Raw genomic sequence first — 72089 nt, 5'->3', positions numbered from 1 at the left:
GACTGTCAGATATTTCTTCAATAAAGATGGGATTAGGGACTTCCCTGGTGGTCCAGTGGTTAAGAATCCGCCTGCCAATGCAGGGGACACAGGTTCGATCCTGGTCGGGGAACTAAGATCCCACATGCCATGGGGCAACTAAGCCCATGCGCTCTGGAACCCACACGCCACAATTAGAGAAGCCCTCATGCTGCAGTGAACATCCTACATGCCACAACAAAGACCTGACGCAGCCAAATAAATTTAAAAAAATAAAGATGGGCTTATTTGGGATCAGCAGAGAGTTACAAATCAGGGTCCGTGACTATGGCAAGGCACATGCTATTTCCTGCATGACAAGGGCAGGGGAACACTTTTTAAAAAAATTATTTTATTTATTTTTCGCTGCATCGTGTCTTTGTTGCTGTGTGTGGGCTTTCTCTAGTTGTGGCGAGTGGGGGCTACTCTTCATTGCAGTGCGCGGGCTTCTCGTTGCAGTGGCTTCTCTTGTTGCAGAGCACGGGCTCTAGGCACGCAGGCTTCAGTGGTTGTGGCACCCGGGCTAAGTAGTTGTGGCTCGCGGGCTCTAGAGCGCAGGCTCAGTAGTTGTGGCACACGGGTTTAGTTGCTCTGCAGCATGTGGGATCTTCCTGGACCAGGGCTCGAACCCGGGTCCCCTGCATTGGCAGGCGGATTCTTAGCCACTGAGCCACTAGGGTAGCCCCGGAACACTTTTATAGAGAGGAAAAGGGAGTTGGGAGGGCTGTAGTAAACAAAGAGTCCATGGCTTTTCATTGGCTGAGTCTTTGCCAGGAAAGGAGTCTTTCTTCTTCCTGTTGGACATTGCAGGGCATGAGATCTCCCCTTTCTGGTCTCCAAACTGTATTTAATTGAGGCTTCCGTTTATTGTTTTACATTTACCTTTCTTTTATATAAGTTAATGTTTTTATTGGAGTATAGTTGCTTTACAAGGTTGTGTTCGTTTCTGCTGTACAGCAAAGTGAATCAGCCATACATATACATATAACCACTCTATTCTAGACTCCATTGCCATATAGGTCATTATAGAGCACCAAATAGAGTTCCCTGTGCTATACAGTAGGTTCTTATTAGTTATCTTTTATATATAGTAGTGTGTACATGTCAATCCCAATCTCCCAGTTTATCCTCACCCCCCAGCCCTTTCCCCTTTGGTTACCATAAGTTTTCTGCATCTGTGACTCAATTTCTGTTTTGTAAATATGTTCATTTGTACCATTTTCTTAGATCCCACATATAAGTGACATCATATGATATTTGTCTTTCTCTGTCTGACTTACTGCACTCAGTATGACAATCTCTAGGTCCATCCATGTTGCTGCAAATGGCATTTTTTCATTTTTTTATGGCTGAGTAATATTCCATGGTATATATGTACCACATCTTCTTTATCCATTCATGTGTTGATGGACATTTAGGTTGCTTCCATGTCTTGGCTATTGTAAACAGTGCTGCTATGAACATTGGGGTGCATGTATCCTTTCGAATTACTGTTTCCTCTGGATATATGCCCAGGAGTGGGATTGCTGGATCATATGGTAGCTCTATTTTTAGTTTTTTAAGGAACCTCCATTCTATTTTCCACAGTGGCTGCACCAATTTACATTCCCACCAATAGTGTAGGAGGGGTCCCTTTTCTCCACACCCTCTCCACCATTTATTGTTTGTAGATTTTTTGATGATGGCCATTCTAACGGGTGTGAGGTGATACCTCATTTTAGTTTCGATTTACGTTTCTCTAATAATTAGTGCTGTTGAACATCTTTTCATGTACATTTACCCTTTTGAACAAGATCCTTGACGGCATCACCAAACAAAAAGCAGATTTTCTAGTTTCAGTGGCTTTTGTCCCTCAGTGTCAGGAAAGAGCTTTTTTGGCTGTAGTATCTCAAGTCATATGGAAACTGCACAGATTAAATACCTATTAAGGTCACATTTAAGTCTTAGGCACTTTTGTCTAAAGTCGATATGTTATCAAGATCATAAACCTTCGAGATCTTATGAAGCATTATGCTATCACCAAAGGTTTGGTGACAAATTTCTAACAGGCTTGGTCCAGATACCTTGGGAAAGCTGTCTCATCAGATGTCCTCTGCTTCAATTCTGGGAAATCTTTTTTTTTTTTTTTTTTTTTTTTTGGCTGTGCTGGGTCTTAGTCGCAGCATGCGGGGTCTTTAGTTGTGGCAGGTGGGATGTACAGGCACTCCCACACCCAACAGTTGAATTGATGTTTTTTTGTCTGGCAAGTGAGTGGGCCCACTGTATAAAGGAATTTCCACTAGGTGCTATTCCCATGACCAGATACCACGTGAGCAGCAGATGCCTCAGGTGAAAAAGGCAGATGTGTAGTAGCACCTTGCCTGGGGAGGTCTTCCTCTTCTGTAAGAATTACACTTGTGACCTGATCGATAAATGGTAACGTGGCTGCAGCTTTAGGAATTTGACCTGGCTGTGCAAACCATACGTGTTGGCCCAGGGAGAGAGCTCTGGCAGGCATGAGGAGATGGACTGGGGGTGGATACGCCCCGCCAGGACCACTGCCTTCTTCTTTCTCTCAGCGGTGCACATTTCTTCCAGCTATGATGCATTTCCACAGGGCCAGCTTGCAGCAGGATGACCCGGTCCCAGTGGAGGCTTAGTATAGTAGCTCCCATTCACCCAGGGGTGTTAAGTAACTCACCCACCCCAGTGGGACATGCCACTGCAAATTGCAATAGATAACTCCTTTCCCAGGCGTGATGGGGAACACTGATCCGTGGTGAGAGTTGGGGACAGTGGCTGTTTCCCATGACTTCCGCTCCTTGGCAGGGACCCCCAGTCTGGCACATGGGGCAACAGGCCCTACTGGTTGACCATTCAAACATATTAAAGCCTGGGACAGTACTTTAGTTCACCCAGCCAGGTGGTCTCACCTGTTAGTGATTTAATCTGCTGCTTTAATACTCCATTTTTCCTTCCTACCAACCCTGCTGCTTCCGGGTTACAGGGGAGATAGAACCTCCACTCAATGCCAAGTTCTTTTGCTCAGTCTTGCACGTCACGACCTTTGAGATGTGACCCCCGATCACCATCTGTTGGATGAGAGTATGCATGCATGTGACTCAGCCCCTCCAATTCCCTGCTAGTGGCCAACTGGTTTCCCTGGCACCAGGAGGCAGCTTGGGTTAAACCCGACACAGTGTCCACACAAACCAAGACGTATTTAGAACCTTCACTCGCAGAGAGGAGGCCAGTGTAATCATTTGCCAGCCACTCCCTGGTCGGCAACTCCATAGATGGCCCCAGACTCCTTTGACAATTGCCTTGGACGTTGTTTAGAACACCCTGAGAAAGCTCTTCCTTTTTCCTTTCTGTTTCCTCCTGGTTGTTGTCAAGAGAAAGCCTCTGTGTGATGCTGAGTCTCTAATGCCTACACCCCCGTTACTAATTTCCTTTTTCAGCAGAAGGAGCAGGCCTAACAAGCCCCGTGAGCTCCCTGGGATGGTGGAGCATTATTTTGATTTCATGAGTGTATTTTCATGGCGAACTTCATTTGTGGGAAGTCAGGCTTGTTTTCCTAATTAGCAGAGAAGCAAACACGCTTCTTAGAATACAATCTAAAAAAAAAAAAAAAAAAAGAATACAATCTATTTAAGACGGTGTACATCAGTTTAAAGAGAATAAAATTAGTAACGATTATCACAGCTAAGGTCCCCTTTTCCTTTCAGCTGTCATACTGTAAACAATGACCTTTCTGTGGTCTATTTAATACCACATTAATGCTTTTTGGTGGTGATTTCACTGTTGAAAATGGCGCTTAAGTGTAGTGTTTATGTGCTGTGTGGTGTTCCTAACCTAAGCACAAGGCTGTGTGATGTGCCTTAGAAAGAAAATAGGTGTTAGATCAGCTTTGTTGAGTCATGAGTTACAGTGCTGTTGGCTGTGAGTTCAATGTTCATATGACAACAATACATAGCAAGGTGTCTTTGGATAGGAACACGCATGAAACAATGTTATATATTGATCAGTTGGCAAACAAGCTGTGACCCAAGGTTCTTGGGAACACAAATCTGTATTTCCTCTAAAAGCAGTGGTTTTCGATGCAGAAATCAGTAGTGCAAACACTTAATTAGTGCAACGAAAAGACTGCTTTTGAGAACATAGCTTCCATGAATAATGGTGGTTTTATAAAACATAGCTACCATGATAATGAGAAGTGACTGTACTTTTTTTTGGCCTCACCACGTGGCGTGCAGGATCTTATTAGTTCCCCGATCAGCGATCAAACCTGCGACCCCGCAGTGAAAGCGTGGAGTCCTAACCACTGGACCACCAGGGAAGTCCCTGACTGTACTTTAATACTGTTTTTTTTTTTTCTTGACCACGCTGCTCAGCTGGTGGGAACCTTAGTTCCCTGACCAAGGATTGAACTTGGGGCCACAGCAGTGAAAGCGAGGAGTCCTAACCACTGGACTGCCAGGGGATTCCTGCTAATACATTTATTTTTAAAGCACAGGTGATTTTCACCATTTCTCATTCCTAATCATTATATTGTGTTTTACCATTATGTATGTTCCTGAGGTTGTGACTACCGAATCAGTGTGTTGGGAACAGAATACCAAGTTGTGTTTCTGCACATCTCTTTCCAATTCCATGTTGTGTGACGTTGTGACAGCTTGAGATGGGCCGTGGAGGGAGTATTTACATGAGGGATATTGACAAACACTACCAACCCGGGCTTGTTCTATTGATGTTTAGACTTTAGGAAGTGATGAACAATATGTTAATAAAGCAGATTACACTAAAGTGTATGGTGTCTATGGCTGTTACGTTATGAATAGCACAAAACATTGAGGATATAGTCTTCAGTTCTCAAAAACAATTGTTATTTAAAAAAAAATTGTTATAGACTTATTTGTGTCCCGTGGCCAATTTATAGTTGAAGCTTTAACCCTAATCCAACTGTATCTGGAGTTAGGGCATTCAAAGAAGTAATTAAGGTTAAATGAGATCATTAGGATGGGGCTCTAACACAACATAATTACTGTTTTTATAATGAAAGGGAAAGACACCAGGGAGGCAGTCACACAGAGAAAAGCCACGTAAGGACACAGCAAGATGGCGGCCATCTGCAAGCCAAGGAGAGAGTCCTCAGGAGAAACCATCCTCGATGGCCCCTTGAACTCCGTCTTCTAGCTTCCAGACCCAGATCCAGATTCCTCTGTGCGTAGATGCATAGAGACAGCGCCCTCTGCTGTCTCTTCCTCTTCTTATAAGGACACTAGTCCTGTCAGATCAGGCCTTATTTACCCTGAACTACCTCCTTAAAGGCCCTATCTCCAAATATAGTCAAATTGGGCATTAGGCCTTCAAATAAGAATGGTGGCAGTGGGGAGAAGAGAGATAATCCGGTCTATAACACAGTACAGTACTTAGGTAAAGGCCTTTACCCCATGTGAACATTCTGATGTCTTAGGGGGAATTCCCTGGCAGTCCGGTTGTTAGGACTCTGGGCTTTCATTTTAGGGGGCACGGGTTCAATCCCTGGTCGGGGAACTAAGATCCCGCATACCGTGTGGCACGGTTAAAAAAAAAAAAAATTGATGTCTTAGGAAACTGGAGTTGGAAGCAAAGGATTTGCTACAATCTCTGCACTCATAGGGCCTTTCTCCAGCGTGAACCCTAGTGTTTAAAACAGATTTAGGCTCTGTTGGGACTTCCCTGGTGGTCCAGTGGGTAAGACTCCATGCTGCCCATGCAGGGGGCCCGGGTTCGATCCCTGGTCGGGAAACTAGATCCCACATGCATGCCACAACTATTTGGCGCAGCCAAATAAATAAATATTTTATTTTAATTTTTTAAAATAAATTTGCTTATTGATTTATGGCAGCGTTGGGTCTTCATTGCTGTGCATGGGCTTTCTCTAGTTGCGGTGAGTGGGGGCTACTTTTCATTGCGGTGTGCAGGCTTCTCATTGTGGTGGCTTCTCTTGTTGCAAAGCACGGGCTCTAGGCACACGGGCTTCAGTAGTTGTGACATGCGGGCTCAGTAGTTGTGGCTCGCCAGCTCTAGAGCACAGGCTCAGTAGTTGTGGCTCACGGGCTTAGTTGTTCTGTGACATGTGGGATCTTCCCAGACCAGGGCTCGAGCCCATGTCCCCCGCATTGGCAGGCGGATTCCTAACCACTGTGACACCAGGGAAGTCCCTAAATAAATATTATTTTAAATAATAAAATAAAACAGATTTAGACTGTATAGGCAAGAAGGGCGAATGCCTTTCATATGAATTTCAAACTTTCTATGCCTCAGAGGGGACAGTTTGATGGTGGAAAATAGATTCCCAGTTTTGGCCAAGAATGGGTTGCTGTCCATGGGCCTCCTGGGAAAGAGAGCTGGGCTTTGTGGTCCTCATTTGGGGCCTGGATGCCATGAGTTTTAGAAGACTCAGAGGAGGGGTCAGTGTGACAATCTCAAGTGCTTCTGGGAGCAGCATGAATTTCCCCCCTTGTTCACAGGGCCTATCAGCACTGATGAGGGGAATGTCTTCTTCAGGTCTTGCCAAGAGCCGTGTCCCCTGACGTCCAGAGTTCAGCAGGTGATGTTCACTGGTTCTACGATCACAGGGTCATGGGCAACCATAATTGGTACAGCAACAGGGGAATAATAGGGAGTGAAGGAAACTGCAGCCGGTTGGATATAATGAGGAAGATGTGGGTGAAGGTTTTCAAAAGATACAAATGTCCAGTTAGAAAATAAATAATTCCTGGGCTTGTAATGTACAGCCTTGTGGCTAGAGTTAGTAAAACTATATGACCCAAATGTAAGACTGGAAACCAGAAAACTCCTAGAAGAGAACATAGGTGGAACATTTTGACATAAATCATAGCAATATTTTTTTGGGGGGTTTGTCTCCTAAAGCAAAGGAAATTAAAAATAAATAAATAAATAAACAAGTGGGGCCTAATTAAACGTAAAAACTTCTGTACAGCAAGGGAAACCATTGACAAAACAAGAAGAAAACCTACTGAATGGAAGAACATATTTGCAAATGATATGACCGATAAGGGGTTAATATCTAAAATATATAAATATATACATCCATTTCAACATCAAAAAAAGCGAACAGCCCGATTAAAAAAATTGGCAGAGGACCTGAATATGCATTTTTCCAAAGAAGACACACAGATGGCCAAGAGTCACATGAGAAGATGCTCAACATCACTAATTATTAGACAAATACAAATCAAAACCACAATGAGGTATCACCTCACACATGTCAGAATGGCCATCATCAAAAAGTCTATAAATAATAAAGGCTAGAGAGGGTGTGGAGAAAAGGGAACCCTCCTACACTGTTGGTGGGAATGCAAATTGGTGCAGTATGGAGGTTCCTTAAAAAACTAAAAATAGCACTACCAGATGACCCAGTAATTCTACCCCTGGGTATTTATCCAAAAAAAGAAGACACTCATTCAAAAAGATACATGCATCCCTTTGTTCGTTGCAGCACTATTTACAATAGCCAAGATATGGAAGCAGCCTAAGTGTCCATCAACAGAAGAATGGATAAAGAAGGTGTGGTGCATATATACAATGGTATACTACTCAGCCACAAAAAAGAGTGAAATAATACCATTTGCAACAATATGGATGGACTTAGAGGGTATTATGCTAAGACAAAGAAAGGCAATATGTATGATACCACTTATATGTGGAATCTAAAATATAAAACTCAGGAATTCAGTGGCAGTCCGATGGTTAGGTCTTGGTGCTTTCAATGCCAGGGGACCCTGCTTCAATCCCTGGTTGGGGACTAAGACCCCACAAGCCATGTGGTGTGGCCAATAAATAAACAAAATATAAAACTCACCCCCCTCTTGTTTTCCAGAGATAATCTCTAGTCCCCATGCAGACAACATCATTGTTCTTACAGGTGAAATGATAATCACTTCCCAGCAAGGTAGTGATTGTGGAATACAAAACCTTAACCTCAGTATTCAGACGTCCACTTTCCACATCTGTACATATGCTATCACTGCAGCTACCATCCTGGCAGCAAATGTAAATTTGGGAAGTGACCACTTTTCCCAGGTAAGTATCACATTCTTGGAAGGATAGATCCTATCTCAGAAAATTAAATAATAAATGCTGTATCGAAAAACAATTCAGATTTTTGGATTTGGAACAGAAATACTGACAAAGAGAGGCAGAAGGGATGTCTGAGGGTCCCGGAGGCATCGCCCCACCTCATCCACTTGTTTTAGGGCTGCCTAGTATCTCTCCTCCATGTTTCCTCTCATAACCTGTCTGTACTTTTCTGCCTCTTTTCTCTGACCAAACACTGAACCTCATAACATCTATTATAATAGCTTAATTCCACGTGAAGTGAAGAGCAAGACTGTTTTACTTGTAATTTTTTGTGTACATGCAGTGTCTTTTTAGTAATAGTTGGCTGTGAATATTTTAGTCTTTTGGGTGGATGATTTTCAAATGGATCCTTAGGAGAATTTTAGTAACATGTCTGAAGAATGCAAGAGCAAAAACTTCCTGCCCCATTTTGTGAAAGGAAGGGAAGAATACACTTAAACATGTGAACAAAAGAAGGTAAGTTAAAATAGTAAGGTAAGCAGGGATGTAAAGAATCTCTAAATGTTACCATGTATGAAAACATATTTTATATGTGCATAGTATCTTCATTACTATTAATATTATGCTCCCTTCTCTCTAAAAAGATTTCTGGTGACCCTGAATCAATATAGATTTTTAATGTGTCATCTAGAAATCATGAGATGGCTTATTCTAACAAACCGTATTATGATCACTCTCATTCCCTAATGGGTATCTTCCTAATCCTTCTTGTGGAAATTGAAATTTTCTAGAGTCCCTTAGAAAATAAAACACAAATGTCCTAAGGAATCTGTTGTAGCCAATAAATTAATTTATGTTTTATGCATCTCGACTGCAATTTTTTTTATCTCCTAGGGATAATAAGGACAATATTCACTCAGATGCAACAAAATACACAAAGCAACTAATTTCAGGCCTTGAACGGTGGATAGCATAGGGCTGTAACCTTGAGGGCTGTAATGAGAGGCCAGGTGCAGAGAGCCAGTGAATCCTAGCTTTCTCCTCCAGCAGAGGTATCCTCATCACTGGCCTCAGAGGCTGAGTATCCACGCCTTCCTCCAGAGTTTGATACCCTCTGTGGCACCTGAACAGTGCCAACTCCAATGTCAGGACAACCTCAGAGACCAGTCCAGGACAGAACACAGCCAGGATGATAGGGCTTTTGTTGCTGCCTCCTGGACTTCATGGTGGGCTAGAAGGCCAAATGCAGCCCCAACCTGCATGACCAGATGGATCTGGATCCCAGGTCTTGGGACAGCTTCCTTATGCCCTGGACTTAATACCAGCAATACCTTGTACTGGGATTTGGCCTGGGAGACCTGGAATGCTGAGGAACTGGCCTAGGATGATGCCAGGTGCCTCAACAGAGTTTCCCATAGCCTAGAAGAGGGACCTTGCAGGGAGCAAGGGGAGATCAGTTCTGGCCTGGTTCCCGCCCTCCTGTAGCAGCCAGCCACAGAACATGCAGACAATGAAATGCAAAATAGGCAATTTGAGGTCTACTAAGTGTGGCAACAAGGAGACATCAAGTGTGAAATGAGGAAGTAGGCTTAGGATGTCTAAGATATAGTGCTAAGTGAGAAAAGGAAAGTACAGATCTGTATACAAAATACGTATGACTTTATTTTTCCTGAGCCAACAACTTTTATAGGAAAATACCTGAACACAGACCCACACAGAATGACACACATAAATGCAGACACAATTCTAAAAGGATAATACTATAGTGCAAACCTCAGCTATTCCATTTATTTTTGCAATCCTCTTTACTCTGAATGTCCTCTTTAACTCTTCCTCCAACTGGGATTTGGTCAATGTTTTCAAGAATGAAGAAGGATCACAGTTTGGAGACAGACTCTTCAGAGTGACCATTCTTGTCGGGTACTGAGCTTAATTCCATGTCTTCTCAGACAACTGCTAAAACTTCTCTGAGATCTTAACTTTTTTCACCATTCACTTATGTTTCACTAGAACTATTTCTGCTACCATCTTTGAATCACTACTTAATTGTTATTAATAGCTTTCTGTAATTTGCATTTTACAGCTGCTTTTCTGAGATAATTTCGATTCCACGTGGAGGTCAGTCCCAGTAATGACTAGAAAAATGATCATTATTTTCCAGCAAAAAGATGAAATCATCTGTTTAAGATATTCCCAATATTTCAGTTGTTAAACAAAAGTCAGCTGAGTAAATTTGAAGATCTAATTGGCTTTATTAGGTGATTCATGTATTGGGTAGCATTCTATCTAGCAACTAGAAGGATGCTCTAAGGGGCTGCACAAAATGGAAGGTTTTTATAGGCAGAAGTGTGTGTGTGGGGGGGCAAGGATGTTGCCAAAAAGAAAAGGATTATTTTAAGGCTGAAACATCTTTGGTGGGGAAAGGAATGGCACAGGTTTTGTCATGCTCATTGCCTCTTCTTCCTCAGGGGGAAGATAGAGAGGGCCCACAGATTACCTCATTGGTGCTGGCCAAGAAATTCCAAACTGGTTGATTATGATTACGTTTCTCAGAAAGGTTGAAACTGCAATTAGGTTAGGTATTAAGTCTAGTTTTGGAATCATGGTCTTTAGCACAAGTGATGTCATTTTGGGCCTGTGGTTTTTCTCTTTAACAAGGTGTTGAGAGCATGTTTTGCTATATGTTCCACATTTGTTTCCTTATTCTCTGTTTGAGATTGATTTCAGATTCCTGAAGGAATTGAATATGTGTCAGGTTATGGATTAAGAGATATTCAGTAGATAAGTGTTTCATAATTGGATACAATTATTAATTATAATGGAGGAGAAATGTTTTATGCAAGAATCACTGATGGAGATCCATCTTTCCACTCCTGCTTCAGGCTGGTGAACATCCCTCTTCTATCCTCCATGTTCTGGCCCTATCTGGAGTTGTTTTTCTCTTGTCCCTGACCAAATGTACATGAACTGACAAAAAATGAATCTAAAGCTTGAGAGTGCATACCTTTGAACTACAAAACAATAATGTTTATTAACTTCAGCTTCCAGTGGAGTCATTTTGTGTCTTAATTACTGTATGGAATGATACATGCCTTTAGATTTGTGACCACTGAGAGCATCTCAAATGATATTTTTAGACTCTGGGAACATGCTGAACTGCTTCACTGAGTCTGAAATAATGTCTCCAAATCAAACTGAGTCCCCCTCAAATGGAGTTCCCTTACAAAGTTTATGATTAATCTCTCTATCCAAAACCTTATTCCCTTTCTTATCCCCTATAACCTCAATCCTGGGCTAACTGAACACTAATCAACCAGAATCAGACGACTAAAATTGCTGTTGTCAATAACATCACCATAGGCACTAAAAATGCTCTTATAGATATCATTAACATACAAACTCAGGTTGTTTCTCTAGAGCAAGATTAGCTAACAGACCCCCGAGCCATGGACCACGTGGCCAGAGAATTATAAACCAGAGACATCCTGATTCCCATATCCACGATTAAGAAGTGTCACAAGATGATTAATCCTGGCCTCTTCTTCTTCCCCTTTAAAAAATACCCCTAACTCAGGGGCTTCCCTGGTGGTCCAGTGGTAAAGACTCCGCGTTAACAATGCAGGGGGTGCAAGTTCGATCCCTGGTGGGGGAGGTAAAATCCCACATGCCGGGTGGCATGGCCAAAAAAACAAACAAACAAACAAAAACACCACCCCTAACTCAAAGACCGCGTGGGAGTGGATCTGAGGCCTGTCTTCCACTCCATTCCTTGGTGCCCTGCAGTAAATGCTGTTCTTTCCTTAACCACAACCAGGTGGCAGTAGATTGGCTTTGTGAAGCCAGCGGACTAAGTTCCATTTGGTAACACAAACAGCAGCACTCCCACAGATTTTAGTATGGTCCTTTTATGAAGAACAAAATATATCCTTAGAACTGGAGTCACTGTTTTCCTGTTTTCCAGCACCGCTCATTGTGGAGTTTAGCCTTTTCTCTGAAAGTCTGGTAGGTTTGTGCATCTATGTGAACTACATTACCCAGAATGCTCAACGGAAAAGGGCAGTATGAGTAACCAACGAGTTCTCAGAAAATAGGCAGTTTCCGTTTGAGGCGCAACTTGTAGGGGCGGGACTTCCGGCCTCCTCCTCAAGGTGACCGTTTTAACTGCTCTGGGTCAGTTCAGCTCCGGAGCTCCGTGTTAAAAACGGGGTGACGGAACCGGGAAGCTCCGAGTAGAGACATAGTCCCCACTTCACAGAGGCGGGTCTGAGGCTCGGCGAGGCCGCCCGTGAGCCCCGCGCCAGGCCCGCGAGAGGGGCCGCCGTGCCCTGGTCCCACTTCTCCCGCGGCTCCCGGCGCCGCTCCGCCCACAGAGTCCGATGGCGGCGGCGGCGTCGCTGAGGCACCAGCCTCAGGTAAACGGTCGTCCTTCGGGCCCTCACCCCACCAGGCACTAAAGCCCCGAATGCGGGGCACCTGCTCACGTGCCCGCAGCCCAGGCCGCGGTGTCCAGGACGGTGAGGCGGTCGTGGGGTGGGGCTCTGTTTCCGACAGTGTAATGGCGCGTGGGAGAGGGTGACAGGCGGAGGGACCCGCACGTGCAAAGGCTTGGAGGTCGGATTGAGCCGGGAGGATTCGGGAAACCTGGTGTCCATCTGATGTCTGCAGGACACAAAGAAGGTGAAGCGGAGTCATACCCGGACTGTCAGGCTGAGGGTTGTATCTTTATTGTGAGGACCTAAGAAGGCATGGAGAATTTTGAACAAAAGGGGAACAGGATTTACATTAGCGTTTTAAATGTTTCCCAAGGCCCTTCAAAGGAAAAACAGATTTGAGGGGAGTGATGAGGACATTGAGGTACTAGGAGGTTGAATCTTTGTTCAAGGCCATGCTGCTGTTAAAGGGTGATACAGAGCACCGAGGAACAGGGGTCAGACGACCAACCTGAAGTCGTCTGGCTCCAAGGCCAGGCAAAGAAGGATACAGGGTGGCATGAGCCTCAACGTTTCTAACCCACAGTTACATTCTTCTAAGGCCTGTCTCTTCCCACAGAGTCCGAAGGCTGCAGAAGTACCTATGGAAACAAAACAGGTATGTAGTGGGTGTCCTGGTTCCTTACTGGCTCCAACTCTCACTCAGATGCTTTCTGGTTTGTGGTGTCCTGGGACTCTTATGTGCCATTTTCCCAGTCGTTGGGTCTGGGGACCCTAGAGAAACCCCAAGCTCAGAGTCCTAAGTCTGTATCAAGGGTGATATGGAGGTGTTCCCGTTTCTGTAAACTAGCGTGGAAGGTTAACCCAGGAGCTGCTACCAGGATATGCAAATACTTAGTGTTAAAACTGAGCTGGGAGTGTTAAGGAACCACAGGTCTCCTTTTCTGGTATAAACAAAGAAAAGGAATATAGGATGACTGCCTGAGAAATTGGGCATCTATTTTGGAGGTATTGGGAGGTTTGGATCAGAGGAGGGAGGTGATATTACCAAGGTCTAAAAAGGCTCCATCTGACTGTAAAGTGGAGAACAGACTGTGGGAGTGAGGGAGAAGCAAGGTGGAGACTACTGACATAGTCTAAGTGAGGGTTAATGGGCCAGGGCTGTGGTTTAGGAGATGTGGTTGGAGTCTGGATGCATGTTCTAAAAAAGGGCAACTAGGTTTTATAGTATGGATGATGAGAGAGTGAAACAGAGAACTCAGGGATAACCCCAGGGTGTTTGGTCTTGGCAGCTGTAGGGATGGAAGCTCCAACTGAGATGAGGAAGTTGGTAGTAGGAGTAATAATCACTGGGGGTATCAGGAGCTTTGTTTTGACCATGTTAAGAGTCTGAGGTATTTCAGAGACCAGTAAGTGGAGGCATCAGATTGTCAGCTGGACTCACAAGTTGGGAAATCAAAAGAGGGGTTCAAGTTGGAGACATTCAAAAAGTGGTAGCTACTATGTGGACCCAAGTAAGTGACCTGTGGTCACAGGAGGTATAATCTTCATGTTACGGTCCTAAAGCTGTTCAGGAAGCAGGAAGTGGAGGATAGAGACTGACCACTGGTTCTCTTGCTTGAGTACCTGAGTGATGGTTTTGGGTTTCTTAAATGCAATTGAGGGAGGTATGTGGCCATAAAGGTAGGGTGTATCAGACATGAGAGCCTGGCAAGTGGCCAAGGCTTCCAAGGGAAGAGTAGATATGAGATGGATGTCAAGGCATAGGAGTGTTTGAGGCAAGATGACATGCAGACCAGAGCTATTTCTTATTCACCACGCTATGGACTCACCAAGATTCTGTGAGGACTTTGCTGGGGCCTGGAATGTTTCAATTAGCCTGGTGGATATGGTCAGGGCAAGTATGGTCATTTGTGATAATTAATAGGAGTGGGGTGGTTGGTAAGTGTTACTGGGCTTTGAATGAGGGTTAGATGGACAGAGAAGGCTGTCATCGCTGAGGGACAGAAAGAGCAGCACAGAAATGGAAGAGGGCCATGGGCATCCAACGTCGACAGGTGGTTCTGTGTGGCTTAGTCTTAGGCAAGGAATAGCCATACAGGGAGGGAGGCCTTCATAGAAGGATTAGATGTTTCCACCCCTAGTGGGAGCCATGGGAGGTCTAAGCTAATATTGAATCTTGTTTGAATTTGCCAGGCAACTCTGGGTGTTTTCTGCAAAGTTGTATTTTTAAGGCCTAAAATAAAGGCCCATTATCATGTGCTGCCTTGACATCTAATAAAACCTGGAGTGGCTCAAATGGCCTGAGTGTAAGTTCCCCTCTCGAATTGGTGATCTTGGATAGGGTCTCCCATTTTATCAAGGGGACTAGAGCAGTTCCTGCTCTTAAGAAAAACTCAACTTACATTGGCGGAAATTCCCTGACGGTACAGTGGTTAGGACTCGGCACTCTCACTGCCGGGGCATGGGTTCGATCCTTGGCCGGGGAACTAAGATCCTGCAAGCTATGTGGCGGGCCCAAAAAAAAGAAAGAAAGATCAAATTAGCTTTATTCAACAATTCATGCTTTGGGTAGCATCCCATCTAGCAAATAGAAAGGAGCTCCACTGAGCTGTAGAAAAGGAAGGGTTTTTAAATTTGGAAAGGGGATGGAAAAGGGAAATTATTAGCAAAGAATGCATTGTCTCAGGCAAGGTTGCCCTCCAGTGGGGAACGAAAGGGGTCTATTGGGCGGATTATCTCACTAGTTCTGACCAGGAAATTCCAGGTTGATTAGTTAAAGGTTACTTTCCTGGAGGTTGAAACCGCAGTTAGGTTAGGTATTGAATATTAAGTCTTGGTTTGCTTATGTGGGGTTTAGCACAGTGACTCTGTTTTCACTTGCCATCTCCTTTTTAACATTGCTAATCTTTTTTGAAGTGGGTTTCAGTTCTCTACTGGCCTGCAGAGTTATTCAGACAAGCCATTTGCATCATCCTCTAGGAACCAGGTTGTACCCCGACCTTTTGATCCCACAAAACTTCCACCGCACAACCCCTGGTGGTTTTTTTTCTCCAGTGTACAACATTCATGTGGCCCTGTATGGTATGTGATGTCCTCCTCTCCCAGGCTGTATCTCTAATTAATAAACTGTTGTTGATCTCATCTGTCCAGTGTCAGGTGTCGTGTGTTCTGCATCGCCATAACCCTAGGACAGGAATTCCAGTGGGGTAAAGAGGAGGTGATTAAAACAAAAATAACATATAGAGAGGCCAGGGAGATGCCTGTGCTGTGGGGCAGTGAGGCGTGGTGGCCATGGGCATGTGGCTGTGGTGTTGAGGGATGTGCAAGTCATGTGTACTTGGAGAGGGAGTGTGTCTGATGGCCCCAGGGCTCTGGTGTTGAGACTTCTGTGCCTTTGATTGTATTGGGAATAGCTTGACAGGAGTGGGTGGATGTATCTTCGCCAGGCCCACAGCTTAGACACCTGTTTCTCCACCTGCCACTTGTTGCTGATTGTTGGACTTCATGACCAGTGAGCCCATAAGGAGACAACAGCACAAGTTGCACCAGGGCCTGGTTTGTCCCCTGAGTTGGGGGGCTTGGGAGAAGGATGGGCATGGGGTAGATGTGTATGGGATGCATTGTGGGTACTCAGAGAAGAGCTGTTTATGGCTTTATCTGTTCACCACCATGACAAGGCACTGTGACCTTTGAAGGTGTGGTTGTGTACTTCTCCTGAGAGGAGTGGACTCTCCTTTATGAGGTTCAGAGACACCTGTAGCGTGATGTGATGCTGGAGAACCTTAAACTTAAAACCTCCCTGGGTAAGGTCCTCACACCCACCTCTGTACTGTGAGGTATTCCCTGCTCTCTCTCTTCTTTTCCTAGAGCCTGGTCTACCCTTCCTACATCAGAACCACAGAAACTGCTTCCTTCCCCAAGTCCTTAAGTAGGTGCTGTGGTTGGTTGGGATAAGGTGTGTGCACTGCCCTCTTCTCTCCTTGAAAAGCCGCAACACCTTCCCTGTAGCCTCACAAAGAATGATTCAGGGTCAGGCATCTACTGGTCACTATAATTGATCCTATTTTGCTTGCCCTCTCCCTGGCCTGGTAACTGTCCAGATCTAAGGCACCCTAGTACCCCAGATCCTATTTCTTTCCTCTAGCTGACATTTCCTCATGCCGGCTTATGCCAGGAATTGCCATCACTGACGTGGTTACTAATTACGTGGACCATGGTCTTTTCTTGCAAGACTCTCCAAAGTTTTCTGTAATAGTTTCTTTCCTATGGCCTATTGTGTGCTGAGTTGTTCTGGCCTAGTACTGGCTGCACTTCTGTAATGTCTTTAAGTACCTGCATCACGTGGTTGCCATGTATATTTGCTCATCTTGGGAGTAGGATAGAGAGCCTTCAGTGGTTCACAAATGGCTATTAATCCAGCCACAACAAGATGGGTCAAGAGGCTGCTGGTTTTGAGTGGCACCTTGGGGAGGGCATGACGTCAGGGCTGTGTTCAAATTATAGGAGAAACTCAACTGTGTTTGATTAGTATTTTGTGCCAGTTCTAGTGGCCACACCTCATTTCTGGTGTTCCTTCCCCATTCTTGACACTTTGCTGTCTTGTCAACTCTACTTGTCACTTCTACTTTTACATCCCATGCAGGAGTAATCCTCATCTCTCTGGACTGTTACCTGCTTTTCTTACTGCTCCGTCTGCAGTGTTCTCCAACATTGACCTTTACATATTGTGTCATAGGTGAGGTGTGCATATATCTTTAAATAGTCCTTGAACACAGGCTACTCTATTGCATTTGGATATTCTTGGTCCTGGACTTACCCTTCTATTTAGTGGTCATGTGTCACCAGCAAATAAGAGCCTGCTGGAAGTTATTTGCAGAGAAACCAGTTGTAGGCCCTGCTGTCCTCCAGATATCCCATCCCACAGTTGTGTCCTTCACCTTGTGAGACCTTCCCCATTCTGTGCTCTTTATTCCCTAGTACAGCAAAGCAGCCTGATCCTCGACCTGCATCACCTCCCTTGTCCTGCAAACAATCCCATGGACTTGTCCTGAGTTTGTTAAACACACTCTTGTGTTCCGGTGGCCCCCTCCAACCACGTACTGTGTTATCTACCATCATCTACAGGAATGCATTATAAAAATATACATGGCTCTGCAGTGTGAAGAGGCAACATGAGGTTTTCAGAAGGCAGCTGGAAAAGCAGAAGACAAATACAACTGCACTATAAATTTTAGGTTTCATAACTATATCAAAACACACATCCCTTCTTCTGGGTTCCACTAAATAATATGAAGTACAAAGAGAGAGAGAGAGAAAATGACATCTGGGACTTGTCTTGACTTCAGCTCAGTAACATTTCCTCTTCATTTTGCCAGGAGTAAATCCATATGGAGAAGATTCCAAGTCTGGGAAGTCACTCTAGATGGCTCATCATTCTCCTGTGTTCCCTTTTCATGGAAGTTTAGTACAAGGTCACTGCATACATTTAATAAATTATCTGTGGCCAGGTATGTTCTTGGATCAGAAAGATAGAGAACAAACACATGGGGTAAAGCCAAAGAGTAATATAGCAAACAAAGGAGAGAAGTGGGAGAGAGAGGAAATGAGCTATGAATTATGGTAGAGATCACACATAAATGTCAGGAAGTGGCACAATTCTGAAAATGAGAGCCTGTTAGAGTTATATATATGGTTTTTGAACATGGAAAGCATTAATGTATAATATTTTAAGTCAACTACTTCCTCAAGGTGTAGAGAATGAGAAGCAGTTCATTAGCAAGAATAAGGAGCAAGCTATAAAGAGCGAAACTACAATCTATACTCATGAAAATCCAGGTTCTTAGACAGATGGGACAGTATGATAAGTCTTCAACAATGAAAATAAGAACTGACATAACTGCAAGTCAGGAACTGAAGGGAAGTACCTTTTCTAACACAGTTGAAGTGACATCGACTTCAAAGGAGTATAATCAAAATAGAATTCTAATAGAGGTTTATTTTGCTAAGCCAACAAACTGTCCCTGGGCCCTGATATTAGGAGAATTGATAGGAGCAGCGTTTGGAAGCAGTGTGGATTCACAAAGAGGAGAAAGTTCATTCAAAAACAGCAGCAATAGGAACGAGCTGACACTGCTGTGCTCCATGATGGGGTGTTACTCTTCTGAATCCCAGTCCATGTGGGCTGTAAACCTGGCACTCCCCCTCCCATCAGGACATCTGAGGTTCTTTTACTGTACAGAAGAGATGGCAGGGCTATGCACTGGGGATCTGAATGTATGTGACTAGAATCCTCTTACACCTTCTTTCTAGAATCATAAGCTTATATTCTAAAACTCTTCTTAGATTCAGCATATACTTGGATGACAATATTGCACCTTCCTGTCCATGAACATGGGATGTCTCTCCATTTATTTAGTTTTTCTTTGATATCTTTCATCAGAATTTTATAGTTTTTCCCAAATAGCTCTTGTATATGTTTTGTTAGGTTTATACCTGAGTATTTCATTTTGGAGAGGTGCCAATGTAAATGGTAATGTATTTTTAACTTCAAATTCCATTCATTCATTGCTGGTGTATAGGAGCAACCTTGCTATAATCGCTTACTGGATTGAGGATTCGTGCTGTTGTTGATTCTTTCAGATTTTATACATAGACATTCGTATCATTTGTTTACAGAGACAGTTTTATTTCTTCCTTCCCAATCTGTATACCTTTTTATTTTATTTTCTTGTCTTACTGAATTAGCTAGGACTTCCAGGACAATGCTGAAAAACAGAGAGTAGCAGGACATCCTTGCCTTGTTCCTGATCTTAGTGGGGAAGTTTCAAACTTCTCACAAGTAATTATTATGTTAGCTGTTACATTTTTGTAGATTTTCTTCATCAAATTGAGAAAGTTCCCCTCTATTCCTAGTTTGCTGAGAATTTTTATCATAAATGATTGTTGGATTTTCTCAAATGTTTTTTCTGCATCTATTGATATGATCCTATGATTTTTCTTCTTTTAGCCTATTGATGTGATGGATTACATTAATTTGTATTTGACTGTTAAACCAGCCTTGCATACCTAGGATAATCCCACTTGGTTGTGGTGTATAATTCTTTTTACACATTGTTGGATTTGCTTCTGTGCTCATGAGAGATATTGGTCTGTAGTTTTCTTGTAATGTTATTGTCTGGTTTTGGTATTAGAGTAATGCTAGCCTCATAGAATGAGTTAGGAAGTATTTCCTCAGCACTTTTCATCTGGAAGAGATTGTAGATAATTGGTATAATATCTTCCTTAACTATTTGGTAAAATTCACCAGTGAACCCATCTGGGCCTGGTGCTTTCTGCTTTGGAAGGTTATTAATTATTGATTCAATGTCTTCAATAGAAAGTAAGAATAGACAATCTGAATAGGCCTTTTATTTTATTTTTTAATTTATTTATTTTTCTCTTTTGGCTGCATCACACAGCATGTAGGATCTTAGTTCCCCGACCAGGGATTGAACCTGTGCCCCCTGCATTGGGAGCACAGAGTCTTAACCACTGAACCGCCAGGGAAGTCCCCGGCCTATATTTTTTAAATAAGTTAATAAATGCCAAAAAAAGCATTTGAGAAAATCCAACACCCATGCTCTCCTGTTTTCAATTTCATTAGTTTCTACTCTAATTTTTATGATTTCTTTTTCTGCTTTGGATTTAATTTGCATTTCTTTTTAGAGTTTTCTAGGATGGAAGTTTAGACTAATGATTTTGTATCTTCTTTTTATGCTGTAAATTTTCCTCTAGACACTGCTTTCACTGCAACCCACAAGTTTTGGCAAGTTGTGTTTTCATTTAGTTCCAAATAGTTTGAAATTTCTCCTTGACGCATGTGTTATTTAAAAGTATATTTTAAAATCTGCATGTATTTTGGGATTTTCCAGCTATCTTTTTCTTTTTGATTTCTATTTGGATTCCATTGTGGTCTGAGAGCAGACATTGTATGATTTCTATTCCTTTAAATTTGTTAAGGTGTATTTTGTAGCCCAGAAAATGGCATAGTGAATGTTCCATGTGAGCTTGAGAAGAATGTGTTATCTGCTCCTTTTGGATGAAGTAGTCCATAGATGTCAATTATGTTAAATTGATTGAAGGTGCTTTGAGTTTAAATATGTCCTTAACTGATTTTCTGACTGCTGGAGCTGTCCATTTCTGGTAGAGGGGTGTTGAAGTCTCCCAAATATAATAGTGGATTCATTTATTTCTGTTCATCTGGAGCTCTAGGTCCGCTTTCACACTCACAAAGCAGAATTAATCTCCTTCTCATAGTTTCCACCTGACTTCCTCTATGTTCAAGCCACAACAGGAGATTGTCAGTTGGAGTCTTTCTTCTTACACTTCAGATCTGCCTGACTTCCACTTCTGTCTTAGCCAGAACAAGTTCTCTACTTTTAAGAGCTCATGTGATTACATTAGGCCAACCTGAATAATCTCTATTTTAAAGTCAAACGATTAGCAACTTTAATTACATCTGTAAAGTTCGTTTACCATGTAACATAACATATTCATGGGAGTAACCCCAGGAGTCAAAGTTCACAGCCATCAAAACTCTGCCAACCACGGTCTCTTTTCCTAATTCACCGTTGGGTTTTATAGCAGATTTCATACTTTATCTTCTCAATAGTAAGTCTGAAATTATTTTATTTATTTAAATCTACTCACAATTTATCCACACAACTCAGCCATGAGATAAATATCCACATATAACTGCAACCACCATTGTATGGCACAACTTGACTTAAATTCCAGGTTTTCCATGTTCAACACAATGTGATTAAGCAGCAGTTTGCTTGTAAGTACATCTGATGATCTCTGCTTTTGTTTTTTTGAAATTAAATGCATCATTTTGTGTAAGGTCTTTATTTTGCTTATTTATTTTCATTTTATAGACTAATCTTTTGCTCTTCTCATGATATTAACCTGGGGGCTCACTCTCTGGGTCTGTGAAGAATTGATACTGATGCTGCCTGTGTGTTTAGGTCTTACTCTTGCCCCTCATGACAGGGACCTCATTAGGAAGAGACCTAGCACATAAGCCTAATATCTACCAATGTTTTACACGATGAATACTTAGGCAATGATGATGATGACACAAAAAAGTCTCCTACAGTTCTTGCTGTACATTTATTAGATTTTCACACAAAGACACACATACATACACAACAGCTAAGTTTATTAACTTTACAGCATGATAATTATTTACTGTTCATTAAGTGGAAGTGGATTATCATAAAGGTCTTCATCCCTGATGTCTTCATGTTGAGTAGGGTGAGGAGGCGGAGGAAGAGGAGGGATCAGTCTTGCTGTCTCGGAGTGGCAGAGGTGATAGAGGTGGAGGAGGTGGAAGGAGAGGCTGGAGAAGCAGGCACACTCAGTGGAACTTCACAGAAATACATTATTTCTGTCTGACAAATATTGTATGATTTATCATTTCACTTTACATGAGGTCCTGGGAGTCATCAGAAAGTAGAATGGTGGTTGCCAACATCTAGGGATATGAGGAAATAGGAAGTTATTGTTTCATGGGTACAGAGTTTCAGTTTGGAATGATGTAAGAATTCTGGAGATGGATAGTCTTGATGGTCGTGCAGCAATGTTAATGTACTTTCTGCCACCAAATTGTATATTCAAAATCATTAAAATGGTGCATTTTTCATTATGTATATTTTACCATAATAAAAAATGTAAAAATAATAATAATAATTACTCAAAGATGACTTTCTAAAATATGTGTGTTATTTACTAATGAAGTTCAGGGATTTCCTGATAATACCATTTAGGAAATTTTCAGTGTTTTGGAGTTCTGAGTTAGGAAGTGTTGTGGAAACATAATTATAAATAAAATGTCCTGTTAACCCAGAAAACCTCTGCACATAAATAGAAGAGAAAGAAAACATTTTTTTCTGTTGAATAAGCATTAAAGCAGAATGTGACGTGCATTACAAGCAATCTAGTAAGGAGACTGTGAAGTAAGTAAGAAATCTCACCCTTTTATGTAGCCAGGCAATACAATCCGTTACATAGGTGTTTTTGAGATAAATGAGAACTAGTTCTCAAGTTAGAGGATTTTTGACAGTACCAGTTTTCATATAGTTAATGATAAATTTACCATGTAATTGGGGTGGTCATTGGCATCTGCTAAGTGTCTTTATCTAAAAGAAAAATAAATTTCTTATACCTTTATGACAGGAGGTAGTTGTGTAAATTAGACCCAGGCACCTGCTGAAGTTAGGCTCCTACTCTTCCACAAAGACTGAAACATAAGGGTACTCTCTTCCGTGATGGTTGAATTTCAAAGAGCTGTTTCTCTCTCAGGTCCTGGAGAAAAAGATTCCCGGATTGTAAAACTGACAAAAGGCATATATAGCCTTTAAAAATATTTTCTTATATCATAATGGGCAAAGGAAGAAAAAAGTTTTTTCAAGTTAATACCCTAAGAAAAAGTGGATGCGGTGATGAAACTCTCCTTTTTAGCCTCGGCGGATTCATTTTTCTTTTATAAATTTGTATTTACCGTTACAAAACTCACTGCTAATTTGAACTTTAAGCTGATCCCCAAAAGATTTATTTGCATTTTCTTTTTTTTTAAAATTTATTTAAAAAAATTTTTGGGTGCATTGGGTCTTTGTTGCTGCACGCGGGCTTTCTTTAGTTGCGGCGAGCAGGGGCTACTCTTCGTCGCGGTGCACAGGCTTCTCATCGTGGTGGCTTCTCTTGTTGTGGAGCACCAGCTCTAGGGAGCGGGCTTCAGTAGTTGTGGCTCGCGGGCTCTAGAGCACAGGCTCAGTAGTTGTTACACACAGGCTTAGTGGCTCCGCAGCATGTGGTATCTTCCAGGACCAGGGCTCGAACCTGTGTCCCCTGCATTGGCAGGTGGATTCTTAACCACTGCGACACCGCCACCTACTAAACCCCTATTTGCATTTTCTAAGCATATTGGTTGGGTGAAGTTCCTTTCAAATGCAGAGGAAAAAGTCCTAGGGATATGCGGGCTTCTGGAGGCTTTTGAAGACTGGAAGAACTGAAGGGAGTTCAAGAATTGTGTATGTCCCCATGTAACCCATTTTCTTTATTTTTGAAACTGCTACCTGGCCAAATGCTCAGTACTGTGAACTACAGTAGTAGTTGTAGTAGGTGAAAGGTGAGAAAATTTTCAGAGGAGACATAATGGGTCACTTGATTGTTTATTCATGTAGGAGAAATGATAAGATTCGTTAAAAAATTCAATTAAATAAATTATTTTTTAAAGATTGTATTTTTTAACCATTTAACTTTAGTTTTAAGTACTAAATGAATATTTTTAATGAAATATAAGTAATTTTTAGCAAAATTTGACAGCCATTAGCACCTAAAAGCAACTTTCAACGACCTACATTTTCATGTAGTCTTTATTGTCCATATTTAATAATCATTTGTCTATTATGACTAACATAAACAATACTTGGTAATTGAAAAATAGTCTTACCTGTGGCTAAATGTGTAATTCTGCAGTTCTGTTGTGTCTGCTTTACTTCAAATTGATTGGAAAATTGTTTTAATCTTTTTATATTTAATCATGTAAAATGCTTTTTAATGTGTGCAGATATGAAGCACATAACTTGTCTAAATATTATTTCAATCCAGAATATTTAGGTAATGTGGTTGTTATTAATGATAAATTTTGCTGAAATAAGTTATATTTATTACCACTAATAAAACATCATAGTAACATTACCTCCCAGAATGAGTTTTTCTTTTCAATATTAGTTTATATTCCTGTAGTAAATTAAGACTCTGCATGGATTTTTTTTCAATATTTTAATTTGACGGTTTCCTATTATTTACAGACTCAAAGTTTTTAGTAATTGCTCAGTGACTTATTAGATGATCTCTTGAATGTGGTGCCATTACCTTGAAATGTTGAGTCTTTTTATTCTTTTCACCACCAAATGTTGACTTTGAAATCTGTCCTAATTTAAGATCCTCAAAATTATCTGTTGTTCCCTTGCCACATTTTTCAAAAGCATAAATATTATGTGAACTTTTTTATGCCTATTATAGTGCAGTGATCTGTGAGGAGCCTCATCCTCTCCTGTTCCCACAACTTTACATGGTATTTACAGTGAGAAACTTGTGGTCACTTAAATATATGCGAATTAGCAAATCAATGTCAAAACTCATTACTGCAGAGATTGAATATGATCTTTGGTAATGATTCATTCTTCAAAATTGTTTTATGATTCTATATCTTAATAGATGTAAAAGACATCAGAAGAAAATAAAGCAATTTCCTTCACTCTTTGATCTGAACACACTCAATACTTCAGTATAGGAATGAACACAGCTCATAGTGCTTCTAACTCTCCATTCTCTGTTCTTTGCAATCCTTGCATGTGTTTCTTCTTACACTATCTGTCAGTGGGTTCTACATTAGCAACAAAATGAAAATTAAAAAGGTTCACCTTCCGAGGATATGGCTAGCGTCCTGATCAGTGTCACTTGGGAAATCTCTCATAACTGTAAGTCAGCTTATTATTACATAACTATAAGGAAATTGGGTTTGGAGATGTATATTTTGTGACGCGTCTGTTAGAATCCAAAACCTAACTCCAATTTGTAAAAGTGTTAATAAAATCCTACACTGAGTTTTAGTTTTTGAAACCTTCAGAACCACTTTGGGTTTTTTCAAGTGTGTTGTAGGTTCTGGTTGTGATACAGTAACAGACTGACTCACACCCCTACCATAAACTACTATAAAAGTGGCAAAATACGCGGAGTTCCTGCTTTGAGGCGTGGGATGGCACACAGCACGGGGCTGTGAGCTTGAGGGAAGGACGGCACAGCGGGTGAGGTCGCATCCTCCCGTCCTCCTACCAGGGCACTTTCTAAACCTGCACGGGGAAATGGAGCCCAGAAAGCAGAGGTGGAGGGACCAGAGCTCAGAACCCAGGGCTGCAGAGGCAGCTGGAAATTCCATGGCTGCATCTTTTCAGGGGGCCCTACCCAGGTAGAGGTGTTCTGAAACCTCAGGCCGGACCTCCCAGGGGCAGAGACCCTTGCTCTTACATCAGAGGTCAGGTGTGGACAGGTGCCACCAGTCACTGCATCCCAGCTTCCCCCTCCAGAGGCAATGTCCTCACCTCTGGCTCAAAATCTGAGGTCCCACTTCCTCCTACTCCAGAAGCTGATTCCCCACCTGTGGCACCTGGGCAATGCTGGCCCCTCTCTTGCACACGTGTCCATGCCATCTCAGGGACCTGCCCTCTGGTCAGGAGGTGGCCTCTTGGACTCCACATTTGTAACCTCAGCTGGACCTGACTCCTGGGACATGATTGTCAGCCTCTAGACCTTCAGGCCATCACTACTTGGTCTGGTTTTTCTGCCCATGGGGAACATCATTGGGATTGGACTGGCACTTGAGGACTCTGGTCACCTCTGAAGAATTTTCTTTGGCCTTGGAGAAGGGCCCATACAGGCACTGAGAAGCAAGAGTAGCCATGAGCCATGAGCTCACAGCAGCTGGCCAGCCATGGTACATGCAGAAGACAAAATGCAACGCAGTCTTTAAAAGGAGGTAGCTTTAGGTCGACAAGGTTTTGAGAGAAGGAAGTATCAGGAAATATTGGGTGTAAAATGAGAAAGTAGCTTTACATTACATTAGTTCCAGATGTACAGCATAGTGATTCAGGGGGACTTCTGTTATTGCAAGAAACACAGTGACCTGGTCCACAGAAACTTCAATGGTGCGATGGAATATTCTTGAAAATGTATCAGAATCACCCGGAAGATTATTAAAACACAGATTCTAGAGCCTGACCCACAAAATGTCTGCTTCACTAGGTTGGGTTTTGAAATGAAAATGAGCGTTTCATGGTGAAGGTCCAGGGATCAGACTTGAAAACCAGGGTTCGATGAAAAATTACGCTTCCTGGTTCCAGGCCTTAATCCACCAGAGTGGAAGTCTGCAGACGCCCAGAGGCGGAGCCAAGGTTTCTCACACATCCCCTGAGTGTCTTTGCAGTGAGCAAATCCGGCTAACGGCCAACTTGGCTAAAGTCCTAGCCAGGCCCTCCACTGCCAAGGAGCCCTGTGAGGCTCCACCCACCAAAGCTATCTAGCCACGTGCTTATTCTGGCTAGAATTTATTCCCAAAATTCCCATATAGTTATTCCTCATCTCCTTCACGTTTTTGCGCAGTGATTACTCAGCTCTGTAATCTGCATACCACACTCTACTTCTAAGTACATTCACCTTATGTTCTTTCCATTATGCCTCCTACATTCAACATACTATATGACTTAGCATTTCTTCTTTCATGATTCCTCTGTCCTCCTGAATATAATATAACCCCTAGGAGGGCAGGCGTCTTTGTCGCTTTTGTGTGCCAATGTCTCCCACGCATCTACAATAAGTTCTTGAAGCCAAATATTTACTCATTGATCATTTGTCAGAACAGTGACTAAACAAGACACTTTGGCTTCAGCTTCCCTGTGTATTTTTGCAATTCCGTGTACTCTCAATGTCCCCCTTAACTTTTCCTGAACGCTGATATTGCATAATGACTTCAAGCATGAAGAGGAATCACATTTTGGAGACAGTCTTCAGAACGATTGTTCTAGTCAGATGTTCAGCTTAATTGTACCTCTTCTCAGACATCACTGCTAAAACTTCTCTAAGATTTTCACCTTTTTACCATCCACTGATACTTTCTCTGAGACATTTCTGACACAATCTCTGAATCACTGCATAGTCATTAATAGCTTTCTATAATTTGAATTTTATAACTTTCCCAGACAATATCAATTCCTCATGCAGAACAGTCTCTGTAATCACAGGGGAAATGATAACCACTTCCCAACAATGATATGAGATCATGGTTTAAGTTACCCCGTGCATTTTGGGGTTCAGAACATCTTTTTCATATATGCTCCACCTGTGAACACCGCACCCATTGTCCCATATCAATACAGCATATCTTTCATTGTTCTATTTTTGAGATTGATGTCAGATTCCCAAAAGGAAGTTAACTATCAAGCTATCCAAAAAGATACTAAATGGATAAAAATATTGCTTACTAAATTGGGCACACTAATTTACTATGCTCTTAGAAGTATTTTCTAAAGTGACTACAGAGATCCACCTGTGTACTCGTGCTTTGAGTAGCCCAGCATCCCTCTACTGTCTTTCCTGTCATGGCCCATCTGGAGTGTTTTTTCTCTTCTCCCTGACCAGACATACAGAGACTGATAAAACTGAGTCTAGCACTTCATAGTGTATAGATTTAATTCCAACATGGTAATGTTTATTTTTCATTATTAATTTATTTTTATTGAAGTATAGTTGTTTTACAATATTAGTTCCAGGTGTACAACATAGTGATTCAATATTTTTATAGGGACTTCCCTGGGGCACAGTGGTTAAGAATCCGCCTGCCAATGCAGGGGCCATGGGTTCGAGCCCTGGTATGGGAAGATCCCACATGCCGTGGAGCAACTAAGCCCGGGCGCCACAACTACTGAGCCCACGTGCCACAACTAATGAAGCCCACGTGCCTAGAGCCCGTGCTCTGCAATAAGAGAAGCCACTGCAATGAGAAGCCTGCGCACCACAACGAAGAGTAGCCCCCACTCTCCGCAACTAGAGAAAGCCCGCGCGCGGCAACGAAGACCCAACACAGCCAAAAATAAATAATTAAAATTTTAAAAATATATTTTTATAGATTATAGTCCATTTAAAGTTATTAAAAACAGTGGCTATATTTCCCTGTGCTATACAATATATCCTTGTTGCTTATCTATTTTATACATAGTGAAACTGAGCAGGACTCTGTTGGTCCTTCCCCGGGACAGACACCCCCAATCCCCATGTCTCCTGACTTTCCCCCCCACCCCTCCCCCGGTCTTGCTGCACAGCTTGTGGGATCTTAGTTCCCCGACCAGGGATTGGACCTGGGCCCTCAGCAGTGAGAGCGTGGAGTCCTAACCCCTTGACCGCCAGGGAATTCCTGACCTGACTCTTGTTAATAGAAAAGTTTTAGCCTCCTAGGCCTTTCCCGAATTCCAAAAAGCAAAATCAGAGAAGTGAGAAAATGCAGAAACAAAGGAAAGCAGTCAAGCAAGACAAAATAATAATAGTTTAGCCATAAAACAAAGCCAAGGACCTTTAGTTCCTCCTCAAGGGCTATAGATAATATCTTGACCATATCCTTGAGTTGTTTTGCAGAAACTAAAACCACCACCAGGTGGAAGAAGTTAACTGTGTGCTGACAACCAGCACATAGACCCCAGACCAGTTAGAGCCAGAAAACTGATAATTGAGATTCCGAAAATATCACCATTACCTCATCATCAACCAGAGAATTGTGCACAAGCTGATCACACATCCTGCCACCCTCCCTCCTCACACTGTCTTTAAAAACCCTTCTTTGAAAGCCATTGGGGAGTTCAGGTCTTTTGAGCATGAGCTGCCTGTTCTTGCTGGTGCCTGCAATAAGCCCTGTACTTTCCTTCACCACAACCGAGTGTCAATGGATTGGCTTTGCTATGCATCAGGTAAACAGCCCAAGATTGGTTTGGTAGCAGTAGTAGTTTGTGTCTCTTAATCCCATACCCCTATTTTGCCCCTCCCCATGAAATGTTTATTAGCTTCTGCCACCAGTGGACACATTTTGTGTCTGAATGACTAGGAATGATATGTGCATTTGGATCTCTGTCCTCTGGGAGCTTCTGCAATGATATGTTTAGTCTCAGGGAGCATGATGAAGTTCACAGGGTCTGAACTAATACATCTCCAACCTTGGATGAACGTCTGCAGGCAACACAACATCCCCCAGAAACCCTGAGTTCTACCCCTTAAGAATGGACAAGTCCCTGGGACTTCCCTGGTGGCACGGTGGTTTAGAATCCACCTGCCAATGCAAGGGACATGGGATCGATCCCTGGTCTGGGAAGATCCCACATGCTGCGGAGCAACTAAGCCCATGCGCCACAGCTATTGAGCCTGCACTCTAGAGCCCGTGCTCTGCAGCAAGAGAAGCCACTGCAATGAGAAACCTGCGCAGCCAAAAATAAAAATAAATAAATTTATTTTTTTAAAAAAAGGACAAGCGCCTTCTAAGTCCTTTGGCCCGCTGACTCCATTTCCCAGCGCCCCTCAGGGGTCTAAGATTGCCAGTAGTCCACGCGCGGGTTACCCCAAGTGTGGGAACTACATTACTCAGAATACTCTGCGTCGATCGGCAGCCTTGCTGAGCCAATGAAGGCTCAGAACAGAGGCGTTTCCGTGAGGGTTGCCTAGCGTGGGGCGGGACTTCCGGCGTCCTCCTCCGGGCGGTCATTTTGGCTGCTCGGGTGTATTCCTACGGGCAGAAGTTCTGGAGCGTTTAGTGGGGCCGACGGGACAGGACCGAGAAAGCGACGGGGCAGTCGTTGTTCCCGCTGCACAAAGGCGAGTCTGAGGCTCGGCCGCGGCGCCGCCCGAGATGATCCGCACCAGGGCCGGTTTAAGAACCGCCGGCCCGCTCCTGGCCCCGCTCCGCCCACAGGCCTGGATGGCTGCGGCCGCTCGGAGGGACCCGCCTCAGGTAAACGCTCGTCCTCGGGCCCTCACCCCACCAGACACTAAAGCCCCAAGTGCTCTCGTCCCTGCAGCCCAGGCCCCGGTGTCCAGGACGGTGAGGCGCTAGTATATGGGCTCCTGTTTCTGACAGGGGTTAACACCTTAGCTTTCCTGTTTAATTTTACTATCGGGGGTGTGATTAGATGTGGGAGAGGGTTACAGGCACAGGAACCGGCATGTACAAAGGCTTGGAGTTGCGACTGAGCCGTGAGGATTCGGAAAACCTGGGCTCCGTTGTGCCTGGCGAGGAACAAAGTTTGAGGTGGAGTCGCGCCTGGAATAGCAGGCTGAGGCCTCTGCCTATATTCTCAGAACTCTGAGCGCTGCGGAAAATTTAAAACTAAGGGGGGACACAAACTACATTAGGCTTTTAAAAGTTTCCCAAAGGCTGTTCAACGGAGGAACAGACTGAAGGAGGAGGATGAAGAATTAGGGCACCAGGAGGTTGGATCTTCGTTCAAGCGCACAGAGCTAGTAAGGTGAGACACTGAGGCACGGAGGTTAGGCATCCAGCCCTAGTTCACCAGGCTCAAGGGCCAGGCGTGGGCACACAGGGGCCTGAACCCACTGAAACCTGACATGGTTATATTCATTCATCTGTAACCTGTCTCTTAAAACATGGCTGCAGAAGTGCTTATGGGACCTATACCGGTACGTGTAGAGTGTCCCAGCCCCTTACTGTTCCCTACCCCCACCCATATATTCTCTGTATTGTGGTGTCGTGGTATTCGTTAAGGATCCAAGCTCAGGGTCCCGAGTCTACGAAGGATTATATGGAGGTATTTCCATTTCTGGCACCGAATGTAAATGGACGTGGAAAGGTTATCCCAGTACCAGGATGTAAAAATGTTTAGAGGTAGAGCTGAGTTGGGATCATTAAGATCTCCTTTCCATCAGGTGGGAAGAAGGAGCAGGAGGACAAGATTCGGGGCTGGAATGGCTGCCTAAGAAGTTGGGTATCTATTCTGGAGGTGATAGGAAGTTTGGATCAGAGGAGGGGAATGATCTTACCTAGGTCTTTTAAAAAATTTTTTAATTTTTAAAAATTTTTTTTAAAATTTTTTGTCTGTGTTGGGTCGTCGTTGTTGTGCGCGGGCTTTCTCTAGTTGCGGTGAGCAGGGGCTACTCTTTGTTGCAGGGCGTGGGCTTCTCATTGCAGTGGCTTCTCTTTTTGCAGAACACGGGCTGTAGGCGCACGGGCTTCAGTAGCTGTGGCACGCGGGCTCAGTAGTTGTGGCTCTTGGGCTCTAGAGTGCAGGCTCAGTAGTTGTGGCGCAGGGGCTTAGTTGCTCCGTGGCATGTGGGATCTTCCTGGACCAGGGCTTGAATTCATGTCCCCTGCATTGGCAGGCAGATTCTTAACTACTGCGCCACGAGGGAAGTCCCCCCTTTTTTTAAAAAATAAATTTATTCATTTATTTACTTTTGGCTGCATTGGGTCTTCATTGCTGCGTGCGGGCTTTCTCTGGTTGTGGCGAGTGGGGGCTACTCTTCATTGTGGTGCACAGGCTTCTCATTGCGGTGGTTTCTCTTTGTTGCGGAGCATGGGTTGTAGGCATGTGGGCTTCAGTAGTTGTGGCACATGGGCTCGGTAGTTGTGGCTCACGGGGTTTAGTTGCTCCGCAGCATGTGGGATCTTCCCGGACCAGGGCTCGAACCCATGTCCCCTGCATTGGCAGGCGGATTCTTAACCACTGAGCCACCAGGGAAGTCCCTTACCTAGGTCTTAACAGGCTGCATATGGGTGCATAGTGGAGAACAGATTGTGAGACTGAGGGAAGAGGAAGGAAAACCAGGGTGGAGGCTATTATAGTAGGCCACTTGAGGGTTCATGGAACAGAGTGGTAGCTTAGAAGTGGCTGGATTCTGGATGTGTTTTTAATAAGGGTTAACTAGATTTCTTAATGTGGAAGGAAAGTGTCTTGTTCTGCTTGGGTTGCTATAACAAAATACCATAAGCTAGATGACATAAACACCAGGAGTTTATTTCTCACAGTTTTGGAGGCTAGAAGTCCAAGATCAGGATGCCTGCATGGTCAGGTTCAGATGAGGGCCTGCTTCCTGGTTCATAGACACCATCTTCTTACTGTGTCCTTACATGGTGGACAACAGAGAGAGGAGCAAGCTCTCTCGTGACATTTATAAGGGTGCTAAACCCATTCACGTGGGGCCTGCCTTCATGACCTCATCTAATCCTAATTTCCTCCCAAAGGCTCCGGCTCCTAATACCATGAAATTGGGAGGTTTTGTGTCAACTATGAATTTTGGGGGGACATAAACATTCAGTTTTATAACAGTGAGAGAGTGAAACAGAGGATTCAGAGATGAATCCAGGTGGTTTTTTTCCCCTGAAGTATTATATAATTGACTTCTATTAGTTTCAGTTGTACAGCATAGTAATTAGCTATTTTTGTACGTTACAAAATGATGACCATGATAAGTCTTGTTACTGTCTGTCACCATTCAAAGTTATTACAATATTATTGACTATGTTCCCTACACTGTACATTACATCCCTGTGACTTACTTGTTTTGTACCCGGAAGTTTGTTTTGCGGTTACCCTGAGGTTTTGATACAGCAGTCTATATATGTATATCGTTTTAAGTTGCTGGTCTCTTAATGTCAAATGCATTTGCAATATCCTGCATTTGTACTCTCTGCTTCTCATGATTGCTGGTTTTGATATCATATTTGTGTGTGGATGATTTCCTACTTTGACTGTATGTTTACCTTTACCGGTGAGCTTTCCCATTTGTAATTTTCTTGTTTCTAGTCCTGGCCTTTTCTTCTAGAGAAGTTCCTTTAGCATTTGTTGTAAAGCTGGTTTGGTGATGCTGAATTCTCTTAGCTTTTGCTTGTCTGTAAAGCTTTTGACTTCTCCGTTGAATCTGAACGAGAGCCTTGCTGGGTAGAGTATTCTTGGTTGTAGGTTTTTCCCTTTTCTGACCTGCAGAGTTTCTGCTGGAAAATCAGCTGATAACCTTATGGGGATTCCCTTGTATGTTATTTGTTGCTTTTCCCTTGTTGCTATTTTTTTTTTTTTTTTGGCTGCAGCTTGCAGGATCTTAGTTCCCCGACCAGGGATTGAACCTGGGCCACAACCATGAAAAGGCTGAGTCCTAACCATTGGACCACCAGGGAATTCCCAAGTTCTGTATATTTCAGTGATGTATTTATGGTTATATATGCTCTCAAAAGATGCTGAATTGTACATTAGAAAGAGTACATTTTGCAGTATATACTACACAAAATTAAGACAAAGGTCAGAGAGCTATTATTATTATTATTATTTTAAATAGGGTTGTCATGAAAGGACTCTAATGAAGACATTAGGCCGGTAACTTGAAAGGATTGCGCAGCAAGCACTCCATGTGGCTATTTGAGAACAAAGAAATTCAGGCAGAGAGATCTGAAATTATAAAGCTCTCTGGTGTTTGCTTAGGTAACATCAAAGTAGTCCCATTTGGTTTTGTTAAAAAACAGAATTCAGCCAAGTAAATTTTAAAGATCTTATTGGCTTTATTCAGTAATTCATGAATTGGGCAGCATCCCATCTAACGAATAGAAAGGAGCTCTGAAGAGCTATGAGAAAGTTATACTATAAAAGAGCTTATTGTTTGTGGTAAGGTTACCTTTCTTTAGGCAACGGCAGGCAGGGGTTTGTCAGGCAAATTACCTCACTAGTGCTGACCAGGTTAATTCCAGATTGACTTATTTAAGATTCGGTTTCTAGGGGAGGCTGAAACTGTAATTAAGTTAGGTGTTAAGTCTTGGTTTGGTGAGTGAAGCTCAGTTCAAGTGACGCCATTTTGGGCCAGTTTTCTCTTTTTTTAAACAATTTTTAAAAATTTAATTTTTATTTTCTAATATTTATTTATTTATTTATTTGGTTGTGCTGGGTCTTAGTTGTGGCAGGCAGGCTCCTTAGTTGTGGCTCACCAGCTCCTTAGTTGCAGTATGTGGGCTCCTTAGTTGTGGCAGGTGGGCTCCCTCGTTGCAGTTAAAGGGCTCCTTAGTTGCAGCACGTGGGCTTTTTAGTTGCAGCAGGTGGGCTTCTTAGTTGCGGCCATGGGCTTCTTAGTTGCAGCACATGAGCTCCTTAGTTGTGGCATGCGAACTCTTAGCTGCAGCATGCATGTGGGATCTAGTTCCCTGACCAGGGATTGAACCCAGGCCCCCCTGCATTGGGAGCATGTAGTCTTAACCACTGTGCCACCAGGGAAGTCCCTTTAATTTTTATTTTATATTGGGGTATAGTTCATTAACAATGTTGTATTAGTTTCAGGTGTACAGCAAAGTGGCTCAGTTATACATACACATGTATCCATTCTTTTTCAGATTCTTTTCCCATATAGGTTATTATAGAATATTGAGTAGAGTTCCCTGTGCTATATAGTAGGTCCTTGTTGGTTATCTATTTTAAATATAGTAGTGTGTATATGTTAATCCCAAACTCCTAATTTATCCCTCCCCCCACCCCCACCTTTCCCCTTTGGTAACCATAAGTTTGTTTTCAAAGTCTGTTTCTGTTTTGTAAATAAGTTCATTTGTATCATCTTTTTAGATTCCACATTTCAGTGATATCATATGATATTTGTCTTTCTCTGTCTGACTTCACTTAGTATGATAATCTCTGGGTCCATCCATGTTGCTGTAAATGGCATTATTTTGTTCTTTTTTATGGCTGAGTAATATTCCATTATATGTTTACCACATTTTCTGTATCCATTCCTCTGTCATGGACATTTAGGTTGCTTCCATGTCTTGGCTATTGTAAACAGTGCTGCAGTGAACATTGGGGTACATGGGTGCATGTATCTCTTCTTTCTTCCTTCCTTCCTTCCTTCCCCTCTCCCTCCCTCCCTCCCTTCCTTCCTTTCTTCTTTTCTTCCTTCCTTCCTCGGCTTTCATCATCTCACTTCCCCCACCAGGAATTGAACACTTGCCATGGCATGAATCCTAACCACTAGGCACCAGGGAACTCCCCTGCATGTATCTTCTCGAATTATGGTTTTCTCCAGATATATGTCCAGGAGTGGGTTTTTAAACAATTTTAGGGAGAATACATTTTGTGAAACAGAAGTAGTCTTCTCAAATTTACAATATTTTGATTTGACATCTGTAATGATAGGGCTTTGGGAGATTTTTTTTTTTCTTTATACACAAACCACACTTCAATTTTAGATGGATGCAGTATCGTCTCCATGGTATATCATAAGCTGTTTGCAGCAGATGTCATAATTCCTATTTATATTTCTGACTGAAACTCTCCTTATACCACAACCACCAATTAGGGGAGTGGAATTGCATCCTACCCCAGTGACTGTTGGCACAGTTTCACTTACTGCCTGGAGCGTATGCTGGCTTAAAGAGAGAAGACTTTCAGAATCACCAGCTCGGGTCTCAGATACATTCTCTGCTCTTTAGAGATGTAAAGTCCTGGGTTCGACCATCACTGTTCTAAGATTTCAGTGTTCGCATTGACTAAAAAGACTCCACATGGAGATTTCCTTTTTAGCCTTACCGTCTTCACTTAGTTGGGGAACATTCAGAAAATCTAGGACATCTTCCCCTGAACTGTCTTAATAATTATAAATATTTCAGTACTTTCAGGGAAAAGAGCTCAGTCATTATAGATCTGTCATTTAAAACTTCCCAAACCCTGCTCACAGATTTCACCTGAACTCCTGTGCACATATGTTGTCCCCTGGACCAGCAGCCTTTTTCCATCTCCTGTTATTTTCCTCTCCAGATTGCAGTTCTTGGCTCAACATGTTTATTAAACTTTTGGCAAGGCCAGTAAAATCTTAATTGTTAGTTCATTAAGTTCCCCAGTATTACTCCCCTCTATCTTGATATTCTGCCCCTGCCCCCCTCAGAAAGAACAAAGAAATCACCATTTGAAAACACTTTCTGCTTTCTAGCCTAAAACAAATCATTTAACTCTAATGTCAGCTAAGGACCATGCCCCCATGTCTTAACTTCTCTGTGGACTGGTTCTTTATCAAATCTCATGACTGGTGACCTGTTTATTACTGCTCTCTCTCTGGCTCTTTTTAAACTAACATTATAAACACTTATACCTTCTAAAAATAGTTTTTTCTGGGACTTCCCTGGTGGCACAGTGGTTAAGACTCTGCTCCCAGTGCAGGGAGCCCAGGTTCAATCCCTGGCCAGGGAGCTAGATCCCATAGATTTGCTCAGCTAATGCAATGCCCAAATCCTAACTTTTAAAAAAAGTTGAGTAAAAGCAGAAAATTAAATCTCAAAATAAAATTTCAAAATTAACATTCAGCAATTAATTCTTAATAATGGAAGTGAAATAATTCACCCACACGCATGCCGCAACTAAGAGTTCACAATGTCACAACTGGGGAGCCTGCCTGCTGCAACTAAGACCCGGCACAACTAAATGAATGAATGAATGAATAATTTTAAAAAATAAAAATAGTTTTTTCTCTCTTAGTGATCCAGTACATTTCCTGTTCTACTGTCTCTTTCACCTTTTACAACTGAACTTGTAAAGAGCATTTTTTTTCTCTCTTCCGATTACCTCAGCTATGTAGCTCTACTCACTCAGGTTTGGTTTATTAGCCTCACACCTCCATCGTCATTAACAAACTCCTAAGTCCAATGGTAACTTCTAAGATTTTGTTTAAATGTCCTCTCAGAAGCTTTTGCCACAATTGACATTTTTATTCTTAATTTGAATTTGTTGGGTCCTCTTTTTCTCCCATCCCTTTAATATGGGACTGCCCAAGAGCTCAGTCATGTCTAAATTCTCAATCTTCACACACATTCTATTGTGATTTCATGCAGTGTCATGACTGTAAATAGCACTATAAGCCCCAAACTTGCAAGTGTACATCTCCGTAACATACCTCACTTTGAAACTCCACAGTTATCTGTATAATAGACCTTTTCTTGGAATTCTAGTAGACATCACCAACTCAACATGTTAAAAAAAATTTCTCCTGAGCTTCTTTCCAATCCTTCCTGGTCATAGCTTTCCCTGTCTCAGTTGGTGCCAATTCCATTCTTCCATTTGCTGAGACAGGCCAAAAATCTAGATATCCTTGATGCATTCTTTTTCTTACACCTCATATGCAGTCATAAGAAATCCTATTGGTTCTGCTCTCAAAATTTATCCAGAGTTCGACCACTTTCCATAACCACTTCTGCTGCCAGCCTGGTCAGAGCCAACATCCTTTCTTACCTGGATTTCTTCAACAGCAGTCTCTATGCTCCCACCCTTATTCTTCTGCAGTGTTTTCTCAGCTTACCAGACAACACGGCCTTTCAGCAGGTGAGATAGAAAATGTCAGTCTTTTGGTCAAAATTCTGTAATGACTACCATTTTCCTAAGAGAAAATTCAAAATCCTTACCAGGACCCTACGGAGCTTCGTGTTCCTTTCTGACCTCTCTCTCTGTTTTGTTTGTTTATTTATTTGTTTTTGTTGTTCTTGTTGTTTTGGCTGCACTGCACTGCTTGTGGGATCTCAGTTCCTGACCAGGGATTGAACCCAGGCCCCCTGAAGTGGAAGCATGGAGTCCTACCCACTGGACCACCAGGGATTTCCCACTGACCTCCTCTCTTAAACTTTCTGCCTCACTCAACTGGTTTCATGTACATGGGCACCTGAGTTTGCCTGGGACATGACATGACCCTGGCTGTTTCTTTTGCTTGGATCATATGCCCAAAATATTCACATGGATTATTCCTTCACCTCTTTTCAAGTGTTGTCTAAAATATCCAACTGTCAATGAGGTCTCCCTTTACTAACATTTAATATTGCATCCCTTCCACTAATTGAGCTCCTTTTTTCTCCAAAGGTACCTTTATCTTATTACATATTGTATATTCTATTTTTTTAAAGTACCTTTTTAAAAAAATATTTATTATTTATTTTGTGCTGGGTCTTAGTTGTGGCACACAGGATCTTTGTTGAGGCATGCGGACTTCTTAGTTGTGACATGCAGACTCTTAGTTGCACGTGCAGGCAGGATCTAGTTCCCTGACCAGGGATCGAACCCGAGCCCCCTGCGTTGGGAGCACAGAGTCTTACCCACTGCACCACCATGAAAGTCCCTGTTTATTTTAATTATTATCAAATGTCCACCTTTCTTAGCTATCTTGGTTCTCTAATTATGAGTCTCATTTCCTGACATAGCTCACCTACTGAGAATAATGTGACATACTTTAGGTGCTTAACACATATTTATTGAGGCAGCGAATATGGGTTTGACCCCCTTCTTCCTGTTCATTTCTAAGAGTCTGGCAGTTTTTACTTAAATGGTTTTTTCTTTTCCTCTCCCTTCCAGGCTATAATTTTGCAAGGTTTTCCAAAATGAAAACTGAATAATATTTAGGGAAAAAACTCCTCAGATTGGCCTTAAACAGAGCCAGACCTTTTGCACAGATTCCTTCTCTCACTACTCAGACCTCACCTGTCATTTTCACCTGATCTTTTCAGGCATGTCATATTTGGTGGTACCCAGTATTATGTCTTATTTCTGAACAATTTGTACATGCTTCTAATATTTAACCATGATAATACTTTTTGAAAACCTGTAATTTTAGAAGGAACAAAAGTTGTACATGAGGTGCCATACTGCATCTTTATCCATGAATGATATCAGATATTGAGACAGTTTTGGTATATTGGAAGTCCATAAGCTTCTCCTAATAATAGACGTATATTTGCCTGCAAGGTGTTTTAATTGAACCTCTATTAAAAATTATTTTACCTAAGTCTGAATTTAAAAAAATTTTTTATTTTATATTAGAATATAGTTAATTAACAATGTTGTGTTAGTTTCAGGTGTACAGCAAAGGGATTCAGTTATACATATACATGTATCTATTCTTTTTCAAATTCTTTTCCCATTTAGGTTATTACAGAATATTGAGCAGAGTTCCCTGTGCTACATAGTAGATCCTTGTTGGTTATCTATTTTAAATATAGTAGTGTGTATATGTCAATCCCAAACACCCAGTTTATCACCACCACCACCCCCAACCCCACCCGGCCACCTTTCCCCTTTAGTAACCATAAGTTAGTTTTCTTAGTAGGTGAGTCTGTTTTCTATTTTGTAAATAAGTTCATTTGTATCTTTTTTTTTTTTAGATTCCGCATATGAGTGATATCATGTGATATTTGTCTTTCTCTGTCTGACTAACTTCACTTAGTATAGTAATCTCCAGGTCCATCTACGTTATGTAAATGGCATTGTTTCATTCTCTTTAATGGCTGAGTAGTATTCTATTGTATGTATGTACCACATCTTCTTTATCCATTCCTCTATCAATGGGCATTTAGGTTGCTTCCATGTCTTGGCTGTTGTAAACAGTACTGCAGTGAACATTGGGGTGCATGTTTCCTTTCAAACCATGGTTTTCTTCAGATATATGCCCAGGAGTGGAATTGCTGGATCATATGATAGCTCTATTTTTAGTTTTTTAAGGAACCTCCATACTGTTCTCCATAGTGGCTGTACCATTCTATTGGGTTGGCCAAAAAGTTCGTTCCGGTTTTACAGAAAAACCCGAACGAACTTTTTGGCCAACTCAATACATTCCCACCAACAGTGTAGGAGGGTTCAATAACAGTCTGAGTTTGATGACCTGGTGGTAATAGAAGTGAAAACTTGGTGAGAACTATGAAATAACCCACAGAGTTGGGTTTTCTCTTCCCTACTTTACACCTCTGCCAGTATGGCTGACTAAGGTCAGCCTCTCCTGAGGTTGAAGGGATTCAGTATTTTTAATTTTGCTAAGGAAAAATGATGAGAAAGAATAATGTTATTAGAATCCAATGTGATATTATCTCAACGTGAGAGGTTTTGAGATATGTTACACTCCAGAATAAACGGATAACATTATAGCAAATGGAAAACAAACTCAACATGACTAATTATTAATATAAAAAATTTTTAAATAATAGTACAGAATATTAAAAAATCCTAGAAAAGTGAGGAGGGTGATAGGAAAAAACCCACAAGAACTAATCAAACAGCAACAAATGGACTGACTCACAGCTGAAATCATTTCATCTATAATCCTGCTCCATCTCCCTCCAGCAACTGCTTATGCTAAGACAAACTCCAAAAGTCGTGTCACTACATCCCTAAATAGTTAAGTAAGGGAATTCCCTGGCGGTCCAATGGTTAGGACTCCACGCTTTCACTGCCGAGGGTGTGGGTTCAATCCCTGGTCAGGGAGCTAAGATCCCGCAAAACATGTGGTGTGGCCCCCCAAAAAAGAAAAATAAACCCTTAAGTACGTGTACCTAATAGAATAGGACTTTTTTGTTTAACTTAATTGTAGTATTTTATCATATGTAACTATAAACAATAATTCCTCCATATTATCCAGTACCAAACAGTATTCAAATATTCCTGAATGTTTATATTTTGACAGGTTCATTTAAAGAATCATGAGATCATTTCTTATTTGTTATTATATTTTATATCTCTTGATTTTATAATTGTCTATGGATAACTCCCTTTTTAAAATCATTTATTTATTTTCGGCCACGTTGCGTCTTCGTTTCTGTGCGCAGGCTTTCTTTTTAGTTGAGGTGAGCGGGGGCTATTCTTTGTTGCGGTGTGCAGGCCTCTCATTAAGGTGGCTTCTCTTTTTGCGGAGCACAGGCTCTAGGTGCATGGGCTTCAGTAGTTGTGGCACATGGGCTCAGTAGTTGTGGCTCGTGGGCTCTAGACCGCAGGCTCAGTAGTTGTGGCGCACGGGCTTAGTTGCTCCATGGCATGTGGGATCTTCCCATACCAGGGCTCGAACCCATGGCCCCTGCATTGGCAGGCGGATTCTTAACCAGTGCGCCACCAGGGAAGCCCAGTAACTCCCTTTTATACATTAATTTTTTTTGTTTGAAAGAGATCATATTCCATGTAGAATTTTCTGATACTCTGATTTGGCGTACTGCCTTCTCATGATGTCTTTTAATGTGACCTCCCATGCTTAATATTTCCTGCAAAAAGGTAGTTATTTTAGAGATGAGATCAGATTCAGAATTATTCATTTTTCTCTTTTGTAAGATTATGATCAATGTAGTCAGTGTGTCAACTGCACCTGAGTCACTCTCATCTAAGGGCTTTAGCAGCCATTGATGATTATTGCCTGTACCATCAATGTAGGTGATGGTTCTACCCTCCCTTTTCCTGTATTAGGTGGAACATGTTTTTTACAGACAAGAAAGGTATTGGAGGAGAAGTTCAGATAGAAAAAAATATGCAAAAGTATCTGGATTCTTTTTATCTCTCCTTTCTCAGTGTGATGATTTGATCCTTTGCTATTCTTCCAATAGAGGGTTTTTTTTTTAGTAGTAGTAGTAGTAGTAGTAGTAAACGTAAAGGATTTTTATAAATTTATTCTTTAATCCATTGTAGATACAGTTGACCCTTAAACTGTGGGGGTTAGGGGTGCCGACCCCCTACACAGTCAAAAATTTGAGTGTAACTTTTGATTCCCCCAAAACGTAATTACTAATAGCCTACTGTTGACCAATACATATTTTCTATGTTATATGTATTTTATACCTAAGGGTAGAGAAAAGAAAATGCTGTTGAGAAAATCATAAAGAAAAGAAAATACATTTACAGTATTGTATTGTATTTATGGATGGCCAACAGGCACATGAAAAGATGCTCAACATTGTTTATCATCAGAGAAATGCAGATCAAAACCACAGTGAGATATCACTTCACACCTGTCAGAATGGCTATCATCAAAAAGACCACAGGATTTCCCTGGTGGTGCAGTGGTTAAGAATCTGCCTGCCAGTGCAGGGGACATGGGTTCGAGCCCTGGTCCGGGAAGATCCCACATGCTGTGGAGCAGCTGAGCCATGCACCACAACTACTGAGCCTGCGCTCTAGAGCCCACGAGCCACAACTATGGAGCCCATGTGCCACAACTACTGAAGCCCGAGCGCCTAGAGCCTGTGCTACACAACAAAGAGAAGCCACCAATGAGAAGCCCACACACCGCAATGAAGAGTAGCCCCAGCTCGCTGCAATTAGAGAAAGCTCATGCGCAGCAAGAAGACCCAATGCAGCCAAAAATTAAAAAAAAAATAAAAAATAAGATAAGACCACAAATAACAAGGATGTGGAGAAAAGAGAACCCTCCTACGCTGTTAGCGGGAACGTAAATTGGTGCAGCCACTGTGGAAAAGAATATGGAGGTTCCTCAAAAGAACTAAAACTAGAACTACCATATGATCCAGCATTGCCACCCCTGGCTATTTATCCAAACAAACAAACAAAAACCCACTAATTTGAAAAGATACATGTACCCCAGTGTTCATAGCAGCATTATTTACAGTAGCCAAGATAAGAAGCAACCTAAGTGTCCATCAATAGATGAGTGGGTAAAGAAGATGTGGGATATATATAGTTGTATATATCTTTGATATATGTATTATATATATTATGTGTATATGTTTAATAGAATAGAATACTACTCAGCCATAAAAAGAATGAAGTTTTGCCATATGCAACAACATGAATGGACTTGGAGCGTATTATGCTTAGTGAAATAATTCAAAGAGAAAGGGAAATACTGCATGATATCACTTATATGTGGAATCTAAAAAAGAAGACAAACTGGTGAAGGTAACAAAAAAGAAACAGGGACTTCTCTGGTGGTCCAGTGGTTAAGAACCCGCCTTCCAATGCAGGGGACTCAGGTTTGATCCCTGGTTGGGGAACTAAGATCCCACATGCTGCGGGGCAACTAAGCCCGCTCATTGCAACTACTGAGCACTTGAGCCACAACTGGAGAGCCCGCGTGCCGCAATTGCTGAGGCCTCAAGCCACAACTAGGACTTGATGCAGCCAAAAATTAAATAAATAAAAATATGTTAAAAAGACTCACAGATATAGAGTACAAACTAGTGGTTACTAGCAAGGAGAGCAAAGGGGAGGGGCAAGATAGAAGTAGGGGATTTAGACGTACAAACTACTATGTATAAAATAAGCTACAAGGATATATTGTACATAAGGAATATAGGCAATATTTTATAACTGTAAATGGAGTATAACCTTTAAAAAGTGTGAATCACTATGTTGTACACCTGAAGCTTATTGTAAATCAGTTCTACCTTAATTAAAAAATAAGATAATGTGAAAAAAATTCATATTTACAGGTATAATAATTCGTATGTTAATAATAAAGCAGCAGTATGATTGCTTCATGATAGCCTAGCCTATACACTAATGAATGAATGATCATAAAATTTTTATGGCATACAGTATTACAATTATATTCATACGAGTTACCTGTGATGACAGGTTGATATGCAGTTTCTCCAATTAAGAGAAAAAGAGAGAGATACTATATAATAATATAATCATTTGAAAGCAAAGTTATAAAACAGTAAAAAACTAACACATTATTAATTTTATATTAAATATCACTCACCTTATTCCTATGTAAGGATGGGCTATCCACTTCAATACAAGTCTTTTTTTTTTTTTTTTTTTTTTGGCTGCCCCACGCATCATGCGGGATCTTAGTTCCCTGACCAGGGATCTTAGTTCCCTGACCAGGGATCGAACCCATGCCCCCTGCAGTGGAAGCGTGGAGTCCTAACCACTGGACCGCCAGGGGATACCTCAATACAAATCTTGCACACAGTGTTCTACATGATGAATACTTAGGCAATGATGATGATGACGCAAAAAAGTCTCATACAGGTCTTACCATACAGTTATTAGATTTTCACACAAAGACACACACACATACACAACAGATAAGTTTATTAACTGTAAGTCATGATGATTATTTACTGTTCACTAAGTGGAAGTGGATCATCATAAAGGTCTTCATCCTTGATGTCTTCATGTTGAGTAGGCTGAGGAGGGGGAGGAAGAGGAGGGATCGGTCTTGCCGTCTCGGGGTGGCAGAGGTGATAGAGGTGGAGGAGGTGGAAGGGGAGGCTGGAGAGGCAGGCACGCTTGGTCGAGCTTCACAGAAATACATAATTTCTGTCCGACTTCTTTACTTTTTCATTTCTTTAAAAATGTTTCTGTATGGTACCAATCCTTCTTCCACTGTTTGCCTTAGTTTCAGTGCCTGTATCATACAAGGGTCCATGTCGTAAAAGAAGTCAAAAGCAGTCTTGAATAGTCAGAACTCTTCGCCAGATTGTCTAATGTCAATTTGTTTTCAGGCCCTGATGCTTCTACATCACCTTCCTCATCATCTGGCACTGGTTCGGAAGCACTCGTCTCCATCAAGTCGTCTTCGTGAATTCCTCTGGAGTGGTGTTCAGTTAGCTCTTGAATTTCTCCAAGATCCATATCTTGAAACCCTTCACCTTCACACCTTTTTTTTTTTTTTGTCATATCCACAATCTCTTTCATGATTTCCTTGATTGGTTTTGTTTTATTTATTTATTTATTTTAATTTATTTTATTTTTGGCTGTGTTGAGTCTTCATTGCTGCATGCGGCCTTTCTCTAGTTGCAGCGAGTGGGGGCTACTCTTCATTGCGGTGCACAGGCTTCTCATTGCGGTGGCTTCTCTTGTTGCAGAGCACGGGCTCTAGACACACGGGCTTCAGTTGCTGCAGCACGCGGGCTCAGTAGTTGTGGCGCACGGACTTAGTTGCTCCGCAGCATGTGGGATCTTCCTGGACCAGGGCTCGAACCTGTGTCCCCTGCATTGGCAGGCGGATTCTTAACCACTGTGCCACCAGGGAAGCCCGATTGGCTTTGTTTTAAATCCTGTGAAGTCATCTGGACACAGTTTTCTCCAGTACGAATTTATTGTTTCAGGCTTTATGGCTTTCACAGCTTTTTCTATAGCAACAATGGCATCTTCAATGGTGTAATCCTTCCCAACTTCCATGATGATTTCTTTATCAGGATTCTCTTCCATAGCTTTGGTAATCTTTCCATATGAGGCTTACAGGTTGTTATGATCCCCTGATCTAGAGGCTGAATTAGAGGCATGTGTTTGGGGGCAAGTAGACCACTTTGAAGCCTTTGGTGTTGAACTCATTTGTTTCTGTGTGACCAGGGGCGTTGTCCAATTTAAAAGAACTCTGGGGCTTCCCTGATTATTATAGGATGCAGCATGATTTATTCAGTCTCCCATTGATAGATACTACGTTGATTAATCTTTGTTATTATAAAACAATCAATACCAAATAGCTCTGTTACTACAAAAGACTTGCTCTTGTTAAATTAAAACAATTTGCTATGTGAGCAAATCAATTTTCTGGTAGATTCAAATAAAATCAGTTTCTAACGTACTTTCTAAATTGATGGAGTAGTTTCTACTAACATTACTTTGCATATTATCTTCATTCAGACTGGGTTGGGCTCCTTGGAAATTCCTCACTCTTTATAACTTTGTAACTCAAATTGGGGCATGGGTTGAGACCTCTGTGGGTCAGTTGGTCTTTGCTAACAAGTTGGTTCTTTCTCTAAAGGGATCATCTACCAATGGCATGTTTTGGATTGAATGATGCTGGAAGTCAACATGTCTTCTGTTTACACAGAAAGGGCATGGAGCTTTCCCCCAGCATGACTTGCTTCCTGAGTAGTTTCTAGGCCATTAACCTTTGTCCCAGTACCTCTTTGGAGATCAAATTCTTAGCTCCATCCACTGAGTACATTGGCTTCTCCTATTTCCTCGACTGTATCCTGAAACTCCTGGTATATATTAACATTCCTGTGAGAGTAGCGAGGAGCAGAAACAGAAGTATGGGGGGGGAAACATATGCATATCTTCCTGGGATATTCCAGATAGATTGAGAGGAAATATCGTCAGTATCTGTGATATTGATGTAATGTGTTTGAGCCTTGCGGTCTGGGCTAATGACTCTATTGTCTTTGTTCTTTTCAGATACAAGCAGTAAGTCCAATACATTCTCAGCAATAGACTTTCTTCTGGACCTTCCTATGAAGCCAGAGCCACATGCACCATCCTGATCCTGGTGAGCATGTTTGGCTTTTTTACTTATTCACTTCTATTTTGTCCTTTTAGATGGCCCTAGTTGTAAACCCAAGCTCTGGGCTGATGAAAACGTTTCTTCACTTGCGTCTTTGTATTTCTCAACATTTTGTCCCTTTGTGCTGATTAGCAGTGACAACCCTGTCTCTAAGTTCTGTTTGTCTGCTGGGTAAGGCAAACATCTTTTTTCCAAATATGGCCTCTGGGCTTTAAGTTCCCTCCAGGACATTCAATCGTGTATTTAATAAATTTTTCTTTTTATGTTTATAGTCTTATAAAGTATGCCAGTTAATCTGTTGGGAATTTTGCATCCACTATTGAATAACAATTGAAATAACTCATAGTAGTTGTAGGATACAAAAGAAACTGTTGAGGAAAGGGGAACCCTTCCAAGGCCGAAGAGTGGGCTCTTGTCTTACACTAGGAAGTGAACTGTCCGAGGAGACACACGTGCTGACAAAGCAAGAGACTTTATTGGGAAGTGATGCCCGGGCAGAGAGCAGCAGGGTGAGGGATCCCAGGAAGAACTGCTCTGCCACGTGGCTCACAGTCTCATGTTTTATGGTGACGGTTAGCTTCCAGGTTGTCTCTGGCCAGTCATCTCGCTTGGCCCATAGTCTGACTTAGGGTCCTTCCTGGTGGCTCACACATCTCTCAGCCAAGATGGATCCAGCGAGAAGGGCTCTGGGAGGTTGGTCGTCTCCTCCCTCTTTTGGCCCCTCCCGGTTAGTTTTTGGGTTAGCTTTCTGCTCCCACACCTTGTTCCTTATCGGAACCTCCTGTTGTGAGACAGCTCAGGCAAGCGGGCCTGGCCAAGGCAGGTGGTTTTAGTCACCAGTTCCCTAATGAAACTATTGTGTAAATAATTATTCAAAGATGTCGCTCGAAAGTAACGTGTGGCTTTTTCAGGTTTTGGGAGTTTGATGGTAGAAATCCAATGCTGATTTGAAATTTTTTTTTTTAAATAACCCCAGTTCTTTAATTATTAAGGGAAGGGCTCTGAATCTGGTCCTTTATCTTTTTTTTTAAATTGGAGTATAATTATTTTACAATGTTGTGTTTCTGCTGTACAAGGAATTGAGTCAGCTATATGTATACATATACCCCCTCCCTCCCTCCCTGCCTCCCTCCTAGGTCCCACCCATCTAGGTCATCACAGAGCACCGAGCTGAGCTCCCTGTGCTATACCGCTGGTTCCCACTAGCTATCTGTTTTACACATGGTAGTGTATTTATGTCAAACCTAATCTCCCAGTTCATCCCACCATCCCCTTCCCCTTCTGTGTTCACACATCCATTGTCTATGTCTGCATCTCTATTTGTGCCCTGGAATTAGGTTCATCTGTACCATTTTTCTAGATTGCACATACATGCATTGATATACAATATTTGTTTTTCTCTTTCTGATTTCACTCTGTATGACAGACTCTGGGTCCATCCACATCTGTACAAATGACCCACTTTCGTTCCTTGTTATGGCTGAGCAATATTCCATTATATATATATATGTACCACATCTTCTTTATCCATTCATGGATAAAGTGTCAGTGGACACTTAGATTGTTTACATGTCCTGACTATTGTAAATAGTGCTGCAATGAACATTGGGGTACATGACTCTTATTGAATTATGGTTTTCTCAGGGTATATGCCCAGTAGTGGGATTGCTGGGTCATATGGTAGTTGTAGTTTTAGTATTTTAAGGGACCTCCATACTCTTCTCCATATAGTGTAGGAGGGTTCCCTTTTCTCCACACCCTCTCCAGCATTTATTGTTTGTAGGTTTTTTGATGATGGCCATTCTGACCACTATGAGGTGATACCTCATTGTAGTTTTGATTTGCATTTCTCTAATAATTAGTGATGTTGAGCATCTTTTCATGTGTTTGTTGGCCATCTGTATGTCTTCTTTGGAGAAATGTCTATTTAGGTCTTCTGCCCATTTTTGGATTGGATTGTTTGTTTTTTTGATATTGAGCTGCTTGAGCTGTTTGTATATTTGGGAGATTAATCCTTTGTCAGTTGCTTCATTTGCAAATATTTTCTCCCATTCTGAGGGTTGTCTTTTCGTCTTGCTTATGGTTTCCTTTGCTATGCAAAAGGTTTTAAGTTTTATTAGGTCCCATTTATTTATTTTTGTTTTTATTCTCAATACTCTAGGAGGTGGGTCAAAAATTTAGGTCCTTAATCCATTTTGAATTTATTTTTGTGTATGGTGTTGGGGAGTGTTCTAATTTCATTCTTTTACATGTAGCTGTCCAGTTTTCCCAGCACCTCTTATTGAAGAGGCCGTCTTTGCTCCATTGTATATTCTGGCCTCCTTTGTCATAGATTACATGACCATAGGTGTGTGGGTTTATCTCTGGACTTTCTATCCTGTTCCATTGATCTATATTTCTGTTTTTGTGCCAGTACCATACTGTCTTGATTACCGTAGTAGCCCTGCAGTGTAGCCTGAGGTCAGGGAGTCTGATTCATTTTTTGTTCTAATTCTGTGAAAAATGCCATTGCTAATTTGATAGGGATTGCACTGAATCTGTAGATTGTTTTGGGTAGTATAGTCATTTTTACAATATTGATTCTTCCAATCCAAGAACATGGTATATTTCCCCATCTGTTTGTGTCATCTTTGATTTCTTTCATCAGTGTCTTACAGTTTTCTGAGTACAGGTCTTTTACCTCCTTAGGTAAGTTTATTCCTAGGTCTTTTATTCTTTTTGTTGCAATGGTAAATGAGAACGTTTCCTTTATTTCTATTTCTGTGCATTAATTTTGTATCCTGCTACTTTACCAAATGCATTGATTAGCTCTAGTAGTTTTCTGGTGGCATCTTTAGGATTCTCTGTGTACAGTATCATGTCATCTGCAAACAGTGACAGTTTTACTTCTTCTTTTCCAATTTGTATTCCTTTTATTTATTTTTCTTCTCTGATTTCTGTGGCTAGGACTTCCAAAACTCTGTTGAATAATAGTGGCAAGAGTGGACATCCTTGTCTTTTTCCTGATCTTAGAGGAAATGCTTTCAGTTTTTCACCATTGAGAATGATGTTTGCTGTGGGTTTGTCATATATGATTGTTATTATGTTGAGGTAGGTTCCCTCTATGCCCACTTTCTGGAGAGTTTTTATCATAAATGAGTTTTGAATTTTGTCAAAAGCTTTTTTTGCATCTATTGAGATGATCATATGGTTTTTATTCTTTAATTTGTTAATTGGGTGTATCACATTGATTGGTTTGTGTATATTGAAGAATCCTTGCATCCCTGGGATAAATCCCACTTGATCATGGTGTATGATCCTTTTAATGTGTTGTTGGATTCTGTTTACTAGTATTTTGTTGAGGATTTTTGCATCACTGTTCATCAGTGATATTGGTCTGTAATTTTCTTTTTTTGTGATACTTTTGTCTGGTTTTGGTATCAGGGTGATGGTAGCCTTGTAGAATGAGCTTGGGGAAGAGTTTGAAAAGGATAGGTGTTAGTTCTTCTCTAAATGTTTGTTGGAATTCGCCTGTGCAGCCACCTGGTCCTGGACTTTTGTTTGTTGGAAGATTTTTAATTACAGTTTCAATTTCATTACTTGTGATTGGTCTGTTTATATTTTCTAATTCTTCGTGGTTCAGTCTTGGAAAGTTGTATGTTTCCAAGAATTTGTCCATTTCTTCCAGGTTGTCCATTTTATTGGCATAGAGTTGCTTGTAGTAGTCTCTTATGATCCTTTTTATTTCTGCGGTGTCAGTTGGAATTTCTCCTTTCCATTTCTTTTTTTAAAATATTTATTTATTTTTGGCATACGGCCTTCTCTCTAGTTGTGACACGCTGGCTTGAGTGTGTGGCTCAGTAGTTGCAGCGTGCGGGCTTAGTTGCCCCACGGCATGTGGGATCCTTGTTCCCCAACCAGGGATCGAACCAGCATCCCCTGCATTGCAAGGTGGATTCTTTATTTTAAAAAAATTATTTATTTTTTCAGCTGCATTGGGTCTTTGTTGCTGTGTGCAGGCTTTTCTCTAGTTGCAGCGAGCGGGAGCTACTCTTCGTTGCAGTGCTTGGGCTCTAGGCACACAGGCTTCAGTAGTTGTGGCCCGTGGGCTTAGTTGCTCCGCGGCATGTGGGATCTTCCTGGACCAGGGATCGAATCCCTGTCACCTGCATTGGCAGGCGCATTCTTAACCACTGCACCACCAGGGAAGCCCGTTTGTTCTTTAGTTCTTCTAGGTCCTTGTTAAACATTTCTTCTATTTTCTCGACTCGGGATTTTGGATCATCTTTACTATCATTATTCTGAATTCTTTTTCACGTAGGTTGCCTATTTTGTCTTCATTTATTTGGTCTTGTAATTTTTTACCTTGCTCCTTCATCTGTAACATATATTTTTTTGTCATTTCATTTTTTTTTTTTTTTTTTTTTGATGAGTGGGGCTGTGTTCCTGTCTTGCTGGTTGTTTGGCCTGAGGCATCCAGCACTAGAGTTTGTAGGCTGTTGAGTAGAGCCAGGTCTTGGTGAGGAGCTCAGGTCTGACTCCTCATTTCTCAAAAGTTTCTGCTTTTAATCAGATAAGGGATGTTCTGGGAAGGTTTCTTTCTGCATGTGTTGATTCTCATCTGCCTCCAGCTCAAGATAATCCCTATGCCAATGTGGCATATTTTGGTCCCCTGCCTTTGTATCTGATAAATTCAGCAGAAACGCTCTTTCTCATAGTAAGAGTTGCTTCTTTGCAGGAGAGTCTTATCATCTAATCAACTGAGGATCTGAATGTTTTCTCTATGGGATTTATCTAATGTATTCAGTCTTCAGAGGCTCTGTGTAAGCACTTAGTGGCTTATCTAGATGGTCCTTTGAATAGGGCTCCATTACCTGGAATATAAAACCTGTTGTTTCCCCAAGAAAATTATGAGCATTGTAATGTTTTCTAAATCAAGATCCCAAAAGTTTTCCTTGGTGCAGTTATTGTACTTTTTCAAGAATTCACATATTTTGGAAATGTTCTTAGTGCTTATGAAGTCATGCAATGGTTTGTGCATGCACATGCACTTGTAGGGAGTGCTTGTCCCTTGTTACTTTACATGGTATTTTTAGTTAGAACTTCTTAGCGTCTTTCATACCAAATGATTTATATACATGTAGATTAGCAAATCACTGTCACTAAATCATTCTCACAGAGAGCCGGTGTGATCTTTGGCAGCTCAATTCAAGAGTAAATACCTCAAGGGAGTTCCCTGGTGGTCCAATGGTTAGGACTCTGTGCTTTCAATGCCAAGGGTGGGGGTTCCAGCCCTGGTTGGGGAACTAAGATCCCACAAGCTGCAAGCCATGGCCAAAAAAGTAAATACCTCAAAATATCCTTAAAGATTTTATATCTTCCTCTATTTAAACTCATTAAGTAGATAAAATATACACAGGAGTTTTATCCACTGCTTTAATTCAGTGTTTTATTTACTCTTTAATTCAGTGTTTTATTGACTGCTGTGAGAACTACATTGCGCAGAGGACCCTGAGCCAGCAAATTCACGTCAGCGTGGAGCCAATGAAGGTCCAGGACAGGGGCATTTCCATGCGTGCCATTGTGTCAGGGCGGGACTTCTGGCATTCTCCTAGTGGCAGTCTGTTTCCTACTCAGAGGTTCCAGAACTCTGGGTCTGGTCTGAGGTGACCAAACTAAAGAGGAGACACGACCAAGAGGAATTGTTGTCCTTGCTGCACAGAGTCGGATCTGAAGCATTGGGTTTCTCCACCCACAGACTCCGATGGCGGCGGCGGTGCTGAGGGACCCACCTCAGGTAAATGCTCATCCTCCAGGCCCTCACCACCCTCACTCCACCAGACACTGAAGCCCTGAGTGCGGGGCACTTGTTCCCGAGCCCGCAGCCCAGGCCCCGGTGTCCAGGATGGTGAGGCAGCCATGGGTGGGGCCCTGGGGCCCTGTTTCTGACAGACAGTGTGATGGCGCGTGGGAGAGGGTCACAGGTGAAGGGACCGGCAGGTGTATAGGTTTGGAGGTCGGAGGATTCGGGAAACCTGTTTCTTTAGGCAACAGAGAATTGAGATGGAGTGGCCCTGGATTGGCAGGCTCAGGGGGTTGTTTCTTCATTCTGAAGGCCCTGGGAACCGTGGGGAATTTCAACAAAGAAGACAACTGAAGTTTTCCAAGAGGCTTTTTAAAGGAAGAACAGACTAGAGAGGGTTGATGACAGTGAAGCACAGGGAGACTGAGTCCTTGTGCAGGTCACATAGCTGCTAAGAGTCAGCACTGAGGACTGAATCCCAGAGTTTAGACAGCCTGAGGTCTCTTTGCTCCAGTGGTAAGCAGAGCTGTAATGGAGACCAGAGCCCACTGAGCTCCACCATGGTTGCCTGCCTCCACTGACCTCTGCCCACTGGTTCCGATAACAGTTGAAGTGCTTTTAGAATCTACACAAGTAAGGGGAGGGTGTCCTAAGGTCTCACTGATCATGACCCTATATGCACGTGATGTCTGGGTTTGTGGTATCCCGGGACCCTTCACCTGCCATTCTCCCAGCCTTTAGTCTGGGACCCTGGAGAAACGTCAACCGAGGCTGGAAGTTATATGGAGGTGTTCCCAATTCCAGAAATTAGTAAAGTCAAGTCGTCAAGGGCATAGGTACCAGTATGTGCCAGATGCTTGAAGGTGAGGCCAAGCTGGGAATATTCAGGGAAATATAAGTCTCCTTCTGATGAGAACAGAGCAGGGAGGCAGGACTCAGGCCTGGAATGTCTCCCTGAGAAGTGGGTTTTGATTTTGGAGGTGGTAGGAGCAGTTGGGGGGGGGGGTTGGGTCATAAGATGGATGTAAACTTACACATGCCTTAACCTGTTCCATCTAGCTGCAGAGAAGAGAAGTCTAGAAATTTGAGACAGAGTTCAGCATTAGACACACATGGGTGGTGACTGCTTGGTGGATTGGGTGGGGCTTTCTGTCACATTTAGGAAGGGGAATTCTTGTCCTGGTGGTAATATTATTAACAGGTCAGGAAGAAGAGAGTAGGTGTCAATTCTGGGTCTCTTTCTTGGGCACCAGGTTGGAGGAAGTGGTCTCTCAGACATAGGTAAAAGGTTTTAAGAGAGGTAGTCATTGAGGGAGGAGAGGATAATCTAGCAGCCACGGTTTCCAAGGGAAGAGTGGACATGAGGTGAATGCAGAGGCCTAGGAGTAACTGAGGCAGGATGACCCTGAGGATGGGGCTGCTGCTTATTCACCATTCTTGACTCACCAGAATTTTGTGGTGACCTTTTGTGGATCCTCTGAGGCTGGTTGATGAGCTCAGGGATGAATAGGACAGCTGTGAGTTACTCGGCCCCGTGTTACGGGTGGAATTATGTCCCCCTAAGGTCTTACGTTGAAGTATTAATCCCCAGTAACTCAGCATGTGACTGTGTTTGGAAATAGGGTTTTTTATTAATATGAACCCTCATCCAACATGTCTAGTGTCCTTGTAATAATAGGAAATTTGGGCTCAGACACAGAAGGAAGACCACGTGACATCATGGGGAGATGACAGCCATCAATAAGCCAAGGATTGAGGCTGTAAACGCAACCAACCCTGCCAACACTTGAACTGTCAGAAAACAAATTTTTGTTGTTTAAGCTAGCCACTATGTGGTACTTTGTTATGGTAGCCGTAGCAGGAGGTGGGGTCCTGCAGAGGTCTGTAGTAGCAGGGCACTCTTGATGCTGTATGATGAGTAACGGGGAGACAAATGGAATTCCTGTGGCTGTGGGGATGCACTTATGGGGTGCACAGAGGCAAGAGGTGCTAAGAAAGATGTGCACACGGAGAGGGAGCATGAGCTGATGATTCCACATCCTTGGTATTAGGGACTTAAGAGTGCAGGTTGAGTCTACATTTGGTTGTACCTGGGAGGTACACTCTGGGGTATCCCAGGGATATGGCCTGGCTGGGGGCTGGTGGGGCCCTGCAGGCAGGACCATGAGGAGAGAGTGACATTAGTGGCACCAGGGCCTGGTGTTGCCTCCGAGTTGGAAAGCTTGGGAGGAGGGTAAGCATGGGATAGATGTGTGGGTGATGGGTTGTGGATCCTTGGGAGAGAGGCTTTTTGTGATTTCATTTCTCCCCATCATGGCAGGGTAGTGTGACCTTTGAAGACGTGGTTGTGTACTTCTCCTGGGAGGAGTGGGGGCTCCTTGATGAGGCTCAGAGATGCCTGTACCACGATGTCATGCTGGAGAACTTTGCACTTGTGACCTCACTGGGTAAGGCCCTCGCACCCACCCCAGTACCTTGGGCTAGACTCTGATCTTCTCACATTTGAACAGTAGGTTCTGCCTCCTTTCCCAGTTCCCTGGCTGGGTGCTGTGGTCGACAGGGCTGGGCTGAGCGACTGCCCTCTTTTTGAACCTGCAGCCACTGGTGTGCTGCCCCAGTGAGCCTGATGGATCACACCTTACTTGCCCTCTCCCTGGCTGGGTAACTGTCCAGATCCATGGCTCCTCTGCCCAGGTTTTTCTCTCTCCTTTCTGTTGACATTCTTCCTGTCTGTGCCAGCAGTTGCCATTGCTAATATGTTGACTACCTTCGGGGACGATGGGCTTTTTTTTTTTTTTTTTGGCCATGCCCCATGGCTTGTGGGATCTTAGTTCCCCAACCAGGGATTGAACTTGGGCCCTTGGCAGTGGAAGTGCAGAATCCTAATCCCTGGACGGAGGGGAATTCCCATTGGGCTATTCTTATAATATGCAGAATTTCTCTGGGCCAATGCTAGTCCATCACCTGTCCTGTCATTGCCTTAGGGCTTAGGTCCCAGGCAGTTGTTCAGCCGGGGTTCAGAAAGAAGAGTGCTGGGATGGACATGACTCCAGCCATGGTGAGATGGGCTCAGAGCAGGTCTCTCTTTGGTGAATGGCAGCTGATGGAGGGCAAGACATTGAGACTGTATTCAGATCATACAGAACCTGTCTTGTGTCCACCAGTGTGTTGATGGTGATGCCAGTGACCACACCTCATTTCTACCTTTCCTTCCTTACGCTGGACACTTCTATAACTTCTGATCCTTCTCTGGGTCCCTGGCTGTCCCCACCTTTCTACCTTCATGTGTCACCTTTTCTCTACTGTTCCCTCTACAATGTTCCCCAGGATTAGGTCCCACATAATGTGTTGCAAGGCATGCACATATCATTAAATAGACTTTGAATACCATGTAGTCAGTTGCAACCATATCTTCCTGGGCCTGGATACTTGAACGCAGCACTCAAATGTCATCAGCAGCCAAGGCCCTCCTGAAGGGCGTTGGCAGAGAAGTGAATTGGAGATGTTTCTTCCTGTGCTGCACGCCACTCTGACAGCCTCCATCTTGCAAGGGCTCCCTACTTCTTAGGGCTTTCAGAGTCCCAGCACTGCAAAGCAGCTCTTTCATCAACCTCATATTGAAAACAATCCAATGGCCTCATTCTTTGGTGTGTCTGACACATTTGTGTTGGGGCTATCCCCCCACCACCAAAGACAACATGCATTTCACCAGCATTTCTGTGCTTTCAGGTTGTTGGTATGGAATGGAGGATGAGGAGGCATTTTCTGTGCAGAGTGTTTCTGTAGAACAAATGTCACTGGGCAAGACTCCAACTCCAGATCCATCCATTCAGAAGACTCACCCCTGTGAGAAGTGTGTCATGGCCGGGAGAGACATTTTGTATCTGCCTGAGTACCAAGGATTGCATCCTGGGCAGAAATCATACACCTGTGAGGCATGTGGAAAACAATTTTGGTTCAGTCCAAACCATCACCAGCACCAGAAGCACAATGATGAGAAGCCATTCAAAAGGGACATAGATAAGGCCTCATTTGTGACGACCTACAGGTTCCATGTTTCAGGGAAGCCCTTCACCTGCGAGGAAGTCGGGAAGGATTTCCTGGCTATGTTGAATCTTCTCCAGCATCAGGCCACTCTCAAAGGGGCAAAGCCACACAGCAGCTCCAGGTGTGTGGAGTCCTTTCATAGCGGAAAAAGTCATTACAAGTACAGTGAGTATGAGAAATTGTTCAGCTATGAATACACACTTTTTCAGGATGAGCAACTTCACACTAGAGAAAGTTACTATGACTGTGAGAAACCCTTTAACCAAAGCTCCATCCTTATTAATTGCCAGAGACCTGACACAGGAGCAAGGTCTTATGAGTGCAGTGAATGTGGGAAATCCTTTAGCCAAAGCTACAGACTCATTCAACACCACAGAAGTCACACTGCAGCAAGGCCTTATAAGTGCAATGAATGTGGGAAAGCCTTCAGCTACAAATTAAGACTTGTGCAGCACCTACAAATTCACACTAAAGTGAGACCTTATGAGTGTGGTGAATGTGGGAAGTCCTTTAGCTACAGCTCCACTCTCATTAAACATCAGAGAGTTCACACTGGAGCAAGGCCTTATAAGTGTGGTGAGTGTGGGAATTCCTTTAGCCAAAGCTCCAACCTCATTCAGCACCAGAAGATTCACAGTGGAGCGAGGCCTTATAAATGTAGTGAATGTGGAAAATCCTTCAGCTACAAATGCAAACTTGTGCAGCATCTGCGAATTCACACTGGAGAAAGGCCTTATGAGTGTGGGGAATGTGGGAAATCCTTTAGCCACAGCTCCACTCTTAATCAACACCAGAGAATTCACACTGGAGCCAGACCATATAAGTGTGACGAGTGTGAGAAATCCTTTAGCCAAAAGTCCAACCTCATTCAGCATCGGAGAGTACACACAGGAGAAAAGCCTTATGAGTGTGGGGAATGTGGGAAGTCCTTTAGTCAAAGCTCCCACATCATTCAACACAGAAAACTTCACACCAGATAACCTCATGAATGCAGTGACTGGGAAAAAACCAGTTACAGCCAATGGTCTGTAATTCAACAGAAGTTCACAGCCTGGAAAAATTTTATTTGTGCAGCAAAGTTGGGAAAACCTTCATCTAAAGGTCTCTGAGACCTACAGGGAACATGGGTTTTCAGTGTACTAGAACTAGAGTGTCTTTGTGAGGGAGCCATCTGCTTGACGTTGAACCTCATACAGCTGAGCATCCAGAGTGGGAAGGTTCCCCATGAGTTCTATAGGTTTGTGGAAAGCTTTTAGGATCCTCTTTGCATATTCTACTGCTGGCTCCGTTGCCTGAATTATGTCCCTTCCAGTTTCTGTGGCAGAAGCCTCACTTCTACCACTTAGTAGTTTCCAGGTTCCAATAGTGTGTATGTCCCTTGCAGTGATCAGGGAAGGCAGATGTCTCTGTCCCATTCTCTACAGGACAGTAGGAGGAGTAATTTTCAAGGGAGGAAGCACCTCTAGTGCCTCTGTGAGAAGTATAAATCAGTTCCCTTTTCCCAGGGATATCACATAATGCTGAGCACTACTGTGGGGAAGCTGTTCCCCAGGTACTGCAAAGGAATCACGTGCCTTCATGTCTAGAGTTGGGTTTTCTGGTGTTGGTTGTAAGACGGGTGAGGCTGGAACCTAAATTCACACACACTGGATGTGATTCATATGCACTGGAGGAGGCTGTGGCAGTGAGAAAGGTGTGCCTCTTCTAAAGTTGCCTCCACAAATGTTGTGACTGTGGCTGCATTGTGTTGGATGAGGTGTACATGCCATAGCTGTGTTCTTCCTGTAGCTGCAGTCATTGTCAGAGCAAATAAAGCTGTGTATATTCGTGTAGCCTCAGGGCTGTTCACTCGAAGGATACTGCTGCATAGAGAAGAAAATGAGAATAGACGGAAGGGAGATCCTGGAGCCCAGAGATATAGTTTTTGTGACCTAGCAGCTGTTCCTGCCAACTCAAATGATCTTTATGAATACTTTTTCCCCTGTTGGAGGGCTGCCCTTCCCAAGCTTTCTAAACCTTTGGTTATGAAAAAAATGGGGGGCGATTAGATTTCTATTTAAACAAATTCTTACAAAGGTTTATTGACATATAATTTAAATTGTACAGTGTGGTTAGTTTTGACATAGTGTAAAAACCATGAAACGATTAAAAATAATCCTGATGGTTATCATATCTGTATTCATAGTTACTTCCCTTTTATTTTTGGCCACACCACACAGCTTGGGGGATCAAGCCTGGGTCGTGGCAATAAAAGCCCAGAATCCTAACCTGTAGGCTACCAGAGAATATACCCTTTTAAAATCTCTTTCTGCCCTCACAACTACTGATTTACTCTTTCACAGTAAATTAGTTTGTTTCAGAGAATTTTATGTTTACTTTTTAAAAATTGTGTTTTCCCTCCATGCTGCATAATTATTTTCTGATTCGTAAATGTTTGCTTATGTAAATACTTCATTCTTTTTATAGCTGAGTACTATATCCTGTCTAGATGTACCACAATTTGTTTACCCACTTTTCTGTTAATGGCCATTTGGCTTGTTTCCAATTTTCGGCTGTTACAAATAAAGCCTTATGTATATACACAATGGAAAGGAACAGGCGATGAAGCCTCCTTTGTTTTTTTCATGTTAGGGGTAACTTGTTTCATCTAGCCCCACTATATTAGTGAATTATATAACACATAAACCTCTTCAGAGTTCATTTCTAAGATGTAAATCTTTCACAGCTCCAATATCAGTGTTCAGACTTCCCACCTTAAAGCTTTTGTGTTTCATAAATTTCTTAACCTAGAGGTAGGTAGATATTACCTCTCTGAAGTTCCCCAATCATTCCACTTAGAGTTTGCAACATTCTAGATGTGGTTTGTTGGGTCTCTCAAACTATTTAACATGCTGACTGCCCCACCAATTGAAGAGATGAGGGCAAGTTGAAGTGTCTTGATGGTGCACATCTGTTGCATTGTTTTTACTACCACAGCTCCACACAGCCAGGAACTTTTTCAGGTACTGTATGTGCAAGAGTGTGAGGAACTCTCCTTCCTACACCCTAATTCCCAACCCTTCTGGTGTAAATTTGCGAAGGAAGGGTGAACCCGTGGAACACCCCCATCCTTCCTTGGACCCTAATAAAGGCAGAGCTTCAGGTCCGTGCTCCTTCCACCCACAACCTCACTGTGGCATGCCCCCAGGGTGCCCTCCAGAATCTGTGAGTGATGTCTTGTTCCTCAAGTTTGATAGTTTCGAAGTGCTTCCTACCACCTCTTGCAGTTCTCTTATCATGATCCTAGGTAGGAAGCACTTCAAAAAACTAAGAGAACTGCAAGGGGTGGCCCAGCCACAGTGTTGGTTGGCCCTGGTGAAGGTATATTGGGCATTCCCAGCTGAGAGTTACTACTGCCACTAGGCTGGGAACCAGAATATACTAGCCTCAAAGTGACTTGAAAGGAGTGAAAAAACCTGTCATTTCACTAAAAAGTACCCCTCAGAGAGCACTCCACAACTATAAACAGAAAAAAATCACAACCTGTATGTACTTTTTTGTAAAGCACAGTAAGTGCACCAAGGGAAATATTTGAGCCCTGACTCTTGCAAGACTTCTTTAGCTGTAGTGGTAAAGTGGAATAGAATCCTACATAAAAACTTAGGAAACTTCTTATGGAATATTTCTATTATCATTTTCACATTAACACTATTTTTTAATCACCCTAGAATGTTTTCTTCAAGAAAATTCAAATGATTAAAACACTCTTCACCCTGTAATAGGTATAAATTCACTTCACTTGGGAAACTTGGAATTTTGATAACTAAACGTTTAAGAGAAATATCCCTAAGCAAATCACAGTATCTTTGGCAGGATACATAATAGATTGATGACAAAGTTTAACTCCAACTCCATCCAGTGATACCTTTGAATGAGGAGGAAGGGGGATTGGGAAAGTACAAGGGGAAAAAACGTACGTTTTTATATGTTTGCTTTAAAAAAAGGCCCTGGGGATTTGATAGCAGATGGATTTAGTCAGCCAGGATTAGCTAGGGGAAAACATCTAATCCCTGAAAACTACTTGGTGTCAGGGAAGAGTCATCAAAAGATGCTGAGATCTGAGAAGTAACCCCACACATGGCTGTGTTGAATTTCCATCAGCCCTCAAAATTTCTTAACTTTCACAGTAGAAACTTGGAAGGGAGAATAAGAAAAAAGCCAGCTTCGTGAAACTGGCCCAAAATGGGGGAAATGCACATCAGAGCATTTATTTGTTGCTTTTGAACACACCTACTTAAAAATCTCTACTGTGTGTGCCACACATTATTCTAAAAAATAATTTTAATTATTTTTAATTATGAAAATTAATAAAATTGTTAATAGGATGAAAGTTTCTAAGGAGAAAGGCTGATTTATAGTAACAAGTGCAGGGGATTGGGCTCTAAATTTAACTTTGGGGAAAAGAAAGCCTGATGGGTAGGGCTTCCCTGGTGACGCCGTGGTTGAGAATCTGCCTGCCAATGCAGGGGGACACGGGTTCAATCCCTGGTCCGGGAAGATCCCACATGCCACGGAGCAACTAAGCCTGTGCACGACAACTACTGAGCCTGTGAGCCACAACTACTGCACCCACGTGGCGCGACTACTGAAACCTGTGCGCCTACAGCCCCTGCTCCACAGTGAGAGCAGCTACGGCAATGAGAAGCCTATGCACTACAAGGAAGAGTAGCTCACGCTCGCCGCAACTAGAGAAAGCCCACGCAAAGCAACGAAGACCCAACACACAGCCAAAAATAAATAAATTTTTTTTTAAAAAAGCCTCATGGGTAAAGGATGTTCCAAATCCACATTTGATGAAGGTGAGGGCACGAGATTTGGGGGATGGGAGGAAACACCATGGTAACGAGCCTGAGGCCAGAATATACTTTCAACTGTTCAAGGAAAAGAAGGCCACTGCAGAGGTCAAGAGATGTCACTGGGCCACAGATAAGACACTATTCCACTCCAAGGATTCAGACTTTGAAGAAAAGAGTTATATTTTTGGCGGGGGTCATAGTCCTTTGAGAGCACATCCTGTCAAAGGGAAGCACACAATAGGGAGCCCAGCTCACGAACCATTAAACGCAGGTAGGGGCGAATTTCCAAGGGGAAGAGAGGGATGCCCCCCTTACCCAGAGGTGGTGGTGGTGGAATAGGCCCTGTGGCGGCACCGCCAGCCGCGCACCCGGGAGGTACGCTCCACAGAAACGGATCGTCAAGCAACGCTGAGAGGCATAGCCCCAGGAGGAAGCCGGGTCCACAAGTGAGTTCAAGCTGTGAGTGACCACCAGATCCCACAATTCACATGAGTTTTCGCAGTTAGCGGCGTTATTCATAACTGCACCAGCAGAGGGACCCCACCGCCAAGAGTCAGACAAACTTTGTTGGCAGGGAACCCCCATCCCCGCACAACCCCAGAGGGTGCAGGTCAGGAGGCGCGAGGAGACCTCTGAGGAGTCATAGGGTTTGAAGCCAGGGTGTGCAGCACGACCTGAGGAGCCAGCCGAACAGCCCACAGTCGCCCACGAGTTCCCGCCTCCCCCGCGACGCGGAGCGCACACTGCCCTCCGGCCGCAGTGTCCTGGCTGCGGGAGGGAGAGGTGGGGCAGAGTCCACCTACCGGAACCTCACGCGAGCCCACTGCCCAGACCGTGGGGCCCTCCACGGGCCTCCCCGCACAGCCTGTTCTGTCCTAGTTCCCACCTCCGGACCCGGGAGACCCGCTCCAGCTCCCCTCGGCAGCCGGAGGAGCCCCGGCGGAGGCTGGTCGTTCTGGCCGGGCGGCCGCAGTCTCTTCCCCATGAGTCTGCAGGTACAACCTCCGGAGAAAGCACGAGGCGCGCCCGCCCGGCAGGACCGGGACGATCCCGCCAGTCCCGCCGGCCTCCCGGAACTCTGCTTCGGGCACCGCGGCCGAATCCCATCCCCTGAAGACGTTGCCCGAACTCCGGAAGAGGGAAGGGACAATATAAACGTGGCTGCCAAATGGCGCCCGACAACCGGCGCCAACGTCAGCGGGACGGATTCGCATCCCGGACCGACGAGGGCGCACCGCCGGCCCCCCGGGGTGCTGGACCTAGTCCCGGCCTACCTCGGAGCGCGTCTCTCAGCCCGGGACCGTCACTCGGGCTGCCCAGAATGGCACCAGCGAGTTCCCGGGAGAACTTAGAAAAATTCTGCAGCAGGCAGTGTACACCTAAAACCATACAAAGATTCATGGAGAACAACGGGTGAAATTTTTTTTTTTGGCTGAGTCGTGTGGCTTTGCGATCTTAGTTCCCGGATCAGGGGGATGAACCCGCGTCCTTGGCAGTAAAAGTGCCGAGTCCTAATGACTGGACGACCAGGGACTGCCCGGATATTTTAATTCTATCATTTTGAGCAGAGGTCTTTCTAAAGCAAAAAAAAAAAAAAAAAAGCCCAGAAGACATGAAGGAAATAATTTATAACTTGACCACATAGAAGTTTAAACAAAATCTGCCTCTGCATTGACCATAACAAAGTTCAAAGACAAAAAATGGATGTGGGGAACACTGGTGCTAATGTACATGGAGTGATAAGAATACTGATCTCATCATTACTTACCATAAAAAATAGATGATTAATAGCCTTTTACTAAATAAACTTCCAGCATGTCTGTACAATGCAACAGTATGAAAGAGAGACTGTATGTGTGTTTTTTTTTTTTTTTTTTTATAAATGTGTGTGTTTGAAGTGAGGTTAATGTTGATGGTGAATTGTTCCATGAAATTTTTTTTTAAGGTGCAGAATTTCCTTTGGTTTGGTTTTTTGTGTGTGTGTTTTTTTTAAGTACATGTATTTCTATTTTAAAAGATAGATGAACAGGCAAAGGAACTAGAATCACTACAGCAATTTCAAAATCCAAGAATAAAGTTGCCCATAATTTAAGGCTTATTTATAGAGCTGATAGAGACCATGTGATGTTTGCAGTTAGACACGTTGATCAATGGAACACAACAGAGATTCAAACAAATATGCCTAAGCCCAAGTGATTTTTGGCAAATGTGCAAAAGCAATTCACTGGAGAAAAAATGGCTTCTCTATGATATGGGCAATCGGACATCCACAGCAAAACACAAAAGCAAGCAAGCGAGCAAACAAAAAATCCTTAACCTAAACACCTTAACTTCACACCTCGTACAAATTCAAAATGGATCACTCACGTTAATGTAAAATTTAACACTAGAACACACTTCAGAGGAAAAAATTCCAGGAAAAAAAATGGGGATCTAGGGTCAGGCAAAGAGATTTTAAAATCTGACACCAGAAGTGTGATCCATACAAAGAAATAGAGACATTGGAAGTTTTCAAAATTAAAAACCTAGGCTGTGAAACACCATCTGAAGAGGATGAAAGGACCAAGGACTGAAGCAGGGAAAAAACATGAGCAAACCACACATCAGATATGAATATGAAAGAACTCTCAAAACTATTATCTTAAAAAAAAATCCAAATACAAAATAGACAAAACACAGAACAGGCATTTCACCCAAGAGGAAGAGATATGATTGGACAGCAAATAAGAAGTGTTTGGACATACATAGCGAAGGAAGAATGGGCAGGACTGGGCAATGGGTTGTCTATGACATGGGGACATACAGGATGAGGAAAAGCTTCTGGAGTTTGGAAAAGAGTCACTGCGTGAACAGTGGTACAATCCATTCAGACAGGGGGAAGTCTGGGGCGTGGCCAGTGTAAGGAAGCAGAATTTTTAGGATTGGACCACTTTTAATATGTCATTTCTGTGAGGCATCCAAGTCAGAAAACCAACTAGATGGTTGTATATCTAATTCTGGAAGGAGTTGAAATCTGGGGTTTATAAGCATAGAGTTCTTAATGACTTAGAAATGGACTAGACCACTCAGAGGTTATTTATTTTTTTAATCATATCGGTAATAGACTGTAGTGCCCAGCGTGGAGCAACAGATGCACTTCAAGTTTTAACACCCAGGCAGAGGAGCCTATGCTGGTGAACAGTGCTGTGGAGGAGCATCAAGAAAGGTAGTAGTGAAATGAGAAACCTCTGGTTGTCAGGAGCCAGAGAGAATAGTATTCCAAGAAACCAAGATTAGTGAGCCACTTACCTGAACTGCTCTGAAGGAAACCAGGACATGTCACCCCAAAATATCACCCACTGTTTGGCACATCAATTATTTTGAATTCCAGGTACTTATGACACAGCAGATGCAGGAAAGATGCTCTGACACTCCTTTTTCTTCCTGAGAGCAGGAGATAAAACTCCCATGTGAAAGGTACCCTCCCTGTACCAGGAGGAAGATATTCTTAATCATCAGAGACAGGAAATGTGAGTGGGAGAATTGGGGACTGAGCAGTTTGTACCAACAAAACCTTACTAATCTCATGCCTATCTTCCTAGTTCACTTCTTCACCGTGAACTACCCACAGCCCAGACCTCTCTGTCTTGTCAATTCTTCACAAATTGATTCTTTGTCTAAAAGATATAAAAGCTTCCTGTTCTTGTCATATCTTTGGGTCTTCGATCTCTCATGAAAGCTCCTATGTACATGTAAACATTTAATAAAATGTGTGTGCTCTTCTTCTATTAATCTGTCTTTTGTCAGTTTCAACTTTAGGCCCAGTCAGAGACCCTAAAAAGAGGGAAGAGGAGAATTTTTCCTTCCCTACAGCTGTTAGAATGTCCAGTAAGATGGTAAATGGAAAGTGAGCATTAGATGTTCACCAAAGAAGTCATTGGTGTCCATGGCAAAAGAGAGCAGTATCTGGAGCCATCTGGTGGGAAATTGTGTATACAGTGAAATAAAGAGCAGATGTCAGGTGAAGATATTGAAAGGTTATATGTTAAACACACAAAACTTCAACTCTTTATTTTTTGTTTGTTTGTTTTTTTAAAGAGCAGTTTGGGTTCACAGCAAAACTGGAGTACAGTTTGTTCCAATATGCCCCCTCCTCTGCCATCGCTGATTCCCACCACCCCCACAAATGAGAGAGAGAGAGAGAGAGAGACCTCAGAGCCTTCCCCTTCTCTACTATCCTATCAACATTCCGCATCAGTGTGTTGAGTCGACATGCATTAGGGTTCACTCTTGATGTACATTTTGTGGGTTTTGACCAATCTATCTCACCATTATAGTATCATAGAGAATAGTTTCCATCTTAAAAATCCTGTGCTCCCCCTATTCACCCCCACCCCAACCCCCGACCCCCTACAACGCCTCGCAACACACTGATCTCTTTACCCTCTCCAAACTTTTGCCTTTTCCGTAATATCATATATAGTTGGAACCATAAGGTATGAAACCTCTTCAGATTGCTTTCTTTCAGTGAGTAATATGCATTTAAGGTTCCCCTCCTGTCGCCTCACAGTTCCATAGCTCGCTCACTTCTTTTTAGCACCAAATAATTCCTTTGCATGAATGTACCCATCTGTGTCCGTTCAACTCCTGAGTGACATCTCGGTTGCCTCCTAGTCCTGGCAGTTATGAAAAAAGCCACTGTTAATGTCCACGTGCAGGTTTCTGCTGTTTTTGGCGGGGTGTGTGTATATATATATTTTTTAAGTGTCTGTAGCTCAAAACAAGACTAGTCCCTCCTCCATTTATGTCTTTTACCTCACGTTTGGCTTTTGACAGAAAGAGGGACATTTTTCTGACACGATGGGGCTGGGGAGGCTGAAGTATAAGATGGGTGCAGGCCCATGCATATTCCTTTCTTATGTGGTGGGAAGATGACTCTTGCCGTTTGGGATCTAATTTCTCCGTGAATGATCAGGGAAGATACCAGGCGTAAAGAGGGAGAGTGAAGGTTAGAAAAACATGGAGAAGATTAGTTATAGATGCCGGGGTCTCCAGCACATGAACTTAAAAGATTTCTGGATGTGTACGGCAGATTTGGTGTGTAGGACTTTGAATTTACAGTGCTATCATCTAGCCACTTTTGGATGTCACACACTACCTCCTCACCACTAGAAAGAAGAAGGAAGATGGATAAACATGATTGAACCCCACAAATGGCACCTCTGAATCAAGACGGGTGCTCTCTTTGGGCAAATTGTGACTCTAAGTTGTGATCCCAGGGTTGTTTTATTTTACTTTCTGTTTTGTTTTTGGGCCGCGCAGCTTGTGGGATCTTAGTTCCCCAACCAGGGATTGAACCTGGGCCCTCTGCAGTGAAAGCACCAAGTCCTAACCACTGGACCGCCAGGGAATTCCCCCCCAGGGTTGTTTTAAAGACTGAACTAATAAGAGTTTACACAAGGAGGATGTGAATGTACTTAATGCCACTTATAAATAACAAAATGATAAATTTTATGTGATACATATTTTTAACCACAATTCAAAACAGAACACCCTCTCCCTGACTCAGACTAAGGGAGTTCCTGGGTCTATCAGGGTCATTGGCACTGTGGAAAACCAGGGGTCAGCAAACAGAAATATTTTCTTCCTCTTGAGGTGAATAAAAATTGTAAAAGACAGTAGTTGTACATCTTGTAATTCAAAAAAGGAAAGGTAGGGATTAATTTTAGCATTTAAAAGCATACACTGTCCACTTTTCTAAGTATTTACACTACAAATTATGTGTAATTTCTTGGGTCAAGCAGTGCTTGGAAACTTGCAGAGTAACTGAGCCTGTTGCCAAATCTTTTGTTGGTGTCCATGTCTGCAGACTGTGTGTGACCCAAATGGGGTTAAGACTGGGGTGGGGGAAGAATTTTGGAGTTTATGTCCATATTTAGTATGTGTAAGAGAGGAAAATGATGTTCCCTCTAGAACCTTCTGAGTTTTTGGCTGTAACAAAAAGACGGATCAAGAAGAGAAAAACAAGGGCTTCCCTGGTGGCGCAGTGGTTAAGAATCCGCCTGCCAATGCAGGGGACACGGGTTCGAGCCCTGGCCCAGGAAGATTCCCACATGCCGTGGAGCAACTAAGCCCGTGCACCACACCTACTGAGCCTGAGTTCTAGAGCCCGCAAGCCACAATTACTGAGCCCATGTGCCACAACTACTGAAGCCTGCGTGCCTAGAGCTTGTGATCCGCAACGAGAAGCCACAACGAGAAGCCTGCGCACCGCAATGAAGAGTAGCCCCCACTCACCACAACTAGAGAAAGCCTTCGCACAGCAACGAAGACCCAACACAACCAAACATAAATAAATAAATAAATAAATAAATAAATAAATAAATAAATAAATACATTTATAAAAAAGAAGAGAAAAACAAGCAATTTATGAATGAGTGCAGTGCACACCCTGTGGGAGAAACCTAAACCAGAAGTAACTCAAAATGGAGGCTCAGAACTCCAGCTTTTATGCAACTTCAACAAAGAACAATAAAGTTGTAGAGAAATGACAGGAGAGAGGAAAGCAGTTTTAGGCTTCCACAGGGGGCAAACTGTGGGAAGGGAAACATATGGAGGGAAACTAATGGAGTAAGGTATTGTTTGCAGATTCCTCTGGTGCCATCTCTGGGTTGATGAGAATGTCTTCTTTCCTTCTCTAGGGAAGATAACATCCACGTGGGAGTTCTATGTCCTGCTTTAAGGAAGAAAAAGAGTCAGAGTGTCCTTGCACCTGCTGTTTAAGTGCCTTGAACTCAAAATAATCAATGTAAGGACTTCCCTGGTGGTCCAGTGGTTAAGACTCCTCACTTCCACTGCAGGGGGTGTGGGTTCGATCCCTGGTCAGGGAATTAAGATTCCACATGCCGCGCCGCATGGCCAAAAATACATTAAAAAAGAAAGAAAAAAATCATTGTGCCAAATTGGGGTGACATATTTTGGTTCACCCCCTTCTCAGGGATAACTGTTCTCTAGTCACGATATAAAAATATAACATGTGTTCACTGATGTGTGTCTGGGCCTTATGGCCTGGTCTAATGGCTCCACAGTGAGCATCTTCTACAGGCACAAGAGGCAAGTATGATATATTCACAGCACCCAGCGCTGCCCCAGATTCTCCTGAGACCAGAGCCACCCAAACCATCCTGATCCTGATGTGCACCTTTGTCACTTTCTACTTGCTTTCCTTCATCTTGGTACTTTACATGGTGCTATTTGATAATCCAAGGGTATAAGGGTATAAGGATAAATACTGTTGCATTTGTGGAGACATGTTTCCCCAATGTTTTCCCTTTGTGCTCAACAATAACAACAACTCTGTCTCCAGGCTCTATTTCCTCTGCTGGGGCAAAAGGTAATTTTCTCTAAATTTGTCACAAGACCTGACGGTTTCTGTTCTTTACAAAATATTCATATGTCCATTCATCCATTAGGTAAGGTTAAGCCTCTACTATGGGCCAAGTACTATTAGGTAATTCAATTACCTAAATTAGACCAGTAGCTCCAGTCCTCATAGGGATTGCGATATATTTCAATGATCTTAGGACACACATTTTTCTTCCTTCTAACAGCTCTAAAATTGGGAGATATCATATACTGAATAGCATCTTATACTTGTGGCTGAGCAGTTGTGATATCGAGTTCACAGGCTTCATCCTAGTCCTAGTGCTTCAACTGAGTGTGGCAAATCACAGCAGAAGTTGCCAAATCCTTCAGAATGTAAGCAATTTGAAAGTAACAAAGGACTCCGTGACTGACTCCTGTATCATATAAAACTATCATTAAGGCACCTTATCACAGCATTTTTCTTTCTAAAATACCTATAAAATAATGGTCTGTTTTACACTTGATGGTATCTTAGCTTTGGTTTAAAAAAAAAAAAAGTTTAGCCAGGACACAGTCTTTAAGCATACATCTATACAAATTATTACCCAACTTAAATTACTGTAAATGCTGGGAGATCAAATTTAGGTGATTATGACAAAACACAACTACTGGACTTAACCTAGTCTGAAGACTCAAGAAAAGATAGCTTGAGAATGTATTTCTGTGTATGAAAAAAATATTCTGCAATAATTTACTATATGTTGAGTGTTGGGAAGAATATTCCAGTGAGAGAGAGAAGTGCCTGTGAAGGGTTGGTGCTGGGAAGCTGTGTGAACATTCAGGAAAGACAGAAGGGGCTGAGACAGAATGAAGGATACTTCATGTCCAGACTCTGAACTAAGGAGACAGAATAATTTGTAAAGGGACTTCCCTGGTGGTCCAGTGGTTAGGGCTCCACAATTCCAGTGCAGGGGGCACGGGTTCGATCCCTGGTTGGGGAACTAAGGTCCCGCATGCTGTGCGGCATGACCAAAAAACAAACAAAAAGAAATAATAATTTGTGGAAATAATAACTTAGCTCACCCATAAATCCAATGTATGCAATTTATAAATTTGAAATCATTAGAAATTAAATCTTAGGTCTTATTAAACTACAATACTGTGATGACATTTTTTATATGGTGATAAAATCAGCAAGAAGATGTAATTTCATTTCACAAATAATATTATTCAATCAACTTAATTTGTTCAAAAAGTCAAATTGATAAGGACATTATACGAATTTTAAAAACATAATTTGTAAACATCTACATACACAAATCAAATGTCTAAAGCCTCTTGAAAGCAAATCTCTGAGGCTCTCCTGCTTCTTCTTATCTAGTAACCTAAAAGCCAAGGCCATTATTCAAAATCACAGTTCAACAATTTTTCCTTCAAAAACACCTTTCACCAAGATTTTATGTAGCAATATAAAGAGCGGAACCACACAACACTGTAAACTAACTGTACTTCAATAAAGGATAAATAAATAAATAAAAAGAAAGAGCCAAACCTCTGTAAAGCATTAGAAGATTAATGGTTATCTTTCTTTCATCCTATGTTAGAACAATTATTTTTCCAGATATTATCAATAAGTACATTTCACAAGTTTTGTGTTTTTTTCTCTTTTTAAAATTTATTTATTTATTTATCTTTTTTTTTTTTTGGCTACATTGGGTCTTCGTTGCGCACAGGCTTTCTCTAGTTGTGGCGAGCAGGGGCTACTCTTCCTTGCGGTGCGCAGGCTTCTCATTGTGGTGGCTTCTCTTGTTGTGGAGCACGGGCTCTAGGCGCACAGGCTTCAGGAGTTGTGGCGGGCTCAGTAGTTGTGGTTTGCGGGCTCTAGAGCGCAGGCTCAGTAGTTGTGGCACATGGGCTTAGTTGCTCCATGGCATGTGGTATCTTCCCGGACCAGGGCTCGAACCCGTGTCTCCTGCATTGTCAGGCAGATTCTTAACCACTGTGCCACCAGGGAAATCCCATTGTTTCCTTTTTAACTGAGTTTTGTTAACTTCCAAATGTATTTCCATCAGGTCTAGCAGACTTTTTCAAATCATGTTTTGCAACCCTTGGCTCAATCAAAAGATGGAGTGACTAATCTGTGGAACTGTGTATGCACAGGAGAAAAATGAATGATTTAACAGACTTTTCTTTTCCCATCTGGAATCTGAGAAGTCTGACAATGTCAGAGATTTGAACACAACCAGGCTGAACATCCATTATCCAGGAATGTGTCTCCTCCACAAGGAAGTTGCAAACTCAAGGGACACTGAGGTATTTCAGCCAACTCAGAATACTGTAGAGGGAGGCAAAAGAATGGAAGAGAGGGCTACAAACAGGACAAAGAGTGACAGGGTTTAGGCGGATTCCCCAGTGAGGAAGCTTTAAGCTTATAAAGCCATAGTTCCCTAAGTGGGCCCTGTAATACTTTTAATTTTCAAGACAAAAAAGAGATAAAAATCTGATTAACCAATGGCCCTCTCTCTATACTTCGTATGAAGAGGATTCCAAATGCCATTTAGACTCTGACTGCCTCCCTGATTTTTTTAGAGAAGGGTATTTTGTTAGGCAGATCCATGTCTATTACACTGTGTTTCAATCCACATCTATTACACTGTAATGTCAATTACACTGTGTTTCCCCATGTGTGAAATACAAATTAAATATAAGGCTTAATTCTCCCTGTTGAAAATGGGGAGATTCTCCCTTGTCTTTGGTCAGAGCATTTAGCTTAGAGAACTGCTAAGCACTTCCTTATCTCTTTAAAATGCATCCCTTTGAATACTAGATAGGACTTTTGTCAGTTGGGCTTTTTTGTTTTTCAGATTCATGACCCAGAATAGTCTTTCTTAAGAACCTAGGAGCCGGGCTTCCCTGGTGGCGCAGTGGTTGAGAATCTGCCTGCTAACGCAGGGGACGCGAGTTCGAGCCCTGGTCTGGGAAGATCCCACATGCCGCGGAGCAGCTGGGCCCGTGAGCCACAATTACTGAGCCTGCGTGTCTGGAGCCTGTGCTCCGCAACAAGAGAGGCCGCGATAGTGAGAGGCCCGCGCACAGCGATGAAGAGTGGCTCCCACTTGCCACAACTAGAGAAAGCCCTCGCACAGAAACGAAGACCCAACATAGCCATAAATTAAAAATAAATAAATAAATAAAAAATTTTTTAAAAAAGGAAAGCATTAAAAAAAAAAAAAAAGAACCTAGGAACCATTTCTTTAAAATGGAAACATCTTTAGTCCCAGCTTCTTGAAATGCAAACATCAAGGGAGCTAGCTCACCTATCTCCTGGTCCCGTGGGAGGGTAGGAGCCTAACCTCGGTGGGTGCCTTGCTCCAATTTGAAAAAACTTCCTAAAGTAGTTTGTCTTTCCTCTAGATAAAGCTAATTCGCTAACACAGATGGTCACCCCAATTACCAGGTATAGTTAGGATAAACTATCTGTGACAAATGATGCTGTCAACCAAAAACTGTTGAGGCAAAATCAAGCAGAAGCGTTTATTTGGGTCAAAGAATTGCAACTCAGGATACACAGATTCGGGTAGCAACCCAAATAGTGTCCTACTAGGGAGTGAAAGTCAGGGGTTTTTAAAGACAAAAAGGGGAATGTCTACATAATTCAAAGTATTTTGATTGGTGCTGGCGTCAGAAAGCTAGTCTTGGCTAAACATGTTTGATTGCTAAAGGTGTCACTAAGCAAAAATGTTACTGGAGCAAGGTACTTTTGCAGAGTTCTTGAAACACTGTGGTTTGGCCCATTCCAGTTCACGTTTCACCTGGTGAGGACGTGCGTAAGACCCACTTCTTTAATGGCCTCTCAGTTCCGTTTAAAAACCCCTTGACATAAACGACTCCATTTTATTTCATCTTTCACAATGCTGTCAAGTCCTCTTACTTGAAGACTAGTTATATTTATCTTGAAAA

The 72089-nt window shown here is 42.6% G+C and overlaps 1 protein-coding gene across 1 annotated transcript; it reads left to right on the top strand.

Annotated features, from left to right (window-relative positions):
• The first annotated feature begins 29860 nt into the window (after nt 1-29860).
• On the top strand, nt 29861-58541 carry LOC137753673 (zinc finger protein 211-like). The gene is made up of 5 exons (XM_068528963.1): nt 29861-30105; nt 46016-46106; nt 51570-51897; nt 54224-54350; nt 55633-58541. Exons 3-5 carry the CDS (start codon nt 51865-51867, stop codon nt 56928-56930), a joined length of 1458 nt encoding a protein of 485 aa, XP_068385064.1. The 5' UTR covers nt 29861-30105; nt 46016-46106; nt 51570-51864; the 3' UTR covers nt 56931-58541.
• The last annotated feature ends 13548 nt before the right edge of the window (nt 58542-72089 follow it).

The sequence above is a fragment of the Eschrichtius robustus genome, chromosome 19 (genome assembly GCF_028021215.1).
Source record: "Eschrichtius robustus isolate mEscRob2 chromosome 19, mEscRob2.pri, whole genome shotgun sequence".
Taxonomy (NCBI): Eukaryota; Metazoa; Chordata; class Mammalia; order Artiodactyla; family Eschrichtiidae; genus Eschrichtius; species Eschrichtius robustus.
Note: the sequence above shows the minus strand (reverse complement) of the source record. Positions and strands in the feature narration are given on the sequence as shown.

Coding starts and splice junctions, on each gene's coding strand:
- LOC137753673 (XM_068528963.1), top strand. CDS start 51,865: ATGGCGGCGGCGGTGCTGAGGGACCCACCTCAG. Junction 51,898..54,223: donor TGCTGAGGGACCCACCTCAG/GTAAATGCTCAT, acceptor CCATCATGGCAG/GGTAGTGTGACCTTTGAAGA. Junction 54,351..55,632: donor TGCACTTGTGACCTCACTGG/GTAAGGCCCTCG, acceptor CTGTGCTTTCAG/GTTGTTGGTATGGAATGGAG.